This window comes from Aegilops tauschii, chromosome 5 (assembly GCF_002575655.3).
Source record: "Aegilops tauschii subsp. strangulata cultivar AL8/78 chromosome 5, Aet v6.0, whole genome shotgun sequence".
NCBI classification, from domain to species: domain Eukaryota; kingdom Viridiplantae; phylum Streptophyta; class Magnoliopsida; order Poales; family Poaceae; genus Aegilops; species Aegilops tauschii.
The window spans coordinates 367,526,222-367,597,311 of record NC_053039.3 but is presented as its reverse complement, the minus strand read 5'-3'; the positions used below and the strand labels follow the sequence as shown (position 1 = coordinate 367,597,311).

The following is a 71,090-nucleotide window of genomic DNA, read 5'->3' as shown; positions in this document are numbered from 1 at the left end:
CCCTGATGTAATTAGATAAAGATTACATCAAAACTGGTCTCAAATTTGACAAAAAAAGTACAATGCCACTTTGTATTGGTGTCCATATGACAACACGATAAGTTTCATGAACTTCAAATAAGTTTTGGATGTACTAGAATTTAAAAATCAAGATTCTCAATGTTTGAAATTTGTTGCACGGGGAGTAAACATGCACCCAGTGAGACACATGTGTTTTTGCAATCCATTTAGGTGCACTGTCACGTGTGCATGTAGCTCAAATTTGATTTTTGCACATTATACCCATAGAAAATCAATCAATCAATCTACTAAAACGTCTTAATGATCTCTGTGATTTTTTTGAAATTAAAACGTCCCTCCTTTGGTAACATGTATGTTCACCGTGGGATAATTAATTTAACATGCATCGTAGTTGTGGTGGATTCGCTGTGTGTGTGTGTGTGGGTGTGCGTCTGGGGGTGGCGGGTGGCTCGCAGTACACTACGAGTTGTGAGCCACCGTGTGGGTTGGCCGTTTTGTTAGGCAGGCTGGTGCCACATCAGAGTCATGAAATCATTATTTAAAACATTACACAACCCTTTCATACATAAATTTTTTGGCCACATGCAGTCGATGTTGTCCTACACGACACTCGATACTCGCGTGTTACACTTTCTGTGGGCCCGCAAGGTCGTCGTCCATCACTTTGACGAACAGCCGGTAGTGAGGTTAATTTGACCAGCAAGGTTATGGTGGTATATAGTACGCGTCGAAGAGGTGGGAGGGGACTAGCATAAATACTATACGTATGCGTCCGTGAACAAGTACACCTCACTCAGTGTCGGGACTTTTTGGTTACCGAGGCACGTGCCACATCAAAATAGTGAAATTGGTTATTCAAACATCACACAACACCGTTTTGGGCCACATGCATATATATCCTAGCTAGGAAACTCACGTGTGACGCTTCCATCTATGGGCCCACAAGGCCATCGTTGATGCATGCATGCATGCATCACTTTGACCTACATCGGGAGAGGTTAATTAATTTCACCATCGAAGAGGATTCTTTTGGGTTGTACATATATTACAGCAGGAGCATATAGTATGCGGTGAAGAGGGGGGAAGGGGACCATCATATGTAGTACGCTTGATATGAACCTCGCTCTGTGTGGGTGCATGGTTTATGGTTTTTGAGGCATGTGGCACATGAAAGTTGTGCATTTTGGGTATTCAACATATATATGTTTGGCCCACATGCAAAGCGGTGGTGGTTTTCCTCTCGGACCCACTTAAGCGGTTATCAGCGATATCGATGCTTTCCATCTGTGGGCCCGCTTGGTCCATCACTTCTTTTTGCCTGACAACAAGAGAGGTTAATTTGACTTAGGAGGGGATTATTATTTTTGCTCTGGGATGACATGCATGATACACTTTGATCACACACATATGCATGTGTACGCATGAATCCCTCCCATCGAGTCGAAGTGGCTAGTACAACAACACCATCATGAACCGATCTCGCTCTGTGTGGGGAGCTAGTGTATGATTTTTGACACACACGCCAGATCAATGTTGTGTATTCAAACATGCATGCACGCATCACCTCCATACATATGTATGTAGTGGTTTCCTTCGAACGATACACTCCCTCGCGTGGTTATCGGCGACAAGCCTATATATTCGTGGGCCCGCGTGGACATCCATGATCACCTTGACCAACAACAAGATAGGTTACCATGACGGATTCTTCATTTCGTTAGTGTTATCGTAGTATAGGTCATGGTGAGATTCAGACCTAATTAAGTTTGAGCGCATATACTATGCACGCATGCATGCATATATGAATCCCCGTCATTGGCTTGAAGTGTGGTGTAACATACATATGCATCGTCAACCTAACCCTCACTCAGTGTGGGGATTTCTAGTTCGAAATCACGGTGCCACATCAAAGTTGTTCATTGTTACTCAAAAACACACCTCTCCATGCATATGTTTGGGCCACATGCATGCAGTGGTTGTCTTCGGGGACTAGCTACTTGCGTGATTATTGGCGAGCTAGCCCATCTTCGGGGTCACATGGACGGACATCACTTTGACCAACAACAAGAGAGAGGTTGTACGACCAAGGTGGATTATTCTTGGTCCGTTTTATGATCCATCTTGGTGAGATATATGCCTCTCTGGCCCGCCGACTGAAAGTATGTGTGTGGGGGGGGGGGGGTTGCTACATCGCACTTTGCAAGGTGAACCTCGGTTGGGGGGGACCCGCTGCGCCGTCGATGCAGTAGACGAAGCAGCAAAGAGGTCCCGCCGTGCGGCCGTAGCAGCAGAGAGGTCCCGCCGCGCCAACGAAGCAGCACGGAGGACCCGCTGCGCCGTCGATGCAGCAGACTGGTCTGGCCGCGCCGCCGAAGCAGAAGAGATGTCCCGCCGCGCCGCGAATGCAGCAGAGATGTCCACCCTTGCCACTGCGGCCTGGTAAAATGCCTCACGGGCAGGCGAGGACTCTTACAGGCGCATGCGTGCCCTCGTCCATAGGCAGATGGATCAGATCTCCAGGTGGGCGAGGTTGCAGGATGACCTCAAGCCTCGTTTGAACAGTCTACCGATGTCATCCGGCAACTAAATGAGAGCAATGCGAAGCTCCGGGCCGAGCGCGACCTGCTAAGGGCGAAGATCGTCGGAAGTGCGGAGCAGCAGGAGCAGACCACTGCCTTGTTGAAGAGGACCGGCGTCATCGTCGAGAAACTTATGGACGAGAATAACAAGCTGCGCATCGAGCGCAGAAGGCTGGTGAAGGAATCCGTGGATGCTCTCAAGCAGCATCTTGAGGACAAGAAAGAGCTCATCGCCGCTCGCCGCGGAGACTAGTTCCCGCGGCCTGCAGCAACGCATCAAGAAAGTAGAGATCAGCGAGCCAGATCGTTGTCTTCCTTCTTCTTTTGCCCTTGTGTATTTCAGGCGTTGCCGCGTGTGGCTTTTTTTAATTATGTTTCTAAATATGTAAGACAATTATTATCCACTGTCATCGTCCTTATATTCATCATGCTTGCTCTAAGTTGCAGTTGGTGCTATATAGGTCTATCGGATCTTACATCAAGATCCGTGCAAAACTTTCTTTTCAGATTTTCATTTTTCTCTCTTAGATCTCAGTCCAGTGAGACATATAGCCACGCCGTAGAACAGGTGCTCGGGCGCCATTAATGGAGAAGTTGGGAGGGAGGTGCGTGGCGGGTAGCGGTCAAAGCGCTCTCCTCCCGATGAGCACGCGCAGGGGTCTGATCGCATGCCTCCCGTACTCAAATAGCTACCCCGCATGGCACCTCCTAGCCAATAAAAAAAGGGACGCGTGGCCTCACGTAATTGGTAAGTCGAACGCCCATGGTTTCAATAATACTTGTGTTTCCGATTTGTAACGTGACAGCACTTGTTCCAAAATGACTTTGTTGATTGTTAATCTGTGGGCCTTCGCAAATCGGACACAAAAATTACCACAGCATGTTGGTGCCATGTCATGAGACCATGCCAAGTTTCATGATTTTCAAGCGTGTTTTGGAATTACAGGAATTAAAAAAATAAGTTTCTCAATCTTTCCGGCCGAGCCATGACGCCCAGATGTTTGAATTTCACTCCCTTCTCTTGCATGGGACCTAGAAATTCACCCAAGGACACACATGTGATTTTTCAAACAACTTTGGTGCACTGGAGCATGTGCTTGTAGTTCAAATTTGAATTATGCACATTGAATGCCCACAAACTCAATTAATGTATAAAAAAGGCCAAACAAACCTGGAATAATTCCAAAATTTAGCACGATACTTCTATTTGGGCTAATCTGGCTGTGTAAAAAATAAGGTGGGAGAAGGCAGTGTACGTATGTCGTTTCGCACACGGAGGTGACACGTTCCCTCTCGGAACGACGAGCCTTCTTGAGGGAAGCTCCGGTTTGCAAGAAGCTTACACCAAAGCTTGTCCCAATTCGGCCAAAAATATTACCGCAGCATGTTGGTGCCATGTCATGACACCACGCCAAGTTTCATGATTTTCAGGCGTGTTTTGGACTTACAGGAATTAAAAAACCAAGTTTCTCAATCTTTCCGGTCAGGCCATGATGCCCAGATGTTTGAATTTCACTCCCATCTCTTGCATGGGACCTACAAATTCACCCAAGGACACACATGTGATTTCTCAAACAACTTTGGTGCACTGGAGCATGTGCTTGTAGTTCAAATTTGAATTATGCACATTAAATGCCCAGAAACTCAATTAATGTATAAAAAGGCGAAACGAGCCCGGAATAATTCCAAAATTTAGCACGGTACTTCTATTTGGTCTAATCTGGCTGTGTAAAAAAATAAGGCGGGAGAAGGCACTGTACGTATGTCGTTTCGCACACGGAGGTGACACACGTTCCCTCTTGGAACCACGAGCCTTCTTGAGGGAAGCTCCGATTTGCAAGAAGTTTACACCAAAGCTTGTCCCAATTCGGCCAAAAATATTACCGCAGCATGTTGGTGCCATGTCATGACACCATGCCAAGTTTCATGATTTTCAGGCGTGTTTTGGAATTACAGGAATTAAAAAACCAAGTTTCTCAATCTTTCCGGCCGAGCCACGACGCCCAGATGTTTGAATTTCACTCCCATCTCTTGCATGGGACCTAGAAATTCACCCAATGACACACATGTGATTTTTCAAACAACTTTGGTGCACTGGAGCATGTGCTTGTAGTTCAAATTTGAATTATGCACATTAAATGCCCAGAAACTCAATTAATGTATAAAAAAGGCCAAACAAACCCGGAATAATTCCAAAATTTAGCACGATACTTCTATTTGGGCTAATCTGGCTGTGTAAAAAAAATAAGGCCGGAGAAGGCAGTGTACGTATGTCGTTTCGCACACGGAGGTGACACGTTCCCTCTCGGAACCACAAGCCTTCTAGAGGGAAGCTCCGGTTTGCAAGAAGCTTACACCAAAGCTTGTCCCAATTCGGCCAAAAATATTACCGCAGCATGTTGGTGCCATGTCATGACACCATGCCAAGTTTCATGATTTTTAGACGTGTTTTGGAATTACGGGAATTAAAAACCAAGTTTCTCAATTTTTCTGGCCGAACCACGACGCCCAGATGTTTGAATTTCACCCCTATCTCTTGCATGGGACCTACAAATTCACCCAAGGACACACATGTGATTTTTCAAACAACTTTGGTGCACTGGAGCATGTGCTTGTAGTTCAAATTTGAATTATGCACATTAAATGCCCAGAAACTCAATTAATGTATAAAAAAGGCGAAGCGAGCCCGGAATAATTCCAAAATTTAGCACGGTACTTCTATTTGGTCTAATCTGGACGTGCAAAAAAATTAAGGCGGAAGAAGGCAGTGTACGTATGTCGTTTCGCACACGGAGGTGACACGCTCCCTCTCGGAACCAGGAGCCTTCTTGAGGGAAGCTCCGGTTTGCAAGAAGCTTACACCAAAGCTTGTCCCAATTCGGCCAAAAAAAATACCGCAGCATGTTGGTGCCATGTCATGACACCATGCCAAGTTTCATGATTTTCAGCCGTGTTTTGGATTTACAGGAATTAAAAAACCAAGTTTCTCAATCTCTCCAGCCGAGCCACGACACTCAGATGTTTGAATTTCACTCCCATCTCTTGCATGGGACCTATAAATTCACCCAAAGACACATATGTGATTTTTCAGCAAACTTTGGTGCACTGGAGCACGTGCTTGTAGATCAAATTTGAATTATGCACATTAAATGCCCAGAAACTCAATTTAATGTATAAAAAAGGCCAAATGAACATGGAATAATTCCAAAATTTAGCACGATACTTCTATTTGGTCTAATCTGCCTGTGTGAAAAAATTAAGGCGGGAGAAGGCAGTGTACGTATGTCGTTTCGCACACGGAGGTGACACGTTCCCTCTCGATACCAGGAGCCTTCTCGAGGGAAGTTCCGGTTTGCAAGAAGCTTACACCAAAGATTGTCCCAATTCAGCCAAAAAAATTACCGCAGCATGTTGGTGCCGTGTCATGACACCATGCCAAGTTTCATGATTTGCAGCCGTGTTTTGGATTTACAGGAATTAACAACCAAGTTTCTCAATCATTCCGACCGAGCCATGACACCCAGATGTTTGAATTTCACTCCCATCTCTTGCATGGGACCTATAAAGTCACCCAAAGACACACATGTGATTTTTCAGCAAACTTTGGTGCACTGGAGCATGTGCTTGTAGTTCAAATTTGAATTATGCACATTAAATGCCCAGAAACTCAATTAATGTATAAAAAAGGCCAAACGAACACAGAATATTTCCAAAATTTAGCACAATACTTCTATTTGGTCTAATCTGCCTGTGTAAAAAAATTAAGGCGGGAGAAGGCAGTGCACGTATGTCGTTTCACACACGGAGGTGACACGTTCCCTCTCGGAACCAGGAGCCTTCTTGAGGGAAGCTCCGGTTTGCAAGAAGCTTACACCAAAGCTTGTCCCAATCCGGCCAAAAAATTTACTGCAGCATGTTGGTGCCATGTCATGACACCATGCCAAGTTTCATGATTTTCAGCCGTGTTTTGGATTTACAGGAATTAAAAAACCAAGTTTCTCAATCATTCCGGCTGAGCCACGACACCCAGATGTTTGAATTTTATTCCCATTTCTTGCATGGGACCTATAAATTCACCCAAAGACACACATGTGATTTTTCAGCAAACTTTGGTGCATTGGAGCATGTGCTTGTAGTTCAATTTTGAATTGTGCACATTAAATGCCGAGAAACTCAATTAATGCATAAAAATGCCAAACGAACCCGGAATAATTCCAAATTTAAACACAACACTCATCTACTAGTTGCATGTTCACTGTACGTAAATGTTCTAGCAATTCAAACACCATCCTTTCCCTCCGTAACACCATTTTGTCTTTCAAAACATAATGAAAAAATCAGGTATACCACAAATAGTTTACTAGAAAGAATCGTGTGGGATGCGGTATAAAATATCTTGGCGCACCGTCTTGTCTGGCTTACGCAGGAAGCTTCGTCGTCTACAGTCCACCGCCCCCGCTTGAACCACACTTGCATGCCAGTTTCTCGCGGCACCGAGCGAATTTTTTTTGCCACCGCGGAAATATCTATCTCCCCGCCCCCTCCCTCCTACCAAAAGCCACATTTCCACTGTTCCTCCTTGCTTTCCAAGTTCAAACCTTCACTGCTGCTTACTGGCAGCTCAGCCTCCTCGTCGGCGACCCTTCTTCTTGCAGCGCCGCCTCCTCGCCGGCTACCCTTCTTCTTGCAGCGCCGCCTCCTCGCCGGTGACCCTTCTTCTTGCAGCGCCGCCTCCTCGCCGAGGACCCTTCTTCTTGCTGCGCGGCCTCCTCGCCGCCGACCCTTCTTCTTGCCGCACGGCCTCGTCGATATGGTCAGGTAATCCACACCCCACCCACACCATCCTCCTCCTTTCCCGTCCCACATGCCCCGACTGACGGAGCGACACCTTTCACCGAAATCACTGCCCCCCTCCTCCAATTAAGCGCCGCCCACAGCCATTTTACACGCAGTATAACATGGAGCTGAGTAGCATGCGGCCGCACGCGCGAACGAGGTCGCTATGGCTGACATGCGTGTCGACCGCCAGATCTTGGAGGAGCACCTCATCTTCGAGGCCACCGTCGACACCACCGCACGGTTGTCTACTTTAAAATACAGTTCATGATGTTTTCTCGAGGCCAGTGCCTTCTAGTGATTTGTCCTTTGTAATGTTAATATGCAATCTGATGTTCAGTTAACATTTTGGTCCTCTGAAATGTAATGTTCAGTTAACACTTTGGTCCAACAATTGCTACATTTCGTAGTACTGTTCTCAAGCATTCTTTGTTTTGTTAACTGTCTTATCTTCTAGTACATGTTTCTATTCTGCAATGTCGTGCTCAGTTAACTATTTTGGTTCATTTGGTCTGTTGTCCATTTAACTGTTTGGTTCAGTTCTGCAATTTGATTTTCATTTGTTGTGGGTACAATTTTGTATTGTTATGCATGTGACACCAATCGAATTCGACTGTACTCAATACATATTCTACTGATAGTATGGCAACTCTCAGTTAACCTGACCAAGATCTTCCTTATATGTGTTGCAGGGAAACAATGGGAGACACTGTGGTTTACCATCGAGGTTTGTTCAAGCAGGGTCCTTTGGCTAATAGCACATTATTGTGCAGTTGCAGGAATCATTCTAATATTTAGGTTTCTTACAATTTGGTCTTGCACATGTAGGTCCTGCTGTCAGAGGCTTAGACCCACTGTTCGACCCATTTTGCATATGGGGAAATGAGATGTCCATGAATACCAGTCAAGTCAAGAAACTCAGAAAGATTGTTAGGATGAAGAACTTACGACGAATAACAGCAAGATCTTTGTTTGCACAATGAAGAAGACAGCAGTCAGCTATAGGATGGTACCAACTCTTTTACCTTGTTTTTACCCCTTGCGCCATTTCAAAATTTACAACAACGATTTATGTATAGCTTTGTTTTCAGTACTTTTCAAAGCAGTTCACCGATGATTACCTCTCAAACCACCTGCATGGTCAAGAGGCGAGGAAGGTATTCATTCAACACCCACAGTACAATATTGAAGTCTTGCTGAAGAGGACGAAGGTTGGGCGGGCAATTATCCATAGCCACTGGCCTAAAGTTGCAAGGACATTCAACATCACTGAAGGCTCAATATTTGCCTTCTGCTTCTGCAGTTTCCCAGATGAGATTCATCTGTCTATTTACCGTGTATGATGCTACTTTCCAAAGGTTTTTGATGCTGCATGTGATGCTTGGTGCTGTTGTGTAATGGCGTAACTGAGTGCCGAAGCTATCTGATGTAATTCGATTATGAAATCCTGGTTGCTTTTATACGGATATGAAATATCTGGCGTCTTTTATAAGAAATATCAGTTTGATTCGTACTTGGATTATCAATAATAGGCTAATTACCCTGCTTATTGGGGTTTTCTATTGCAAACGGTTACTCAGACAACACCGTGGGCGATGAACTCAAACAACCCGCACGGTTTCTAGAAAGTAGGCGTGTTCGATCAACTAACAATCACACACGGCTTCCGGCAGCGAACTGTTTGCGTTAGGCCACCTTGCACACATGTTTCCACACAAAGAACTGTGTGGGATGTACATACCTACGGAAATGATTTTTTGGGATTCACCATGTGGGATGTACATACCTACAGAAATGATTTCTGAGATTCACCGTGTGGGATGAATATACCTACGGAAATGATTTCTGGGATCCATCGTGTGGGATGTACATACCTACGGAAATGATTTCTAGGATTCACCGTGTGGGATGTACATACCTACGGAAATGACTTCTGGGATTCACCGTGTGGGATGTACATACCTATGGAAATGATTTCTGGGATTCACCATGTGGGATGTACATATCTACGAAAATGATTGGGTTTCCATGCCTCGCCCGATCGCACACGGCCCCAGCCTGGGTCCCACAAGGGCCTATCCCTGACGATTTCTGGGTTGTGTGGGAAGGACCCCCCTATCGCCCACACTCACTTGGCGACGGTTCCAAATGCCGTCGCGGAAAGGGGTTTTAAACTGTTTGTTTAGGACCGACGCGCACCAGTGACCATAGAATTGCATCACCCTACCATCCTCAGTCTAGTGGTCAAGTTGAGCTTAGCAATAGAGAAATAAAATTACTTTTGCAAAAGACTGTTAATAGGTCCAAGAAGAATTGGTCTAAGAAATTGGATGATGCACTTTGGGCTTATAGAACAGCTTATAAAAAACCCTATGGGTATGTCTCCTTATAAAATGGTTTATGGAAAAGCTTGTCATTTGCCTCTTGAGTTAGAACATAAAGCATACTGGGCAGTTAAAGAACTCAACTATGATTTCGAACTGCTGGTGAGAAGAGGTTATTTGATATAAGCTCATTAGATGAATGGAGGACCCAAGCTTATGAAAATGCGAAGTTATTCAAAGAAAAGGTTAAAAGATGGCATGACAAAAGAATCCAAAAGCGTGAGTTTAAAGTCGGAGAATATGTTCTTTTGTACAACTCTCATTTTAGATTCTTTGCAGGAAAGCTCCCCTCGAAATGGGAAGGCCCCTATGTCATCGAGGAGGTTTACCGGTCTGGAGCCATTAAATAAATAATTTCGAAGGCACTAACCCGAAGGTTGTCAACGGGCAACGAATAAAGCATTATATCTCAGGTACACCTATTAATGTTGAAAGCAATATTATCCAAACTTTGACACCTGAAGAACACATAAAAGAGTCCCTCCGGAACACTCCAGAATCGTCAAAATAAGTAGGTACGTGATACGGTAAGTAAACGGACTCCGAAAAATCTGCAAAAATATTTTTTATCAGTTTTGGAATATTTCAAAATTTTGGAAATAAAGAAACTTCCATGAAGTGTCCCCTGGCCTGGCGCGCTCAGGTGGGTTGTGCCCACCTGGGACACCTCCCGTACTCCGGTTTTCTTCCGTATACTTGTCCTGCAAGATAAAAATTCTATATATACTTCCTGAACCTGCTAACCACCGTATCGCGAAGAAATCCTCTGTTCTCTTTTCTTGCTGTTTCTGGTCAGATTTATCAAGCCAGGCATCATGTCTTCCTACTCCCCCAACAATACGGAAGAAGATGCTTGGCTAATGAATATCGAGACAAAGAGGGAGGAGCCTACGGGCACCACCAAAGGAGAACTGAGTATCGGGTATGGGCACTCCCCTTGGCTTCCGCCAAGCTTGGGGGAGGTGCCCCGGTATCGTATCATCCCACTATCTTTTTTGCTTTCACTTATCTTAATTCAATCTTTTACTTAGATGAATAAAGTTTAGCTCGATCTTGTTTCCTTTGAGAGTTTGCTTAGTGATCTATCACTGTTTTCGTGTGCAAATCATATAATAAAAGTTAGTTCGAGTTTTTACTTTCTTTACTTTCATGTTGCAAATAAAGAAAAGAAAAAGAGAAATAAAGCAAATAAAAGAAAGGAAATAAATCAATAAGATCATATACTAATCCTATGGTAGGTGATAGCACCCATAAGGAAAAGTATAAGTAAGAAAATTTTATTGGAGATTGACAAACATAGAACTGGTCAGTGATGCAACTCATGAAAGAATTAATAAGGGAAGGGAAGATTCACATATAAATATACTATCTTAGAAATCTTTTGTGATTGCAAGCCCTCATCAAAATATTATATGCCAAAATTGTTGACGTTGGACAAGGAAGACAATATAATGGTATATGTATGTTTATATTCACATAGAAGTCATATTGTCATAGATCCTTTAACATGTGATGCTTGCCCCCTATCTTTGCTAGCCAAAAATTCCGCACTAAGTAGAAATACTACTTGTGCATCCAAAAACCCTTAAACCCAAATCTTTTTCAAGCGTCCACCATACCTACCTAGGGATTGAACAAGATCCCTCAAGTAAGTTGTCATCGGTGCAAAAAGGCAATAATAATTGCTTCTAAATATGTGAGATCTTTTAGTGTAAGAGAAAATTGAGAGTTGCACAAACTTGGATGACAAAGAATAAAAGCGACGGACTGCATAATAAAGGTTGTCATCTTAAGGGGCAATGTAACGTGGCGTTCTTTTGCACTAAGGGGTTGAGCATGCAAACAAATAAGCGCATGGCAACCTCTGCTTCCCTCTGCGAAGGGCCTATCTTTTACTTTTATGTATTTACCTTTATGCAAAGAGTCAAAGTTTTCCTTCTATTCCTTTTATTTTTTCTCTTTTGGCAAGCATCATGTGGTGAGGAAAGATCTAGGCACATATGTCCAGTTGAATATAGATAGCATGAGTTATTATTGTTGACATCACCCTTGAGGTGAGTATGTTGGGAGGCGAAACAATAAGCCCCTGTCTTTCTATGTGTCTGGTTGAAACATTTTGCTCATGTGTACTCGGTGAGTGTTAGCGATCATAGAAGACTATATGATGGTTGAGTATGTGGACTTGCCTAAAGGCTCCGACATGTGACCCTTCCTGAAAAGATGATGAATTGTAGTTGCAAAGTTGACTGAGAACATTGTTTGTCGGTTTCTAATAGAGTTTTTGCTTTATACTTCGATTGTGTGATGAACTATTACTTATTCATGGGAAGGGTATGATAAAAGTCCTATGTTTAAATTTATTGCTGTCATAATAATCAACATGATGCTTCTATGTTCGTATTTTGTTTTTATCGACTCCTCTATCTCAAAGCATGTGGACATGTTTTTCGATTTCGGTTTTCGCTTGAGGACAAGCGAGGTCTAAGCTTGGGGGAGTTGATACGTCCATTTTGCATCATGTTTTCTTACTTTTTTTACAATGTTTGTATCCATAATAATGCTTTTTGGAGTAATTCTAATGCCTTTTCTCTCATAATTTGCAAGGTACACACCAAGAGGGAGAATTCTGGCAGTTGGAAATCTGGACCTGAAAAAGCTACGCCAGGCCACCTATTCTGCACAACTCCAAATGAGCTGAAACTCCACGAGGATTTTTATGGAATATTTAAGAAATACTGGAGCCAATACACACCAGAGGGGGGCACCAGGTGGGCACAACCCACCTGGGCACGCCAGGCCCCCCTGGCGCGCCCTGGTGGGTTGTGGCCTCCTCGGCCCACCTCCGGTGCCCATCTTCTGGTATATAAGTGATTTTGACCTAGAAAAAAATAAGGAGAAGACTTTCGGGACGGAGCACCACCGTCTCGAGGCGGAACTTGGGCAGGAGCACCTTTGCCCTCCGGCGGAGCGATTCTGCCGGGGGAACTTCCCTCCCGAAGGGGGAAATCATCGTCATCATCATCACCAACAACTCTCCCATCTTGGGGAGGGCAATCTCCATCAACATCTTCACCAGCACCATCTCATCTCGAACCCTAGTTCATCTCTTGTATTCAATCTTGTTACCGGAACTATAGATTGTTGCTAGGGGGTGACTAGTAGTGTTGATTACATCTTGTAGTTGATTACTATATGGTTTATTTGGTGGAAGATTATATGTTCAGATCCATTATGCATATTAATACCCCTCTGATCATGAGAATGTTGATTATTTGTGAGTAGTTACTTTTGTTCTTGAGGTCACGGGAAAAATCATGTTGCAAGTAATCATGTGAACTTGATATGTGTTCGATATTTTGATAGTATGTATGTTGTGATTCCCTTAGTGGTGTCATGTGAACGTTGACTACATGATACTTCACCATATTTGGGCCTAAGGGAATGCATTGTGGAGTAGTAAATAGATGGTGGGTTGCGAGAGTGACAGAAACTTAAACCCCAGTTTATGCACTATTCCGTAAGGGACCGATTGGATCCTAGAGTTTAATGCTATGGTTAGAATTTATTCTTAATACTTTTCTCGTAGTTGCGGATGCTTGCGGGAGGGTTAATCATAAGTAGGAGGTTTGTTCAAGTAAGAACAGCACCTAAGCACCGGTCCACCCACATATCAAATTATCAAAGTAGCGAATACAAATCAAACCAACATGATGAAAGTGACTAGATGAAATTCCCGTGTACCCTCAAGAATGCTTTGCTTATCATAAGAGACCGTTTTGGCCTGTCCTTTTCCTCAAAAGGATTGGGCTACCTTGCTGCATACTTATTGTTACTATCGTTACTTGCTCGTTACAAATTATCTTGCTACCAAACTACTCCGCTACTTAAATTTTAGCACTTGCAGACATTACCTTACTAAAAACTACTTGTCATTTCCTTCTGCTCCTCATTGGGTTCGACACTCTTACTTATCGACAATTGATCCCCTATACTTGTGGGTCATCAGTGATTCATCTCGGGGCCTCAAATTCCTGCAGATGGCCCTGGTGATATCATATCCTGCTGTCAATATTTGCTATTTTGGTGTCATTATGTGCTATCCTATATTTGATGCGGATTCCTGATGTGATTGACAACATAAGAAACATTTACAACAATTGAATTGAATTTTTCTCTCAATTAAAATTATTGTGAATGTACATTTCACAACACTTGAAGTGTACAACAATTCAATTGTACATGATCAAATTTCAACATAATTTCATGAAAATTCATGTCAGAAGCATTAACTGCTCAACTTAGCTCAGTACATGCACATTCGACAACATTAAAACATAGCAATTTTGTAGGATCACAACTAGTTCAACAACAAAACACATGATTACAACTACTGCAGAAACACAAGATTACAACTAGTTCAACAACCAAACATAGCACCATACACTTATATGCCTAATTGGAACACATATAGACTAGACTAGCCACAATGCCAAGAACTATCGGAAACCCCATTGTTTCCATTATATCATTCCTCTTCTTCAACTGGAGCTTCAATTTCTTGGCTTTATTAGTCATATTCGTCACCCTCCTCTCAAGACTACTTTCTTTGATCTAGTTGTGTTCGATGCTAGCATGTAAGTCCTTGAAACATGCCCAACACGATTAGCCCAAGGGGAGGGGGTCAATCGAAATACCCATTTACACTCATCAAGAAATTGTCAAAGCATAACAGAGAATGTATCGAGCAATGTTGTCAAAATCATAACTTTGCAAAAATGTGAGGAAAACAGAGAATATGATGTGAATTACATCGAGTGGACAACCCAAAAAACGTCTTCTCGTCTTTGCTCCGCCCCAGGTGACACAGTGAGCGGGAATTAGCCCGTGCCCTAGGCACCTATACTTCGTGTGCTCCTCAATCCCGCAGAAACTTGGATTGCAATGTAAACCTCAGATTAAAATTGCATAATCACAGACCCATCCACCTACAAGCACCCCCCCCCAAATAAAATTTATTATCCTGTGCGCTTGAACCCTAGATGCAAAATCCCCAAATCAACGGTGCACCACTTACCTCACCGATCGCGGACGAGCTGAACATACGACATTCCAGACATGCATATGGACTACCTTCTGTCCTGGCTCACTCCCAGAGCTCCATATCATCGTTGTTGTCGCCTGAGATTTGTCAGAGAATAGCCGTCGAGAGGAAGAAGAAAGAGAGTCAGAGATACCAGTTTGTTGCGGCCCCACATGTAAGGAAGGGCAAACTTGTCCAAAAAAGTCTTGAACACCATCAAAGGCTCTTGACCGAATGGAAACGACGTGGAAGGGTATTTCCGTAAGCGAACCAGACAGAAGAGGGGGGAATTTGAGCAGATGATTTTTTAGGGGTAAATGCCAGTAGTGGGTTTGACTTAGAGAAATGGAATCGCCCTACAATGAAAGGGACTCTGGAAAAAATGGTTATATACTCAATAAAATCTTACTATAGAAATATGATTGAAAATGGGGTCAACTTCCCTCATAATTTTTGTCCAAAGTTAAAATACCACCTATAATTTGGATATCGATGTCGCCGGTGCTTAAAAATATTGTCCTAACTAACAACAATTTGATGAGAAGAACGTAGGTTGGTAATAAAACTTGTCCCTTTTTGTGGCAGAGTTTAGTCAATTGACCATCTCTTCATGCAATATTCTATTTCCAGAATACTTTCGAACATTTTAAAATGTGCCTTCAATTTTTTGGACGTACCTAATAACATCCATGACTTGTTTAATGTTTGGGTAGTAAAACGTGGAAAATATGAGAAACATTTAATGATGGTTGGTTTATGAGCTTTGTTCTAGACAACTTGAAAACTGGGAAATAGTGCTATGTTTGAAAATAAAAAGATAACCGACCCGTGTATTCTTTTTAACTAGAGGATACCCCGCTCATTGTCGTGGGAATTTGTTGACGAAAGATTTGCGTTGATAACATGAGAACCAAAATAAAAAATACATATGACTTATTATATTGGATTGTATAGTTGTTATAATATTTTCAAAAATATAAGTAGAATAATTGAATGGAAAACATTTTTCCATGCATGGTTGAATGTTGTGGTGGTTCTCTTCCCATACATGATTACATGTTATGGTGGGCCTTCTCCCATTCATAATTGTATGGTGAGGTGGCAAAGCTTGCGTGTTGATATAAATAAGTTAGTGGGATGACTCTCTTACGTATGTAGGATATGATTTCTCGATGGCTTAATGATTGGGGCTTTTGCAGAAAAACCTAGGAGGTCAAGAACCCTGAGATGGGGCTAAAAATGCTCGAAATGATAGCAAGTGAAGTATTCAAAGTGGTGCATGGCTGGCGGGTGGGGATGAACATGAGCATGGTGTGACTGTGGTGGTGCTCCTTCTTGCTCCGTCTATTAAAGCATCTCGGTTGTTGAAGTTCTTTTGTTGTGTGCTTCAAGATATATGTTTTTTTGGTATTGGTAAATGTGCAACTAAACCTTGGTAGGGGCGTTAGAGCATCTATAACCAGACCCCTTCTCTCTCTTCATTTGTCCACGCGGACAGCTTGGACGCTTCCGGATCAAAAAATCACACCCAACCGGACCCCTTAAGCCTGGCCCAAATGTCTGGGTTGTACGGCATTCCTAAACCCAAACCATAGGTGAGACGAATATGATGAGGTCCGGACATGCCCTCACGTGGCCGCCGTGTTGGTCTGGCCATGCTAGCCCACCCAGACGCCACATAACCCCACCTCATCCCCACCCGGACCAAACCCTAGCCTAAACTTATGACTGCTCTGCTCCCCTTCCATACTCCACTTTGCTCCGCTCCCCACACCGTCTGCTCCTCGGCTGCACATTCCCCTCCCGCGCCAACATGGATGGATGGCAGCGAATCCGGCAGGGAGGCCGACCAAATTGACTAGGACGCACTCATCATGTCCGTTTTGAGCTTCACCCTCGACTACGAGGAGCTCACCAGCCGCCAGTCGCAGATGGATGGGGGAAGGAAGCTCATCCTCCGCACCCTCCCTGGTGGTTCGAAGGGGCAGCTCAAGCTCCATGTGCGCTCGCACTGGCCCGTCACAGTCCATGCCCTCCACGATGTGGCGGTGGGGCGAGCAGTGTTGCTTGATACCTCCAGCCCTTTCTCCTCCCAGACGACATTGGGTGCTAGTGCCCGCACCACCAAACCTGCAGCTCCATAAGTTGGAGGCGTGGGTCGCTCGCTGCATGAGGCAAAGGGTGGCGCAGGCTGGATCAAGATGATTTGGCCGTGTGTCATGTAGATCCGTGCCTGAGCCGCAGTGACAACCTCCTATGAGGGTTCTTCACCTCGGTAGAGACAGATACCCGACGCTACCACCGCAAAAAAATGCCAAGGCATGCGGCGAGGCATCGAGGAGTCCAAGCAGCTCGCCTGACTAAGGGGCGGCCAGCGCAGTGAAGGCTCGGCACCTCGCCAAGGAGCAGGCCCGTGTCGCCCGGCGCCTGGCTGGCCTCCCCCATCCTCATCCTCCACCGACGGTGACACCATCATAAAGGATGATGACCCTCTAGTCGCCGACGCCTACTCTATGGCGTACAAAACCACTCTGATGACCCCAAGGAGAATGGACATAGCAAGGTAAACACATCGACAACCATGTTGAAAAATGATGGGATATAAAGGGTCGCCTTGCTTTAAACATTTACCACCACGAATATCCTTCTGATGAAGAGAAGGGAAAAATCCCCCGCGTCGCCCCCCGCTTGGGCGACTCGGGCGGAGCTCGAACCAAGCCGTCAGGTCACCGATCCTCTCGTTCTCCTTTGTCACCGCCGCAGGAAGCCATCGGGAGAAGCCCGGGCGGCCGACGGCTGTGGCGGAGGTCCTCTCTCCTCTCACCTCAGGCTTGAGTGGGGCGGGACATCCACTGTTGCGGGGGCCCTTCCCATGCATGTGGGTCGCGGCGGAGCGGTGGCTCGCCTCCGACGACGGCATGTGCCGGTGGCTTGTTGATGGACGGCTGCGCAGACCTGCTTGGCGTCATGGGAGGGCTGGTGGAGCTGCTGGGGGCGGTGGTCTACGAGGTGGAGCTCGCCTGTGCTGTGGCAGCCGAATCTGGTTAGTAGGTGGCGTGGGCCGGTGGCTGCTAGGTTGTGCCCCAGTGTGGTGGCCATGGCGTGGTGGTGCTCTCCACCTGCTCGGGCGGCGGCGGCTGCTAGCAGCTATGGTGGGAGGCAGTGGAGGCAGTGTGTGTCTGGTAGGACTACGGCGGCCAAGGTCCTATGGGCGATGCGGGGTGGTGGTGGTGGATCCCTTCTCTTGGGTCTATACCGACAGAATGCGGGGCTAGGCGCGCGGGGGTGTGCCGGCGGTACGCGCGACGGGGGAGGTCCAGATCTAGGGTTCGTGCTCGAGTGGGTTAGTTCATGGCCTAGGGCGGATCAGAGCTTCTGCTTCGGGTAGGTGTGGTTGGACATAGCACGGGATGTCCCCACGAGTGGTGCTCGTCACGGGTATGGTGGTTGTTGGTGGTGGTCGCGATTTCGTTGCATTGGTGCGCGGATTGACGCCGGTGGCCACAGAAATGGTGTCGTGTGAGCTCGCTTGGGCCAGGGCTTGGGGCTTGACTGCCGACGGCCGTCGACAGTCATGGAGTCGTGTCCTCCCTAGTCCACCGGAATTGGCTGGGGACGCGGGCGTGGGTGCCTCCTATGGTGGAGGCACCTACCCAGACTCGATTACTGATGTCGGGCTAGTAGTAGATGGCATGCCTCTGCTCTTCATACAGTGTTTGAGTGTGTTGCGAAGTGAGCGGCGCACGAAGTCTCATGGCAGGGATGCCGGGGCGGCGACCCTGCATGGTGGTCCGCATGGTTGCTCTCCGACGGGCATCATCACGGGGTGGTGGCTCTCCTTCCAGGTTCTGTGGGCGACGGGAGGAGTGGCGGCGGGTGGCGCGGGCGTGCTCTCTGGAGTGACGCCCTGATCTGGATTTGGGGCTCTGGCCCCATCTTGTTCATCCTAGAGGCCTCGCGGTGGCACAAATGAGCTGCCGAGTGAAAGCTCTGCGCCTCGGCACCGTCGACGGCGACACCCGTGTGTGCCACGCTCTTCCTGAAGACGTCGTCATGATTCTTCTCTACATGTCAAGGCTCGGGGTGAAGACCTTTGTCTGTTTTAGACCCAACAGTGGCGACGCTCAGCGTTGTTCTCCCTCTTGAGGGCGTTGTCATGGAGTTTAGGTATTTTAGGCTGTAGTGTGGAGGTTGCTTAGATCTTTTTGTGTTCTTTGTCGGTAGCATAGTCGTGTGCGTTCTACGTGATCCGATTATCTCGAGATCGGCTTTGTAAGAGCGCCACCTCATCATCTTATATCGTTCGGCCATGTATTTTCTATGGTGGTTCCTTTATATATAAAGCGGGGCGAAAGCATGTTTTCAGAACGACCTTCTGATGCATGTGCATTTCTTTCAGCGGGGTTTGCCGTGGAACAAGGTAGTGAAGTCATACCGCAGAAATATCCATTTATCCGACACTGTTCCTGCATCAAGCGACAAACGTGTGACGACCCATAAAACACCCCCATTTCGCCCCCAGCACAGCACGGCAGCGCCCCTCCAATGAAGCGTACGCATCGCCCATGCACTGTGAGCCTCGTCACGTCCCTGGAACTGTAGGCCGGAAACATACGCGCCACATTTATGAGGAGCCTCTCTCACGTAGCCATCCACGGATCATGGACCATCCTCCTCCAGCGCCCCTCCAATGGAGCTAGCACGCTCCACGTACGGCAGATCTAGATGCTACGCCGGCCTTGACGCACATTCCGCGTCCATCCGTCCGTCCGTCCGTCCCATGCACACGCGCAGTTTCCACTTGCGCATACATACATACGTACACCATCGCGCGCTTCCGATCCTCACTCGCTCATCAGTCTCCCGGCCGCGGCCAGCCTCCCCATCCCGCTATATAACTCCCAGCCCCACGCACCACTCATCACTCACCTCGCAACGCACCAGCGCCAAGTACATCCATTGGCCACCCACCCACCCACACACGACCCTCCACCCCCACTCCACTCCACTCCAAGAGTAGCTAGCTAGCTAGCAAGAGAGTCCCAGCGGGTGACCAGCTGCCACTGCTGCTCTCCTAAAGGCACTCAGGCGAGCTAGTCGATCTGCCCGCGGCGACCTGCCGGCGCGCGGGGAGGGGGAGGGGGAGCTAGCCGGCCAGTGGGGGCGCGTGAGGACAATGCATGGCATGTGTTAACATGTACAACCCGGAGCACCACCAGTCGTCGTCCTTCATGGCGCCGCGGATGTCCTTCTCCAGCGACTTCGCGCTGGAGCCGCCGCCCGCGTCGGCGCTGTCGGCGCGCGGGCCCGGGGACGCCGACTTCGAGTTCTCCGTCGGCAGCCGCCCCATGATGGCCGCCGACGAGCTATTCTCCAAGGGCCGCCTCCTGCCGCTCCGGGAGGCCCCGCACGGCCAGGCCGGCCGGCCCACGACGCTGCGCGAGGAGCTGCGCGCCGACGACCGCCACGGGCGCGCGCCCCGCGCCCCCAACATCCGGTGGAAGGAGCTGCTCGGCTTCAAGAAGGCGAACAAGAAGGCCGCCGCCGCCGCCGCCGCCGATGCTGGCGCCGGCACGTCGTCGGCCGAGGCCCACACGGTAATTACCAATTAATCTTATAGCTTAATTATCTTAAGCACCCAACCCGTAGTGGCAGTAGGACACTGCATCGTACGCTCTGCAATAGTGGTATGCATTGTCCCATCTGCCCGTCGCATCGACATTTTCCGAATCTTCAGAGCCACCTGCAACTGCGAGAGCCTAGCTCTCTTGCGGCGCCGTAGTACAATCTAGAGTACATTTCCTCTGCATCCAGGGCCGGATTTCTCAAAGTCTGGAGCCGCATATATGCATCGCATCGCATATTCTAGGCATGTGTACTTGGCAACAGAACGAACGTGTTCACCACACCACACCAGCCATGCATCTTGCACAGAGTTTCAGCGGCACATATCACCTGCGTTCCTTTCCGGTTTTAGTGACAGCAAACGCGTGCAACATTTTTCAGGATCTTGGAGGTCACGGAGGCACGAGAGAGTGAAGCAGCGAGCGCTCGTTCACCAAGCGAGACGGGGGCATGGTTAGGCAACTAGTTTGTGCGATTGGGTGGTGATTTGCCTCTCAGCTAGCTTGACGTCCATCATCTACCCGGTGAAGACGGATCTGCGAGTAACCCAACATCCATCAGCGCTTCATTGGAGAAGCAGCAAGCAAACTGAAGCTGTAGCTAGCTCTGGAGGCCATGCATGCATCAATGTGCATTTCATTTTACTGCCTGCTGCTTGTTACCCTTTTTTGTTGTTATTATTATTATTTCGGTGTAGTAAAAGGGAATTTTTGCTCCTGCTTTAGCTCTTGGGTCTGGTCGTCGGCGGGTGGTTCCATTGCATCGCATGTAGATGTAGTAGTAGTAGTGGTCAAAGTAACTCCTCTCTCTAGTCTCTAGTCTAGCTGTAGTGGCTCTGAATGTTTTGTATCGGAGGAAGGGGCCAGTTAAATGCACTAGCAGTATTTATTTTTTCTCACATGGTGATGGATGCTGTGGTCCTTGTGGTAATCGTAGTAGTAGTACGTGCTGGTTGTGCGCTAGTAGCTGTTCCCATGCTTGTCTGCTACCGCCACGCCTCCTCCTGCCCTCGCTTTGAATCCCTCCCCTCCCTCGTCTACAAAAATCTCTTCAATGAAGCCAGGCCGGCCTTTGCTTTCGATCGACACTCTGCCGCCACATGCATGCATGCTGCTGCTTCTGGTACAGAAGTGCATGCCCGTTTTTGAACGGGGCGGTGACCGCATGCACGGAGCTAGCCGGCCGGTCAAAGCTGAGCTGGCCCGTTACGGAAGGAGATTCAAAATACTCCAACGTATAAGTAAAGTAGAGTGGAGTGTGGAGTGGTTCTGAGACAGTGAGACCGAACCGCTCTCCTCCAAAGCTGGCGGATCTGTTAACAACCCGTCCACTAGCGCGCGGGGGCTGGACTGGGGCCTAGCACATCTCCCGCACTGTCGTGTAATGCTCCGCGCCCCATCATCCCACCTGGTGGCGATCACCGGCACAGCGTTAAATTTATTGAGGTGACTTAGCTGTCTGTCGATCGCTGCCGCGCCCGGCCTGCCGGTCGCCGCTGCGGCGGTGGGGCGGGGCGGGGCGGGGCGGACAAAAACAAATGCCTGCCCCTGCCCGGCACAGTAGTAGCTTGGGGGGAAATGGAAATGGAGATTCATGGCGGGGGCGGGGGCAGGCGGCAGCTAGCGGGAGCCGAGAGCGATCGAGGGGGGGCCGGCGCCGGCTGCAATGCAGACGGGCATGCATGGATCGACCGCTCTGGATGAATTCTGGTTCTGATTTGAAGCCAGCCAGCCAACTGGTCCAAAAGATGTATGGCGGGGCATGCCCTGATTCTGGGCCGGTGTGTGCGACTGCGTGGTTAGTACAGGCGCATGCAGTAGTGCAGTGCAGTGCAGTGCATGCGTGCAGCTGCGTCGCGTGCCCCGGCTTAAAGGCCAGGTGCTACCTCTGCGCCTCCGCGCTCCGCGCTGCGTGTGTACTAGCTAGGGTTAGGGGGGGTCATCTTGGTCAGATCCTGTTGGATTGGAGCTTGCTTGGAATGTTACGGGAGACGAGTGGACTCAAATCAGTCAATATCTGTTGGTTCCAGTAAAGTACTGCATTGCATGCGATCAATAATGAAGTGGTAGTATTTTTTTTTTGAGGGGTAAAAAAAAGTAGTAGTACAATTCAATTTATCACCTACCGTTTGGCTTGGCCCAAAGAACTTCGACAAAGCTATCTGTGGCCCACTCATCCGGTCCATGGTTAGACAAAACACACTTCAGGAAAACTAACTTGAGCAGCTGAGCAAGACACACTTTGCCTAATGGACTGATTTGATAACAATTGTCCATTGCTCCTACATTCCAAACAAATTGAGGTTATAGCTTTGGGCTAAGTCACACTTCTCTATCTCAATAAGTCTATAATAGGGAAAAAAAAAAGGTGCTAATCTCTACAACATCAAATATATATAGTGCACCAAATTATTTTATGAATCTCATGAAACTAGTTTAGTGGTTTAGATGTTGATAAAACATTCTATATTTTGGTGATTTCTTTTTGCGGGTTTATTTTGGTAAAATTTGAAGAAGTTTGACTTAGGACAAAGTTATAACTTCAATTAATTTAGAACAAAGGTAGTTATATGTTGATAGTTATCTTCAATTCTTGCCAGTTGTCTCAAGAAAAAAAAGGCAAAACATGTTAACATAGTAAAAACAACTGCACAAAATCTATTTAAAAAGAGAAAATAAAAAGGTTTAAAACAAGTAAAGATATAAAAATAAGTAGAGTGAAATTACAGTAGAAATTTGCAAGTAAAAAAATCAGGCTTAAAACATCCACTAATAGTTCAGCTTATACTCTGGTTGTTTTCACATGATGCAGGAGGTGTTCACATACAATGAGCGTTTAATTTGTCACTAAGAAAACCGAAAGCAAGGATTTTCATCGGTTACTTCTACCCCCCCCCCCCCCCTCCCCCACGCGCGCCCCCTTCAACCGTTGATTAATCCACAAGAGGTGAGGGAACTGAAGGTTTCTGATTCTATATATGTAGGAAGAGTTTTTATCAGGTTTGATGTCACGTCGGCGGCGCTGCAACGGTGTTGCGTTGATCTGCCTCATATCCCGTCTTGATGACACATCATGTGTTGTTGAGGGGCTGTTTGTTAATATTGTCCATCAATAACGAAAGCTATGGTGATACATTGACGTCGAATTTGGTTGCTTCTTTGACAAGAAAATATTGAATCTCAGGGTCTTAGATGTAGTTTTCTATTTGTTTAGGATTGTTAAGGTGTTTATGAATTCGGTTACCCCATGATCTAGTTGTATCCACTTATCTCACTATCAAATATGACCTATATTGTGTCTGCGAGATGAAAAGACCTTCCCCGTGAAACTAGGCACATATATGAGCCCTTTTGTGAAACATAACTTTCATTTCACTAAAAAAAATAAGAGAAAAGTTGATTTTGCCCCATTGAGTTTTGGATGTGGGATACTTTAATGCCCAACCTTTTCTGGGTTAATTTGAGTTCCCCAAAGTAGCAAAATGACATGGAATAACTCTCAAAACAGCATCTACTCATGCCTCCTCCAATATGATTGGAGGCCTCGAAGGCATTTTGGCCGGTTGGGTAGAATAAGTCGGCGAAATTCGTCCTTCACCGGCCACAGTTTGGGCACTTCGTCCGAGTGGGCTCTTCCTCCTCTTTGCTCCTAGTGGCACGATGGTGTGGTCTGAGACGCAACGTACAATTCGTCGGAACCAATGATTGCAGCTGACAATCATGTTCTTTGTACGTGTTTTTATGTAATACACCCTCCATTCTTAAATGTAGTCGATATAGAAATCTTTAAAAAGATTTATATTTAGGAATGGAGGGTAGGGATAAAAACGGAGTGGAAACAGACGGAACTGGATGCTATCATATTTGGGTTTTTTGTGTGTGCAAAAATTGAAACAAATACAGAAACTCCGGAAATGAATATGGAAACATATACTATTGAGAACATACATAAAGCGAATACAGAGCGTCGGAAGTGGGCGTTGACCGGAGCTTAATAACCCCTTGAATCATAGAGAAAAATTTAATGAATTGTTAACAGGCTACAAAATAATATAATTATGTTAGCGACTTAACGAAGTATTGTAGTAGTACTGGACAATTATGTATAGGGTCGGGTTAAGTATGTGTGTGTTAGTAGATGTTGTGACTCAAATGATCCATTCTGCTCACTATGTCATTGTGTATTGTTTGGTGGTTGAGCTACAAAGCATCCATAGGCCTATAGTAAAAACTGAAATTCCATATTCACGGAAATAGAAAGTTCCGTTTCCACGCCTGTTCCATCTGAAAAGATTGTTCCATTTTTGTTTTCATTTCGCATAAAAAAGTCCATTTTCGTTTCCGTTCGCAAAATTCCATTTCCATTTTTATATTTTGTCTTCGTTTCCATTTATTCTCCGGAAAAGCATAAACTTTTCACTCCATTTTCAGCCCGTAGTATATACGTGTGTGTCGGTGTTGTACGTGTTGCTGTTACTGCGACCGTGGGCGGGATGGCTGTAAGAGCGCGGCGATTTTGCCGGGGATGGAGGGGAGAAGCGAGGCTATGGTCGGGGATGGCATGAACGACGAGTGATCGAAGAAAGCCTTCGATGGATTCTCGTCGGAGTTCGGCGGGGTTGCACGGGCGTGGTCACCGCGGCCGCCAGAAGCTCGGATCAATCACCGGGGAGCGTCGGAGAGGAGGAGCGAGGGAGGAGGGATACTTATAATTAGAGAAGTGGATGCGGCTGCTCAAATTTGGGCGAGAGAGGCAACTTTTGAGGCTTGACTCAACCGTTTGAGGGATCACTTAGCTAGTGCTTAACTGCTTAATATGGAATCTTTCGAGGAGTAAAAGACTTTTTATTGTTCGATTAGAGTTGCCCTCAGGTTGATTGATGAAAACGTAAGACCATCGACGCATTACAGGCCAAATCACCAGAACAAACGCTAAAAATAAATAAACGGGCGCCAGATCGACAAGAACACACTTTCATTTTCTTCCAGACAGGGAAAATTAACAACGACGGCAAACCGTGCAGGAAAGGCGAGCCTGCCGGCCGCCTGTGCCACACGCTGCAGATACATCATGATAGATCACCGACGCAGACGTCGGTGCACAGATTAGCCAATAAGTAGACAAGAAAGCAAAGGTACAGGGCAGCAGCAAACGATAGATCAGCGCTTATTCTAGCAGGGAGCATGCATGCATGGATGGGTAGATATGGAGCTAGCTTCGCTTAATGGACCTAGCCAGACCCCTCTCTAGTAGGCGACGATCCTGAGCCCGAGGCTCTTCTGCGCGTACTCGATGAGGCCGTCCACCTCGCCGTCGTCGACGTAGCCGTCGCCGTCGGCGTCGGCGTACTCGATGCCGCGCTTGCTCTTGTACCCCGAGAAGCGCGTCCGGATGGTGCGCATCGCGCACCGCAGCTCGTCGCGGCTGATGCGGCCGTCACGGTCCACGTCGAACCGCCGGAGCCACTCCTTGAACTCGTCCACCGTCATGTCCCCGTCCAGCGACCTTGTCGCCGCCGTCACGTTCCTGATCGCCATACCAAACTGATCGGTCTCCGGCCTCCTTGCTCCGACGAGAGGTACCTTGGCCGTCTATGTATGAAAATGTATGCGCCTCTCTGAATGTGCAGCTGCCTGTTCGGCCGCATAGCTCTTATATAAGCGTGGCCTGCACCATACACCGCCGGTGACGTACTCGTGCTGGTTACGTTTTTCACGGTTCGGCCCTACCTGCAGCATAGCTTATTCATCACGCGGTGTAGATTCTCCACTTATCTTGATTCTTTTGGGGACTCTACATATCTCTTGATTGATACTCGTTGTCGATGCACATATATTTGGCTCTGTTTTGATTGGGCCATCTACACATGCTCGTTGAAAGGAGCAAGAATCTGCACCAAGTGGCTCGAGGGAGAAAGGAAATGTATGGAGCAAAAGCTGGAGATGCATTTCGGTGATCGATATGGAATTAAGAATCGTGTAAAGCTCTACAGGCTAAGCAGTGCCACCCAATGTGGGATTATTCGAGGGGCGACTTCCGCATCGAATTTCTACAATGAAAGGTTGGACATGATATGATATTTAGAGACGGAACAGGATGCGACGATTAGGCATGAAATTATTGTACACGCGTCTAGAATTCTCCAATCTTGTAGTGGTGTGCATCATTTTCCTCATGTCGTAGATGGAAATGGCAAGTTAAAATCCGTTGTGGTTTTCCTTGTTGCGACCAAGTCGAAAATAAAACCATGTGTGGTTTTCCAGCATTGTGGAAATAATTGTGTGTACATGTGCGTGTAACTCAATTAGCACTAAACATTGTAATACCACACACAAAATAATATTACATCTCCTCAAAAAAGTAAATTGCCCCAAGTCAAAATTTCCATAAGTTTAATATTGTTTATAGAAATTTGTCCCGTCATAAGACCGCCAAGTATGCATAAAATTTAATGTGCAGGTAAATTAAGAAGAGATAGTAGTTTGATGACCTTGGGAAGAACCGATGCTAAGCCCTCGTGCCTAGGTGAAAACACCGTTCTGAGTCTAAAACTAATTAAATGAAAGAAGCTTAGCAACAAAAAATAAAACAACTATCCGTTGGAAATTTGAGTTGCTAAACCATTTATTGTATTTAGAACCTCATCTAAGCATTTTTGCATTGAAAAAGGTCTAAGTACACTCAGAAAATCTATTTCATGATGGATCTAACAAAACCAAATTGATGCAGTATGTTGGTTTCCTATCCTTCTCCACTCGGTTCTTATCTTTTTCTTTTTGTGATGACATTATACTTGCTTTCGCTTGTAGAAAGGTAATCCTATATAGTGTATCTAAGAGAGAGTTATCCCCACTAACTTATTTATCTCAACATGCAAGTATGTCACATCGTCGTACAATTATGAATGAAATAAGTCTCATATTTTCCATTCAACAATTATTCTACTTATATTCAATAAATATTTTTACAACTATACACAATCAAATATAATAAATCATATGTATTTTTAGTTATGCTTCTCGTGTTATCAACTTAAATTTTCATCAACCAATTTCACGGGAATGTGCAAGGTATCCTCTAGTTATGTAAGAATGTTGGGACCATTACTACTAGATGATTATGGTGCCCCAGGAGTTGATATAATCTGGGTTTTCCTGCTAGTGCATCGACCCTTCACCCAATTAGCCATTGGCTACTAAAATTAACTACTCACCATTTCCATTCCTAAGATGGGGCTATTCATGTCCTAATAATTGGGCAATAAAGCAACTAATTAAGCCAGTAGCATGCAACTATCTCTTCATTTCCTTCAAGGCTCATAGCCCAAAGTATCAACATATTCGATTCCATGTGGCATATGGAGAGATTTGATCGATGGGTTCACAAAAGCAATTGGTCTTTTCTTTTACGGAAAAGAATGATTGACCTACGACCACCCAATTTAAGCGACCACACCTCGCAAACTAGACTAGTCACAATGGAAAATTTCATATACTAGTATGATGCATATGATACTAGTGTATGATATTATCCCCACGGTGCATAGTATCATAGTTTGGTATCTACTAACCTCATTTATTCACATGCATGACACATAATAGTACATCATTTAATATAATACAGTATCATATCATCATGATACTCAATCCTCTTTTTCCTTATTTAATTGTGTCACCTTTGTGAAAATGCCAAGATGGTATGCATGATACTATATATGATACTCTCATTGTGACAAACCTTATGTAAATGCATGCTCTATGAGTTGTAACCGTGACGCTTTGGTAGAAAGAGGAATTAGGTTAATATAATTCAATATTTTTATTCAACTTCTACAAAGTAGCCATCAAAACCTCTTCAGGTAAAATAAACACCAAACCTAATACATTGAAAAAAAACAGGCTTTATTTTTGGTTAACCGAATTCACTGATGCAACAACAATGCATCATGCATTGCACAAACCTGGCGGAAATCGGAATAAGAGCTCCAGGAGTCCAACAAGCCAAGAAATAAGAGCTCCATGAAAGGAAGGGGCATTAACTAAAGACCAAAGAAATGAAAGATCTTTGTATCTCACCGTAGATGTCGACATGTTATCTAGCTCCTCTCTACCTCACACAATTCCTATTCAATGCTTAAGGCACCAGTTATAGTCCTATTGGTATATAGCGCACATGTCCCTTCGCTACATGGGCTGGCTCATATTAGTCTCTCCTTTACTGGGTTGGGAACCTTCAAGAAGGTCCCTCCGGTTATATCGACCCAGGTTTTCTTTGGGTTTTTTTTTCTTGTTTCTGATCCGTTTTTGGTTTTCCTCTCTTTTTCTGTTTTTTGGATTCTGAAGCTACTAGATCGCTCTGCTTCGATTTTTTTTACATTTTCTTACATTTTCCTAGGTTTTTTCTACCCGTATTTGTTCGTTTTTCATTTATTTTCCTTATTTATTGATTTTTTTATTTTCAAAATTTTGAACTTTTATAATTCATGAAATTTTCTCAAAATCATGATTTTTTCTATAAATTCATTAGCTTTTCTCAAATCTATGAACTTAAAAAAAATTGTGAACCTTTTCAAATCCATGAACTTTTTTAAAATCGTGAACCTTTTTTAAAATTCATGATTTTTAATCCATGATTTATTTTCAAAAGGCAATGGTCAACGGTCGACCAGTCAAACATCAAACCGAGCTGGCAACGACCCAGAGAACTGAGAAGCTCGAGTTGCTAAGCTACGACCCAACTGATGTACTGTGCGGCCTCCAGCTCAGATTCGAGCACTTAAGGCGCCAATAAGGAAGTCTCACCCTTACCATTGGCCGCCTCATCTTTCTCTTGCTAGGAGGTATCGGGGTGGTGATATGTATCGCTCACATGGAGCGGTGGAACAGGTGGCCCAGATAGAAAGGCCATCACATAGTGAGAGACATGAGCCCCGTCCCCACGACCACAAGCGAGTGAGGTCATGCCCCCCCCCCCCAACCCCAGTTTTTACTTTTATGAATTTCAGTCTATTTATTTTAATACAAAAACTTGTAAATTGGCAAAAGGTTGTAAATTTAGAAGCTATTCCTGAATTTCAAAAATAATATATTTTGAGAAGTGTTCATAAATTTAAAAAAATGTTCTTGAATTCAAAAAAAATAATATTTTTTTAAAAGTGTTCATGAATTCAAAAAAAAATCAAAAATGGTTGCAAATTTAGAAAATGTTCAAGAATTTTAGAAAGTTGACAGATTTGGAAGAAATGTTCATGAATAAAAAAATACACAAAATGAAATATGTTCGTGCATATTGAAGATGTTCAAGAATTAGGAAAATATCTTCATAAACTTGAAAGTATGTTGTGAATTTGAAAAAGCTCATAATTTTATAGTAAAATGTCGATGAATACAAATCACAAAAACGAGAAATGTTCGATTTAAAAAATATCATGAATTTGAGATTGTTCAAGAATTCAAGGAAATGTTTACATATTTTAAGAATTTCACAAGGTTCATGTAAATATTGTGAATTTTCAAAATACTAATCAAATTGGAAAAAAATTGTTTATTTTGAAAATGTTCAAGAATTTTTTAAAAATGTCTTCGAATTTACTTATTTTAGATATTTTAAAAACGTCTGGGAATTTCAAAATTTTCCATGAATGTGAATTTTAGATATTCACAATTTTTAACATGTTTGCAAATTTGAAAATGTATGTGAATTTTGAAAATGTTCACGAATTTGACAGAATATTCATGAATGGAAAAAAAGTTCATCTATTTAAAAACGTTCACAAATTTAAAAAGAATGAAAATAAAAGTAACTAAGAAATAAACCGTAAATGAAATGAAAAACAACAAGAGGAAAGCAAAAAAAAAAAAACGGATGAGAACCTTATGGACTTATCCTACAACAGACATCTCTTCCTTGCCGCCATAGGCAAGCAACTCGGTGGTTTTTTTTTGTTTGCTCGCTGTATTTTCTCGGTTTCTATCCTTCTGCTGTGTTGTTCACTGAAAAAACCAATTCCGCTTTTAAAATTCAAAAAACATTCACATGGACTAAGGAAAAGTTTATGATTTTAAAAACTTTTTCGAATTTTTAGAAATCTAGGGTTTTCAAAAAAAAAGTCCAAGAATTTGAAAAAAGTTCATCAATTTTTAAAAAAGTTCATGAATTTGATTAAAAATTTCACTACCTAAAGTTCGTAGATTTTAAAAAATTCACAAATGTGGGAAAAATAAGTTTAATTAATTTAAAAATCCATCAATTTGAAAAAAATGTTAATGAGTTTGATAAAAAATAAAGAATTTTAAAAAAGGTCACAAAATTGAAAAAAGTTCATTATTTTGAAAAACAGTTCACGAATTTGTAAAAGTTAATGAAATTGAAACAAATTCATCAATTTGAAAGAAATTTAATGAATTTTATCAAAAAATCACAAATTTGAACAAAGTTTTGAAATTTCAATAAATTCATGCATTTGGAAAAAATTTCACGGATCCAAAAAACAATTCACGATTTGAACAAAGTTCTTGAAATTTCTATAAATTCATGCATTTGGAAAAAAGTTCACAGGTCCAAAAAACAATTCACGATTTGATTTTTTTTAATTCACTAAAATGCTCATGGATTTGAGAAAATGTTCACGAATTTTAAACGATTCATGATTTTATTTTATTTTGCAAATTTAAGCAAAGGAAGAAAGAAAGACAAAAGAAAAAATAAGGGAAAAAATCCAGAGAAAACCGGCCAAATAAAACCGAAAAAAGAAATAAGACGCTGCATTTGTTTTATCCTTACATTTGACGCAAAAAAACCAAGTAACTAGCACAGCAGGTGAGCTCTCCCAGTTGGTTATTCCTGTTTTTTTTTGAGAAAAAATGGTTATTCCTGTTTGGAACTAGACCAGAGGTTTGCGGTTCAAATCTCACAGTGTGAACGCATTTTTTGAAGTTTAAAAAAAAAGCAAATGGGCCGGGCATAGGACCCGGGGGGCAGGAGGGCGGTGCGCGCGAGGAAAACACTCAGTAAAGCTTGAGCCGGCCCGCTAGCGAGTGCGCGTAGGCGACCGATATTATTTGGGGATCACGTGGGCTAGTATAATACTCATGTACATGCATGCACTGCTCATTCTCAAACTCCATGATTTTTTTTTGCCCGCAATTCAAGGTATTTGATCATGAAATTTTGCACATATACATTTCATCCTTGTATACATATATTATTATTTTCAGAATTTATTGAAACTGAAAAGTTTGAATTTTGAATTTTTCAAAATCATGTCCTCCATGGAGCTGGACCTCCAAAACGCCCTACTCCTTTTTTCTGCTAGTTTGGACAAAATATACTGTACATTGAGGGAAGAAAAACAAGAAGATCGTTAGATCAACATACATATTATTCCATTCCATAAAGCGAGCACTACAACACTGCCCCTTACTTGCGCTAAGCCAGGCATGCACCTTCTATTATTCAAGTGCACGGGCTGCAGCTAGAGAGAAAATGAAAAGAAAAACAAAAGACAGAGAACATAAGGTTCACTTTCCGCATCTGAGATGGCCTTATTCTAGCTACAACGGCCATCTCGTGCGCGCCATCACGTAGGTCGAGCACGTAGCTGCTCGACCCGACTGGAGCAGTCGATGTGCTCCGTTTCTAGCAGGCGACGATCCGGAGGCCGAGGTTGGTCCGCGCGAACTCGACGAGGCCGTCGATCTCGCTGTCGTCGATGTACCCGTCGCCGTCCGCGTCGGCGTAGCTGATGCCGCTCCTGCTCCTCCGCCGCGTGAACCGCACGCGCAGCGCCCGCATGGCGCGCCGCAGCTCATCCCGGCTGATGCGCCCGTCCTGGTCCGCGTCGAACCGCCGGATCCACTCCTTGAACTCGTCCGCCGTCATGTCGTCGCCGGCGACGCACCGCTGCAGGCTCATCCTCGACGGCTTCAGGAAGCAGTGCAGAAGCGACATTCGCGCCAAACTACGAATGTGCTTTCACTTAATATGTGTCCGGCCGAGTGGGTGAGCCTGTCCGCACTGCCTTGGTGGCGCTTATATATCCGCGGCCTGGCTCCACGAATCCGTGGGAAGAAATAACAGACATCAGACATGGATATGACGAGATGGATATATGCGTACCTATCTATCTAATGCCTGCCACCCCCTCGAAATTCCGATTCGGATTAAAACACGGAGAGTTTACAGTTACGTAAACTGACACACCCAAATGAATGGCTCCGGTGATTTTGTTGTGCAAGTAAATAACGGACGCAGACAGATAACCATCTCGAGAATTTGTGGAACGAAGAATATATGTGGACGTATACGAAATCGGTTGGAATAATATTGCTAGACCATATAAATGAACGGTCGTTGAAGGAATCAAGAATCAGTGGCACGTGGAGTGGGCAGGAAATGGCTACAGATAGGCGACATGGATAGCCCGGAATCGTGCAAAGGCAAACAAATAAGACCGGCACGTAAGATGCCGATGCGGATCTGTGAGGTGCAGCTGAGTGTTGCGTTTCAGAAAAATCTGACCTGATAACCATGCAAAAGATGGAACTGGGTTCCTGGACCATGCGTCTAGGCATGTATCATTGCGTGTCGAAGATTCTTCTTATTTTTCGAGGAAAGGAACCCACCAATTTCATTCGAGAAAATGAAGCGTCTTACACACATCCGCGCCACAACGAACAATCAAAGTCCAGGCACATCCGCACAGGACCCCCAAAACTGAAAAACCCACTGCGGTTTTTGAAAAAACATGAAAACGTATATGTCGGAAACATAACTTCCAGGCTCTTCTCCGACTTACAACAGGTACAAAGATATGTACTACAAACAGAGCTATAGCCTATATGGCCACTCCATCAAAGAAAAATTCCATTATCAGCTCACTATTCATCAACCCCTACTGATCGAATCTAGCAATCTGGAATTATGTTTACAACAGGTGCAGAGACAAAGAAAAATTTCCTTATCAGCTCACTATTCATCAACTCCTACGGATTGATCTAGCAGCCCCCCCCCCCCCCCCCCCCCCACACACACACACACCACCACCCGCACCCACACACCTCGTCCAAATACATATGTACCAAAACTAGGGCAATCTTTTTCAAGTTTGTCAACATGCATTAGTCTATTTTGCATTCGTTGCAACGAAAGTGAACCTTCTATCTCAGTCAGTGTAACTCTAAAACCAATGCACTCATTGAAATTCTCACATTTAGCATTGATACCTAAAGCTACACTAGCTACATTCCACGGATATTTAGCCAAGGGACAAGAAAAGAACAAATGCTCCATCACTTTGTGATCGCCACAAAGCTAGCAAATGTCAGAACAATGCCACCCCCATTTCAAGAAATTATCCCATGACAGGATTTATCTTTTATCACCAACCAAGAAAACACCTCTAATTTCAGTGCCAACTTGAAGGCCCACATTTGCTTGAAAGGGAAGTCGACTCTCCTAGTAATTAGGTACATATACAAAGACTCAAGTGAGAAAATCCAAAACTTGTCAAAAAATCCATGATCTAGCCTGCTAGCTTGATCATGCAGAGTTGACGACCGCGTGTCGTTACCTTGTTGAAGGTGTTGGTTCGAAGGTCTGCTTCAGGGGTGATAGCCCTTGCTCTGACTCAAGTGATTCCTTCTCAAAGGCGTTGTCTAGGAGTGTTGCGCCCTCTGACTATTGCTATATCGCCGGTCAATTTGATAAGAGGATTTTATGATACTGTTGAGAGGATTTTCCTATATGGATGGCCTAGTTTTTTAGTTTATTTTGTAAGCCGGCCTGTTCGATGCACTGGGGTTCATCCTCCTTGAAAAGAAAATGATTTCACCTTTCACGTGTCAACATACTTGCGAATATATTATTTACTTTGCAAAAAAAGAAAAAACATACTTGCGAGTATAGCTAGCTCCTGCAGGCTTTGCCACATTGTCAGTGTCTCAAGTCTTGGGAATCTTCTAGTAAATCCCAAAGCATCAATACCCTGCGAAATTAGTTTGCTTATAGTAATATTATGGTTCAGAGGAAGACTGTATAACCAAAGGTTTGTGTCCTATCCATGCATCCTCAAACCACAGTATTTTTAGGTGCAATAATTGGTCGAAACTTTGAACATATTTATGTTGCATTTCTTGGCCTTATTTCCAACAAATAGTCTGTCATATGTGCTGGTTAAGATTAGAAGCATAGGGGCGTTTATTTACTTTATTTATTCTTCCTGGCGTTTACAAGTTTCAGTTTATGTCACACGCAATGGAGACGAGCTAAACCAGCGTTGGTACGATACGTAGGCTTGCTTGACCACAAATGTTACATCCTCTTCCTCGGGCGAGTCATCATGGCCATGAAGTCATCCATGTCCACGAACCCATCATGGTTCCTGTCGATCTCCTTCACCATCTTCCGGCAGTCCTCGAGGCTGCAGCTGTCCCCGAGCCTGCGCAGGACGTCCATCACCTCCTCGGCGGTGATCCTGCCGTCCCTGTCCCTGTCGAACACGAAGAAGGCCCGGCGTATGTCGCCCAGCTGGACGCCGTTCCTGTGCACCTCCATGAACTCCTCCAGGTCCATGTACCCGTCCTTGTTGCTGTCGGCGGCGCAGACCATCCGCCGCGCCTCGCCCGCGGCGTCCGCCTTCTCGAACCTCTGCAGGAGTGCCTGGAGGTCGCTCCTCGAGATCCGGCCAGGCTCGCCAGCGATCTTGTCGAACACCTTGGCCATCTCCTCCTCGTCAGGCTTGTACATCATCAAGTCGGACTGCTGCCGGTCCCTTGCGGACAGCAGCCGTCCGGCCGGCCGGGAGGGCTTGAACCGGAGCTTCGCTAGGTTGTATTTGAAGGTCAGGATGCTCAGGTGCGACATGTTGCAGATGGTTTGCTGCAGCTAGCAGCAGATGATGGAGAAGGCTATAACTGGTCTGCCCAGGCAGCTTCTGCGTGCCCTTGATGAAGGTTTATAGGTACTGTTGTGTGCTGAACAGAGCTAAGGTGGCCAGGATACAAATGCCTGATAGCTGCAGAAAGTTGCAGAAGTTGGGATTCCTCTAGAACTTGCACTGAAAGGAACCTCGAACCAAAAAAGAGGGCAAAGATGGACCAGATAAACATTGCAAATCAAGAATCTCATCCAAGCTGCTCGGGGCAATACATGCTGAAAGGTTACTTGAGAACTGGTCCAAAGCGATCTCTTGTATTTTATTCTTTCCTTCTTTGTGAATTTTGATCATACATCTGTAATTGAAGAATAGGAGCGTGTACAATAACTAGACAGAAAAGATAAGTTTATACAATGCTTAAAGAATGGCATCCTTTCCTGTACAGTGCCTGAAATAGAAACTGTGTGGTGAAAAGAATCATTTGTAGTGAACACAAAATATTCAGCACCAGTTAATAAAATAACCGTCCCCCAAACAGACAGCACCAACAAATTATGGTGGTCTCCCATTATCTAACTCATCCAGATTTTCAGCTCCCTCACGGTATGTGATTTTCCGAACATAGCCTACAAAACAAACAAGATGCCATCCAATAGGCACAAAAAGAAGTCAGCTCCTAGATCGCTTTCAGAAGGAATGTACTGAATGCTATAGCGGAAAAAACAAAGGAGCATGGTATGAACAAGATGTCAAGAATTTATCCCCACAAGCTCTACTGGAAGGTCTGATTAGCCCGAGCTATTTACAGTTCCATGACAAACAAAGCCTACACAATCTGGCAGCATCAGCCAACAATCATGACAACTACCCATCCACTGGCAAAAACGGAATAATGTAAGACACCTCCAGGTCATGTGCAGATCTCATCAGGAGTTTAACCTTCCATGTATCAGGTCAGAATAGTTGCAGTACTAATTGTGGTCGTTATTAGTTAGTATCACATCTTTACAGTTAAGTGCAACATTTGATGCATTTCAGGGTTCCACTGGAAAAAAGAAAAACATTTTGGTTCAGACCCCCCTTGTACTTTTACCATTTTTGCACCTTTTCCAACATCTTCAATAGTCCGTAGGATATAGCATAACCTCCTACTACCCATGGTTAGGCTCAAGGAATCTGGATTCTGTAAACCAATTCAAGCGAGCCAGAACAGGTGGGGATGCACTATGAATGAAGGGACGTGGATCCTTTCAGATTGAAGTCGACGTCGGCAGTGATTGGCATGGACACAACCACGGCCTTGAGAACTGTCGAGTTCCACATGTGTGGGCTAACTGGCTTAGATTTGACGAGCTGGTGGAGGACTCAAATCCAAACACAGCTTTTCTTTCGTCTAATCAACTTCCTATCGAAGTTCCCACTACCCGAAAATCCCAAATTCACACTCCCTGTTCTCATATTTGCTACTTTTGCTTTTCTGCTCGTTTCTAGGTTCTTGGGCGCTTGCTATTGAAATTAGGAGTACAATAATCGGCAGAAGATGTATGGGTAGCCATACTACCTAATATCACAATTTTAACTTTGGAGAAGAATAAATATGTGCAGTAGGTGGGGCATCTATTGGAGGGTTTGTATAATAAAGTGTGCCATTCTTGATATTTCTTTATCTTATATGCAATTTTATTATTACTCAAAATACATGTCTTATCTATGTAAAATATAAAATTATAAATAACCAGTGGCATCCAAGGCAATTCATTGCTTTTAAGAAATCCCAGATCAATCCTATTAAATAAAATAAAAAACTAGAAATTCCTTCAATAATAAGGAGAGAAAAATATCTTCACTCCTTATTTTGCTGGCGCAAGATTATAATGTGCAAATTGATCAAGGGAAAAAGAGAACAGCTAGAGCACTTGTTTTCATGGGGACCAACTTATAAGTTTATAACACTGGGGATGGACAAAATCTAGATATTACAGGTGTTACATTTGCATAAGAGATAAAATTATATCTAGTAAAGATAAATCAAATACAGAGGGTATTACAGTTACAATAAAAACAATTATATTTTTCAGCAGCATGAGAGGTGTAAAAAATTGCATGAGAAATTCTTCTTTTTACTCTTTAACATACTCCCTCTGTAAACAAATATCTCTACTCTTATAAAAAACCGAGTTGGTGATGATGGTGTGTCTGCCATCTTGTAATATAGACCGTCCGATCTATATCTGACGGATAGAAAGCAAACTATGACAATTTTACCAAAAAAACCCGGACCTCTCTCTACATTTACAGATAAGGTCTTGCCTCGTTCATCCTTATCTCCCACAACCTCATTGCTGAGCAATTAAAAAAGGAAGCCTCTGGAACAATCTGGCATGGTGGCCGCCTGCCGGCGCCGTCCATCCCCATGCCTCCGCCCAGTCCGACCACCAGTCACCACCACGCCCCACTCTTCCTCACCTTATCTCTCATCTTTCTCGAGATATCATTTTTCGATGAAATTCTCGAGATACCATTTTTCCGATAAAATTCTCGAGATATCATTAGTTTTTACACATGGGATTACCCCTGCGTGGGTCAATCACAACAGGTGTTTTGTAAAAAAATGCATCTTGGTGTTCCGTGCAATGCACGGGCATCTTGCTAGTAAGCATTGTTTTTAAGGTATCCTGCCTTGGACGCTTAGGCGACAAGGCGCCCTGGCAGCGCCTTACAAATATGCTCTCCTTAGGCGCTAGAGCGGGTGGTGCTCGCCTTAGGTCACCCTACCGCCTTATAAACAAAGAATATAAGACGTTTTAGAGACTTGTGTAAGTCTCCAAAACGTCTTATATTTGTTTACAGAGGGAGTACAAGAGATGGGGAGAGTCTGTAGAAAGACAAAGCTCGTAGGATGGGAACTGGTGACATGCTATTGTTTTCAGTGGCACAGCTGGGGGTGAAGGAGGTGTGCGGTGGAGGTGGGGAAGGGTATGGAAATAAGAGGGGTATGTATACAAAGAAGGTGCATGAGGTATGCAGGAACCCAGATTTGCTTGTATTTATTAATTTCTTTATAAGATAATATTGCCATGTCATGCAAATCAAAGAGAACCCCATGACCAGGATGCACCTTCGTAGATTGGAAAGACAAATAACATCTGCCAGCTATCTGTCATAAACCATAATATCCACAGAATTAAGTGTCAGATGTTTTGCTTTGTTGTTATAACTTATAATCTCTAGCAGATTTCTCTATTTTCTTAGTTTTCGTAAAACACATTTCCATGATTGTTCTTTTGTTGGAACATTGCTATATCATTGGTATATCCGTATATGTGAAATGCCCACATCATATGGTTACATTTACATAAGATAGAAACCCAGTTATTCCTGAATAGATACGACAGACTAATGCATATAGCATTCTAGGCTAACAGAAGTCCCAGTTGTCCCACAATTGACTAGTTATTCCTCTACATGTCAAGAGCTACATAATTGTGGCACAGTATGTAGTTTATGCAGTACCAATCTCACCCAAAATGTGCTGTGTTAACTATAGTCTGCTGATTAAAAAATTTAAATAAGCTGTCATCAGTATTGTTGCGGCCACTGCTAGGATTGCAACTAAGATGCTTAATTCGGGTTCAGCTTACATCAGGAGTATAGTGTTTATTATGCACCAATTATTGAAGCACCACAAAATTTATCGACTTCGCTGCAATTACCCAAGGTCTACTGATCCAGTTCTAAATGTGAGTTTTCTAATCGCTGTAGCACCAATGGTTATATGCACGATCATCGTGAACTTGGTGCCATTGCCATATCAGAAATATTTATAGTATTGCTTCTGCAACTTAAAAACAGAGATGGAGGATCTTATTTTCATAACTACAGCGGGCTTCGACCAGTAACAGCTTTGCTGTCGGTGAAGGTTGTATGGCAAATTATGTTTCCAAAGTAAGAATTCATCACAGCAACATCACAGATGGTTGCAAATAACAAGCCTTAACTCAAGTTAAAGCATTAACTTCTGTCAAGATAGCAAGCCTTGCTATCTCCCCTTCCTTTCGCCTGTGCTATTCCTAACAATAAGAACAAGGCTGAGTAATGAATTGAAGACCAAGAAATCTCACCAATGCCAGCGCACGGCACACACGTGCAGATGGTCTCCTTCCCCTTCTTCCTGAAGTAGGTCACCAGTCCCGACCCCTGGCAGCTCCGGCACTTGCCCGTCCACTCGTACGAAACCATCTTGCATTCCTACGATCCAAAGCCACACAAACAAAAAATGTAAGAATTCGCACCATATCCGACCCCAAATAACTCGAAAACACAGACGCCGCAACCGGGCACCCACATCGATCTTCACGTCGCAGCTGAGGCGGCGGTCGAGCTCCTCCCGCGACATCGGCTCGGTCCCCGGGATGGTCAACGGCATCGGGAGCGGCTCCACGTCGTCGACCAGGTAGCTCTCCTTGTCCCTGGACCAGCGGTCCCACCACCTCCTCTTACGCTCCCCCTTCTTCTCCTCGGCGCCGTCCTTGGCCTTGACGCGCACGCCCGGGTCGCGCGCCGCGACGCGCCCGCCGGAGGTGGAAGGGTCGGAGTCGGCCGGGCGGCGCGGGCGGAACCATTCCTGCGGCGAGGCGGCGCCGGTGGTGTTGGCGGCCGCCGGGCGGGGCGAGTGGGGGCGCCGGTGGCGGCGGGGGAGGGGGACGGCGGGGTTGCTGGGGCGCAGGGAGAGGAGCGGGGTGGGGTTCGGGGGATTCATGCGCGCCGGGACGGGGTTCGGGGGATTCATGCTCGCGGGGACGGGGTCTGCGTCTGGGGACACGCGGTCATCGCCGGCGACGAGGCTGGAGTGGGGGACGGCGAGGGCGAGGAGGAGGGTGATAGGTGGGGACGGCGAGACGGGGGAGATATCCTGGCAGGGAGGGGGTGGGTCGGGTCGGCCGACCGATCGGCCAACGGGCTGGCTCGCGGACGACCTCGGAACGCTCCCGGGCTTTGCACGGCCTGCAATCGAACCGTTTCGGAATTTGGGTTCAGGTTTTTCCCGGCAGATCACACTACGCGGTCGCGCTCCACCCAGCCAAACGTACCGGCAACCGTGGCCAGGTTCTAACCCGACGCGTGTAACGGTCGCGGTACTTGCACTCGAGAAAATTTACAATCAGGTCCTTTCATTTTGAAACCAGGACTCCAAAAGAGACAACAAGAATACAATTGGATCCTGAAGCGATCAGCGACCTCGCTAGAGCGATCATAGGGCAAGGAGAAGAGGGACATACATGTGAAGGTTGAAGAAGAGGGCATCAGGACCAAGCTAGCGAAACCAGCAGAGAGGTTGTTGATCCACCCTAAGCATTCATCGCAGCTCGACGGGGAGGAGGGGGTAGCTCCAACAACAGAGGTTAAAGCAGTGTAAGAAAATCTTGCCGAAGAAGCACTGAACTCGTCTTGTTTCCCTAGGGCTTATTGGAATCCGTAAGGGTAAGAGTTAGACCAGCCACATTCCCTCCTTCCACTACCCTCGTTACGGGAGGACAACTCTAGGTACCCCTAGATATGGCGACCGCTTGAGCTTATTAATGAAACCATAACTGGATCCACCTCTAGGAGTAGCAGTCCACCACGGACGGTGACCTGAAGAAGCAGATGGCCACCACATGGTGCAGCTCATGAGCACTGGTGCCAAGCTCCTTAGCGACATAATGCAATAGCATCTGAAGCCAACCCTAACCTCTGATCATGAACATAATCATGCTTTGTCAGCGGTTCCATTTGTTCTTGAGGACATGGGAGAAGTCTTGTTATAAGTAATCATGTAAAGTTGGTTTTCGTTCAATATTTTGATGATGTGTTATGCTCTTCCTCTAGTGATGTCGTGTGAATGTTGACTACATGACACTTCAACATGTTTAGGCATAGGGGGAGGCATTATGGGATTAGTTTGTAGATGATGGGTTGCGGGAGTGGCGGAAACCTAAACCCTAGTTTATGAGATGTTTCGTAAGGGGCTAATTTGGATCCTTTTGTTTAATGCTCTGGTTAGATCTATCTTAATTCTTCTCTTGTAGTTGCGGATGCTTGCGAGAGGGGGTAATCATAAGTTGAAGGAAATATGCCCTAGAGGCAATAATAAAGTTGTTATTTATATTTTCTTATATCATGATAAATGTTTATTATTCATGCTAGAATTGTATTAACCGGAAACTTAGTACATATGTGAATACATAGACAAAACAGAGTGTCCCTAGTATGCCTCTACTTGACTAGCTCGTTAATCAAAGATGGTTAAGTTTTCTGACCATAGATATGTGTTGTCATTTGATGAACGAGATCACATCATTAGAGAATGATGTGATGGACAAGACCCATCCATTAGCTTAGCATAATGATCGTTTAGTTTTATTGCTATTGTTTTCTTCATGACTTATACATGTTTCTCTGACTATGAGATTATGCAACTCCTGAATACCGGAGGAACACCTTATGTGCTATCAAACGTCACAACGTAACTGGGTGATTATAAAGATGCTCTGCAGGTGTCTCCGAAGGTGTTTGTTGGATTGGCATAGATCAAGATTAGGATTTGTCACTCCGTGTATCGGAGAGGTATCTCTGGGCCCTCTCGGTAATGCACATCACTATAAGCCTTGCAAGCAATGTGACTAATGAGTTAGTTACGGGCTGATGCATTACGGAACGAGTAAAGAGACTTGCCGGTAACGAGATTGAACTAGGTATGAGGATACCGACGATCGAATCTCGGGCAAGTAAAATACCGATGACAAAGGGAATGACGTATGTTGTTATGCGGTTTGACCGATAAAGATCTTTGTAGAATATGTGGGAGCCAATATGAGCATCCAGGTTCCGATGTTGGTTATTGACTGGAGATGTGTCTTGGTCATGTCTACATAGTTCTCGAACCCATAGGGTCCGCACGCTTAATGTTCGATGACGATTTGTATTATGAATTGTGTGTTTTGGTGACCGGAGTTTGTTCAGAGTCCCGGATGAGATCATGGACATGATGAGGAGTCTCGAAATGGTCGAGATGTTAAGATTCATATATTGGAAGGTTGTATTCGGACATCAGAATGGTTCCGAGTGATTCGGGTATTTTACCGGAGTACAGAGGGGTTATCGGAACCCCCCGAGGAAGTGTTGGGCCTACATGGGCCTAAGGGAGAGAGAGGGAAGCCCGCGGGGGATGGCCGCGCGCCCCCCTCCTAGGTAGTCCGAATAGACAAGGAGGAGGGGGCGGCGCCCCCCTTCCCTTTCCCTCTCCCTCTCCTTCCTTTTCCCTCCGGTGGAGAAAGAAAAAGGGGGGCGCCGAATCCTACTTGGACTAGGAGTCCAAGTAGGACTCCCCCCATGGTGCGCCCCTCCTGGCCGCCAGCCTCTCTCCTCCCCCCTTTATATACGTGGGTAGGGGGCACCCCAAAGACACCCCAAGAATTCTCTTAGCCGTGTCCGGTGCCCCCCTCCATAGTTTACTCCTCCGGTCATAGCGTCGTAGTGCTTAGGCGAAGCCCTGCGCGGATCACATCACCATCACCGTCACCACACCGTCGTGCTGACGGAACTCTCCCTCGACCCTCTACTGGATTAAGAGCTCGAGGGACGTCATCGAGGTGAACGTGTGATGAACACGGAGATGCCGTACGTTCGGTACTTGGATCGGTTGGATCGTGGAGACATTCGACTACATCAACCGCGTTAATATAACGCTTCCGCTTTTGGTCTACGAGGGTACGTGGACACACTCTCCCCGTCTCGTCATTATGCATCTCCTAGATAGATGTTGCGTGATCATAGGAAATTTTTCGAAATTGCATGCTACGTTCCCCAACAGTGGCATCCGAGCCAGGTCTATGCCTAGATGATATGCACGAGTAGAACACAAAGAGTTGTGGGCGATAATAGTCATACTTCTTACCACCAACGTCTTACTTTGATTCGGCGGTATTGTTGGATGAAGCGGCCCGGACCGACATTACATGACCGCATTCATGAGACTGGTTCTACCGACGTGCTTCGCACACAGGTGGCTGGCGGGTTTCTGTTTCTCCAACTTTAGTTGAATCAAGTTTGACTACGGTCGGTCCTTGTTGAAGGTTAAAACATAACACTTGATGAAAAATCATTGTGGTTTTGATGCCTAGGTAAGAACGGTTCTTGCTAGAAGCCCGTAGCAGCCACGTAAAACTTGCAACAACAAAGTAGAGGACGTACTTGTTTTTGCAGGTCATGTTGTGATGTGATATGGTCAAGACGTGATGAGATATAAATTTTTGTATGAGATGATCATGTTTTGTAAAAGTTATCGGCAACTGTCAGGAGCCTTATGGTTGTCGCTTTATTGTATGAAATGCAATCGCCATGTGATTGCTTTACTTTATCACTAAGCGGTAGCGATAGTCGTAGAAGCAATAGTTGGCGAGACGACAACGACGCTACGATGGAGATCAAGGTGTCAAGCCAGTGACGATGGAGATTATGACGGTGCTTTGGAGATGGAGATCAAAGGCACAAGATGATGATGGCCATATCATGTCACATATTTTGATTGCATGTGATGTTTATCTTTTATGCATTTTATTTTGCTTAGTACGGCGGTAGCATTATAAGATGATCCCTCACTAAATTTCAAGGTATAAGTGTTCTCCCTGAGTATGCATCGTTGCTACAGTTCGTCGTGCCGAGACACCACGTGATGATCGGGTGTGATAAGCTCTACGTTCACATACAACGGGTGCAAGCCAGTTTTGCACGTGCAGAATACTCGGGTTAAACTTGACGAGCCTAGCATATGCAGATATGGCCTCGGAACACTGAGACCGAAAGGTCGAACGTGAATCATATAGTAGATGTGATCAACATAGAAATGTTCACCATTGAAAACTACTCCATCTCACGTGATGATCGGACATGGTTTAGTTGATATGGATCACGTGATCATTTAGATGACTAGAGGGATGTCTATCTAAGTGGGAGTTCTTAAGTAATATGATTAATTGAACTTTAATTTATCATGAACTTAGTACCTGATAGTTTTTGCATATCTATGTTGTTGTAGATCAATGGCCCGTGCTACCGTTCCCTTGAATTTTAATGTGTTCATAGAGAAAGCTAAGTTGAAAGATGATGGTAGCAACTACACGGACTGGGTCCATAACTTGAGGATTATCCTCATTGCTGCACAGAAGAATTACATCCTGGAAGCACCGCTAGGTGCCAGACCCGCTGCAGGAGCAACTCCGGACGTTATGAACGTCTGGCAGAGCAAAGCTGATGACTACTCGATAGTTCAGTGTGCCATGTTTTACGGCTTAGAATCGGGACTTCAAAGACGTTTTGAACGTCATGGAGCATATGAGATGTTCCAGGAGTTGAAGTTAATATTTCAAGCAAGAGTAAAATGCATCATAGGTCCTATAACTATCCAAGGTGTGTCACTTTAGTCCTATAACTATCAAAGTGCAGATTTGGGTCCCAAAACTATTTTGAGTCGTTCACTGCAGGTCCTATGGTCGCCCCAGCAGCGTTGACCGTCCGACGTGTCACCTGGACCGGTGCCACATCGACCAGAGGGGCCCACCAGGCTAAACAATGAAGCGTTTATTTGCAGGAAAGCCCTTGAAATCTCAGCTCGTCTCATTCTCAGACCCTCCATCTCTCTTCTACGAACGAATCTCTCTGAGGCGGCGATATGGTGGCGACCGGCGGCGTTCGCGATTGATGTCCAGCGATTGGAGGCGCAGGACGGGAGTCGGGGCTGCTAATCCGACCGCGGCGCTGGTCCGATGGCTCCATCACGGCGGCTTCCCAACACCCCTCCTCCGGAGTATGGTAAGAACCCTAACCCCAGTCCCTGCTGCACCCCCTTTTGGCTTAGAGATTTCAATAGAGTAGCAAGATTTGGCACGATTTGGGCATTACAGCTTAGATATTGTGTCGATTCAGTCTGAATGTACATATGGCTTCTCTTCCCGTACTGAAATCTTCTGTCTGTACTGAAATCTATTTCAAAAGAGTTGGGCATCTTCCTGTACGTATGGAGATTTGGGCATCTTCTTGTGCGTATGGTGATTTGGGCAATATTTTTCCTGCAGTATATAATCTCTGCTATAACTGAAGCCTTGTTATGTACAGTGGTATCTTTTTTTGCATTATAAGCTCGTCATGTACACCTATAGTACCATTTGAAATTGTACTGCTGATGTATATATGTACTCTGTTTTTTTCATGTAATAGGACCCAAGGAGGAGCTGTTCTCAGTAGAGATTAATCATGGTGGGGTTTTTCTCGGCTTTGGAGCAAACAAGAAATACATGGATTGCAAAACAGATTTCTTTGATCATTGTGAGGTTGAAACCTGGTCGCCGCTGTGGATTAAAGATTTTGTGCAGCAGCTTGGCTATGATCCAAGTAAAGTGCAGTGTTTCTGGTTACTTCCTGGAATGAATTTGGATAATGGACTGAGAATTATTGATAGAGATGCAGACTGTCTTAGTATGACTGCTGTTGTGCCAAAGTTCAAGCATTTCAAGTTGTACATGGATCATGGTGATATTTATAGCGAGCTGAATATGGATGACATATGCATAATTGGCTCACCTACAATGCCTGATATCATGAGTCCTGTGAAGCCACAAGAAAGAGGTACAAAGAGTTATATTAGGAGTAGTCCTAGGATCAAGAGCAAGGCACAAAAAGGGAGAACTAAAGAACAAGTGCAGAAAAACAATGACAGTGATAGTGATGATAGTGATAGTGATTGTAGTTATGAAGATTGGGCTGACTCAGACAATGACTTTAAGAATGGCGATGATAATCCGTTTGAGGAGTGGGTTGATGACTTCAATAAGGATCTCAGAGCAAAGAAAAATAAAGCAGTACAGTACGAGAGGGATAGTGACTATGACACTGATGAGCTAGAACTGCCAGCTTCAGAGAATGAGGGAAATGAATCAGAACATGAGGTTGTTATGGAAAAAGGGAAGAAAAAGAAAAAGAAGAAGGTGAAGCTCAGGTCTTTCAAGCCAGAGGACATGAAAGCACCAATATTCAAATTGGGTATGAAGTTCCCTACTGCAGCTGATCTTAGAAGGGCAATTCGAGAGTACGCTATTCAGAATAGAGTTGCAATCAAGTATGCAAAGAATGATAAACAAAGAATTAGGGCACACTGCTCGGATGACTGTCCATGGTATTTATTCGCAGCACCTGACAGCAGAACCACAAGTTTTGTGGTGAAAACTTATGTGGGGGATCACACCTGCAGTAAAGAATGGGAGGTCAATGGATTCACATCAAGATATCTAGCAGGCAAGTATTTGGAGAACTTCAGGGCAGACGAAAAGATGACATTGATGAATTTTGCAAGGTTGGTGCAGAAGGACTACAACATGATCCCTACAAGGAGCAAGCTAGCAAGAGCAAGAAGGATAGCAATAAAGCAGATTCATGGAGATGAGGAGAAACAATACTCGATGATGTGGGACTATGCATAAGAGATCAGAATGTCAAACCCTGGAAGTAGCATGTTTATCAAACTCAAAGATGGCAGATTCCACCAATGTTACATGTCATTAGATGCTTGTAAAAGAGGCTTTTTGGCTGGATGCAGGCCTGTTATTTGTGTTGATGGGTGCCATCTTAAAATAAAATATGGTGGACAATTGTTGACTGCTGTAGGGATTGATCCAAACAACTATATTTTTCCCATTGCTATGGCTGTAGTTGAAGTGGAGGACACACCAACATGGAAGTGGTTTCTACAGACTTTGAAAGATGATCTGCACATAGTGAACACAGCACCTTGGACAGCGATGAGTGATAGGAAAAAAGGACTAATAAATGCCATTACTGCTTTGTTCCCTCATGGACAACACAGGTTTTGTGTGAGGCACCTTTACCAAAATTTTGCAAAGAAGTGGAAGGGCGAGAACCTGAAGAACAAGTTATGGCCAATTGCAAGGTCGTACAATAAAATTGACTGGAGAAAAAACATGGATGACATGAAGGAATTAAATCTGGAAGCTTATGAGTACTTAGAAGCAATTGAACCAAGTTCCTGGTGCAGGGCCTTTTTCCAAGAATTACCAAAGTGTGACCTGCTACTAAACAATAATTGTGAGGTCTTTAATAAGTAAGTTTCCTATCGCTTTTTCCATTCTAATATATTTTGGTATATATTTTTCCATTGTAGTTATACATAATGCACTATCTCGCTGCTATGTCGGGGATATATCTGGTTTGAATTTACATTCTGAACTGATTTGTTTCTTCTCAATGAAGGTGGATACTTGATGCTAGAGAGCTGCCTGTCATGAGCATGTTCAAAAAAATCAAAAATCAATTGTCGACAAGGTTTTATAGCAAGAACATGGAAAGTGAAGAGTGGTGTGGAACAATTTGTCCCAAGATCAAAAAGATACTTCATAAGAATGCAGAAATGGCTAATAATTGTCAGGCATTGCCTTCTGGCAAAGGCATCTTTACTGTCTTAGGACTCAGAGGCGAGTACAAGGTTGACATAAACAAATACACATGTTCATGCAAAGCTTGGCAGCTAACAGGCATACCATGTAGACATGGCATCTCTTGTCTCAGAGGTGAAAGAATCAAACCAGAGAATGTTGTCTCTCCATGCTATAGTATTGCAGCATTCAAGAAAGTATATGGTGAATTTATTATGCCTTGCAGAGACCCAAGAGAGTGGGAAAAGGTGAATGCTGCTCCAATCTTGCCACCCCTATACGAAAAGCATGTTGGGAGGCCTAGCAATAAAAGAAAGAAGAACCCTGTAGAGACTGATGAAGGAAAGTTGAGCAAGCATGGTGCGGTTTCTCACTGCAGTATTTGTAGGTCAGTTGATCATAATAAAAGAACTTGCCCTGAAAAAGGTAGACAGGAGCAACAAGATGAGGCAAGGCAAGGGGAGCAGCAAGAGGCAGGACAAGTGCAGCAAGGTGAGGCAGTTCAAGGACAAAACTCAATTCCAAGGCATATTGCCAAAAAGGCAAAATTACCAGTGAAGAGAAGGATTAGTTCAACTGATCAGGTAACAATTACTAGATAATTTCCTTTATGTTACTTCTAGTTAGTTAGTTGCTAACTTAAATCCAAAACTACTCTGGAATTGTAGACCACATCTTCTGCAAGTGTGGTTGGATCTAGTGTAATACAAGTGTGGGAGCAGAACATGTCTGTGTTCGACATACTGATGCAATTCGTAAGTTCTTTTCAACTTTTGTAAATCTCATGGAAACTCTCCTATTCCAAAACTGATGTAACACATGTTTTCACATTTGCAGTCACAGCCATCCCAAGAATCCCAGGCACCAAGACCTCTTCCTGACAATCAATTTCTTGCAAGACAAATAGAGGATCTACAAATGACAAAACAGACCACAACTATAATCCATGTAGCAGCAAAGAAGAAGAAAAGGAAGGAGAAGATCACAGAGAAGGAGAATGTTATTCCTAGGAAGAAGAAATAGAAGATGAAGTGGACATGCCTTCTATTGGACAGAACCTGGTTTCTTTTTGAACAGAGTTTGGTTTCTTTTGGATAGATAGAGATGGTTAGGGCCTTCACAAATTGAAGGCTTTATTTTGGACGGAGGTACTACTTATGTAATGTGGTACTGCATCATGCAGAGTGCAACCCAGTACCACATTACATAGTTGCAAGCTTTAGTGTGTATCTATGTTTATGTAAGAGCACTCTTTATGTAATGACAATATGATGTGCTACTTCCTGGAATTGTGGCAATTCTCATCTATATATTTGTCTGTTAAGTTGCAACATCATTTCTCTCTTCTATGATTGTCCAGACCAAGTATCATTTATCATTTGTAATCTTAGAGAGAGGGTGTGAAATATATATTCATTTGTCATTTGCATGATCATTTGCCGCGCTGGCTTGTTCCTGCTACATCTTGCTGCCGTCGAGCTTGTTCCAAACATGGCAGAACTGATGAAAGAGAGATGAGATTGCAGAGAGGAGGGCTGCGGCTGCAGAGAAAACAGTTTGATGGACCAAATTGCAAAATGCATCAACCACCAATGGCGGGAAATCTTCCACCACGCGCCCTGGGTCGTTCTGGCACTGGTCCAGGTGACACGTCAGCCAACAATCACGGCTGGGGCGACCATAGGACCTGCAGTGAACGACTCAAAATAGTTTTGGGACCCAAATCTGCACTTTGATAGTTATAGGACTAAAGTGACACACCTTGGATAGTTATAGGACCTATGATGCATTTTACTCTTCAAGCAAATTACCGAGTTGAGAGATATGAAGTCTCCAACAAGTTCTATAGCTGCAAGATGGAGAAGAATAATTCAGTGAGTGAACATATACTCAAAATGTCTGGGTACCATAACCACTTGACTCAGCTGGGAGTTAATCTTCCTGATGATAGTGTCATTGACAGAGTTCTTCAATCACTGCCACCAAGCTATAAAGGCTTCGTGATGAACTATAATATGCAAGGGATGGAAAAGACAATTCCCGAGGTCTTCACGATGCTAAAGGCTGCAGAGGTAGAAATCAAGAAGGAGCATCAAGTGTTGATGGTAAACAAGACCACTAGTTTCAAGAAAAAAGGGCAAAGGGAAGAAGGGGAACTTCAAGAAGAACGACAAGCAAGTTGCTGCTCAAGGGAAGAAACCCAAGTCTGGACCTAAGCCTGAAACTGAGTGCTTCTACTGCAAAGGGACTGGTCACTAGAAGCGGAACTGCCCCAAGTATTTTGCGGATAAGAAGGATGGCAAAGTGAAAGGTATAATTGATATACATGTTATTGATGTGTACCTTACTAATACTCGTAGTGGCGCTGGGTATTTGATACTGGTTCTGTTGCTCATATTTGCAACTCGAAATAGGGGCTACGGATTAAATGAAGATTGGCTAAGGATGAGGTGACGATGCACGTGGGAAATGGTTCCAAAGTCGATGTGATAGTCGTCGGCACGCTACCTCTACATCTACCTTCGGGATTAGTTTTAGACCTGAATAATTGTTATTTGGTGCCAGCGTTGAGCATGAACATTATACCTAGATCTTGTTTGATGCGAGATGGTTATTCATTTAAATCAGAGAATAATGGTTGTTCTATTTATATGAGTAATATCTTTTATGGTCATGCACCCTTGATGAGTGGTCTATTTTTGTTGAATCTCGATAGTAGTGATACACATATTCATAATATTGAAGCCAAAAGATGCAAGGTTAATAATGATAGTGCAACTTATTTGTGGCACTGCCGTTTAGGTCATATTGGTGTAAAGCGCATGAAGAAACTCCATGTCGATGGGCTTTTGGAATCACTTGATTATGAATCACTTGATGCTTGCGAACCATGCCTCATGGGCAAGATGACTAAGACTCCGTTCTCCGGAACAATGGAGCGAGCAACTGACTTATTGGAAATAATACATACTGATGTATGCGGTCCGATGAATATTGAGGCTCATGGCGGGTATCGTTATTTTCTGACCTTCACGGATGATTTGAGCAGATATGGGTATATCTACTTAATAAAACATAAGTCTGAAACATTTGAAAAGTTCAAAGAATTTCAGAGTGAAGTGGAAAATCATCGTAACAAGAAATTAAGTTTCTACGGTCCGATCGTGGAGGTGAATATCTGAGTTATGAGTTTGGTCTTCATTTGAAACAATGTGGAATGGTTTTGCAGCTCACGCCACCTGGAACACCACAGCGTAATGGTGTGTCCGAACGTCATAACCATACTTTATTAGATATGGTGCGATCTATGATGTCTCTTACCGATTTAACACTATCGTTTTGGGGTTATACTTTAGAGACGGCTGCATACACGTTAAATAGGGCACCATCTAAATCCGTTGAGACGGCACCATATGAACTGTGGTTTGGCAAGAAACCTAAGCTGTCCTTTCTTAAAGTTTGGGGCTGCGATGCTTATGTGAAAAAGCTTCAACCTGATAAGCTCGAATCCAAATCGGAGAAATGCGTCTTCATAGGATACCCAAAGGAGACTGTTGGGTACACCTTCTATCACAGATCCGAAGGCAAGATATTCGTTGCTAAGAATGGATCCTTTCTAGAGAAGGAGTTTCTCTCGAAAGAAGTGAGTGGGAGGAAAGTAGAACTTGATGAGGTAATTTTACCTTCTCCCGAATTGGAAAGTAGTTCATCACAGAAATCAGTTCCAGTGATGCCTACACCAATTAGTGAGAAAGTTAATGATGATGATCATGAAACTTCAGATCAAGTTACTACCGAACCTCGTAGGTCAACCAGAGTACGGTCCGCACCAGAGTGGTACGCTAATCCTGTTCTGGAAGTCATGTTACTAGACCATGACGAACCTACGAACTATGAGGAAGCGATGATGAGCCCGGATTCCAAAAAATGGCTTGAGGCCATGAAATCTGAGATGGGATCCATGTATGAGAACAAAGTGTGGACTTTGGTTGACTTGCCCGATGATCGGCAAGCCATACAGAATAAATGGATCTTCAAGAAGAAGACTGACGTTGACGGTAATGTTACTGTCTACAAAGCTCGACTTGTTGCGAAAGATTTTCGACAAGTTCAAGGAGTTGACGACGATGAGACTTTCTCACCCGTAGCGATGCTTAAGTCTGTCTGAATCATGTTAGCAATTGCCGCATTTTATGATTATGAAATTTGGCAAATGGATGTCAAAACTGCATTCCTTAATGGATATCTTAAAGAAGAGTTGTATATGATGCAACCAGAAGGTTTTGTCGATCCTAAAGGTGCTAACAAAGTGTGTAAGCTCCAGCGATCCATTTGTGGACTGGTGCAAGCATCTCGGAGTTGGAGTATACGCTTTGATAGTGTGCTCAAAGCATATGGTTTTATACAGACTTTTGGAGAAGCCTGTATTTACAAGAAAGTGAGTGGGAGCTCTGTAGCATTTCTGATATTATATGTGGATGACATATTGTTGATTGGTGAATTTTTCAATGAAAGACCTCGGTGAAGCTGCTTATATATTGGGCATTAAGATCTATAGAGATAGATCAAGATGCTTTATTGGACTTTCACAAAGCACATACCTTGATAAAGTTTTGAAGAAGTTCAAAATGGATCAGTCAAAGAAAGGGTTCTTGCCTGTGTTACAAGGTGTGAAGTTGAGTCAGACTCAATGCCTGACCACTGCAGAAGATAGAGAGAAAATGAAAGTCATTCCCTATGCCTCAGCCATAGGTTCTATCATGTATGCAATGTAGTGTACCAGACCTGATGTGTGCCTTGCTATAAGTTTAATAGGGAGGTACCAAAGTAATCCAGGAGTGGATCACTGGACAGCGGTCAAGAACATCCTGAAATACCTGAAAAGGACTAAGGATATGTTTCTCCTTTATGGAGGTGACAAAGAGCTTGTCGTAAATGGTTGCGTCGATGCAAGCTTTGACACTGATCCAGATGACTCTAAATCACAAACCGGATACGTATTTATATTGAATGGTAGAGCTGTCAGTTGGTGCAGTTCCAAGCAGAGCATCGTGACGGGATCTACGTGTGAAGTGGAGTACATAGCTGCATCGGAAGCAGCAAATGAAGGAGTTCGTATCCGATCTAGGTGTAATACCTAGTGCATCGGGTCCAATGAAAATCTTTTGTGACAATACTGGAGCAATAGCCTTGGCGAAGGAATCCAGATTTCACAAGAGAACCAAACACATCAAGAGACGCTTCAATTCCATCGGCGATCAAGTCAAGGAGGGACACATAGAGATTTGCAAAATACATACGGATCTAAATGTTGCAGAACCGTTGACTAAGCCTCTTCCGCGAGCAAAACATGATCAACACCAAGACTCCATGGGTGTTAGAATCATTACTATATAATCTAGATTATTGACTCTAGTGCAAGTGGGAGACTGAAGGAAATATGCCCTAGAGGCAATAATAAAGTTGTTATTTATATTTCCTTATATCATGATAAATGTTTATTATTCATGCTAGAATTGTATTAACCGGAAACTTAGTATATGTGTGAATACATAGACAAAACAGAGTGTCCCTAGTATGCCTCTACTTGACTAGCTCGTTAATCAAAGATGGTTAAGTTTCCTGACCATAGACATGTGTTGTCATTTGATGAACTAGATCACATCAATAGAGAATGATGTGATGGACAAGACCCATCCTTTAGCTTAGCATAATGATCGTTTAGTTTTATTGCTATTGCTTTCTTCATGACTCATACATGTTCCTCTGACTATGAGATTATGCAACTCCCGAATACCGGAGGAACACCTTGTGTGATATCAAACGTCACAACATAACTGGGTGATTATAAAGATGCTCTATAGGTGTCTCCGAAGGTGTTTGTTGGGTTGGCATAGATCAATATTAGGATTTGTCACTCCGTGTATCGGAGAGGTATCTCTGGGCCCTCTCGGTAATGCACATCACTATAAGCTTTGCAAGCAATGTGACTAATGAGTTAGTTACGGGATGATGCATTACGAAACGAGTAAAGAGACTTGCCGGTAACGAGATTGAACTAGGTATGAGGATACCGACGATCGAATCTCGGGAAGTAAAATACCGATGACAAAGGGAATGACATATGTTGTTATGCGGTTTGACCGATAAAGATCTTCGTAGAATATGTGGGAGCCAATATGAGCATCCAGGTTCTGCTATTGGTTATTGACCAGAGATGTGTCTCGGTCATGTCTACATAGTTCTCGAACCCGTAGGGTCGGCACACTTAACGTTCGATGACGATTTGTATTATGAGTTGTGTGTTTTGGTGACCGAAGTTTGTTCGGAGTCCCGGATGAGATCACAGACATGACGAGGAGTCTCGAAATGGTCAAGAGGTAAAGATTCATATATTGGAAGGTTTTATTCGGACATCAGAATGGTTTCGAGTGATTCGGGTATTTTACCGGAGTACAAAGGGGTTACCGGAACCCCCCGGGGAAGTGTTGGGCCTACATAGGCCTAAGGGAGAGAGAGGGAAGCCCGCGGGGGGTGGCTGCGCGCCCCCTCCTAGGGAGTCTCGAATAGGACAAGGAGGAGGGGCGGCGCCCCCTTCTCTTTCCCTCTCCCTCTCCTTCCTTTTCCCTCCGGTGGAGAAAGGAAAAGGGGGGGGGGGCGAATGCTACTTGGACTAGGAGTCCAAGTAGGACTCCCCCCATGGCGCGCCCCTCCTGGCCGCCGGCCTCTCTCCTCCCCCCTTTATATACGTGGGCAGGGGGCACCCCAAAGACACCCCAAGAATTCTCTTAGCCGTGTGCGGTGCCCCCTCCATAGTTTACTCCTCCTGTCATAGCGTCGTAGTGCTTAGGCGAAGCCCTGCGCGGATCACATCACCATCACCGTCACCACACCGTCGTGCTGATGGAACTCTCCCTCGACCCTCTACTGGATCAAGAGCTCGAGGGACGTCATCGAGCTGAACACAGAGGTGCCGTACGTTCGGTACTTGGATCGGTCGGATCATGAAGACATTCGACTACATCAACCGCATTAATATAACGCTTCCGCTTTCGGTCTACGAGGGTACGTGGACACGCTCTCCCCGTCTCGTTGCTATGCATCTCCTAGATAGATCTTGCGTGATCATAGGAATTTTTTGAAATTGCATGCTACGTTCCCCAACATAAGTAGGTAGTTTGTTTAAGTGAGAACAACACCTTAGCTCCGGTCCACCCACATAACAACTTATCAAAGCAATGCACACGAGTCAACGAATCATGGTGAAAGTAACTAGATGAAACTCCCGTGTGTCCTTGAGGACGCTTTAATCACTCTAAGAAGTACTTTCGGCTTGTCCTTAGCAATAATAAGGTTTGTTCCCCCTTGCTACTTTTGTTACTTGTTACTTGTTACCGGTTATCTTGCTATCAAACTATCTGCCAAAAATATCTTACAACACTTGTAGAGAATACCTTGTTGAAAACCGCTTATCGATTCCTTATGCTCCTCATTGGATTCGACACTCTTACTTACCGAAAGGACTACGATTGATCCCCTATACTTGTGGGTCATCAAGATCATTGCCCGGGGATGTATTACTCTTGGTAAGTGGAATTTGGTTAGTGAACATTAATTACACGTGTTGAACTTTATCCTCACTTGTTACTATGGAAGACAATTCTTTGAGAGGTTTGTTTGGGGTGTCTTTGCCTCGAACACAAGTGGAAGAGTTGAGCAACTACCTACTGAAAATATTTATTATGAACTCCCTCTTGGTATTTTTGGAAAAATTGCATGTTAATCCCTATGCAGGAGATGGAACAATATATCCTGAAATGCACTTAATCTATTTAGATGAACTTTGTGATTATTCAAGCTTGCAGTTCTATTGAGGGATGAAGTTAAGAAGAAATTATTTCATTTATCTTTCGAGGGTAAAGCATTGTCATGGTATAGGATATTGGATAATTTTGATTCATTAGACTGGAACCGACTGAAGCTGGAATCCCATCATAAATTTTATCTTATTCACTTCGTTCACCATGATTGAAATTTTATCTATAATTTTTGTCTACGTGAAGGAGAAAGTATCTCTCAAGCTTGAGAGGGCTTAAGGACGTGATGCTCAAATGCCCCAATATGAGCTCTTGAGACGAGGTATCTCAGTTGAACCTCAAGTGCGTCGAACAATCGGACACCTCTTCTGGGGAGCGCACACAACCATTCTCCAGCGAGACCTCGACCGACCCGGGGGCTCCTATCGGGATTATGAAATACAGGTAGGCCCAAGTATACGGATGGATCATTAGAGGCCCATGACCCATATAAAACTAGTAGAATGCTTGTGCGCTGCCACGAGCTTTTAAATATTTTTACCATTGCCATATATAAACATAATGCATATCAAGTTTTACATGTAAAAATAATTGAAATCCACATCGCACAAAATATTCTCCGATACAAAATGTAATTTGATAATGCATACATAGAAAGGCATGTGATGCACAAAATATAGAAAGTGTTACAGAAACATAGAACTCTTTATTGTGCACTATATTACAAAAGGTAGATAGCACCTGCATGACTTTTTAAGCTAAGACCGATCATCTCATGAAGCATTTCCATTGTTATTAACCATTAATTAAAGACAACACATGGAGGATTTTGTTACCTTTAAACAAATATTCCAAGATGCTACACCAGAACCTTAATTGCATTATGCAATTGCCTAACAACTACTATTACATATGAAGCGACAATTCCAGTGATAGACCCAAATATATAGCATAACATCCCATAAAAAATTATTATAATACACACCATCTAACTCAAAGTCCCACATATGAAAATTTAGACCTCCGATAGGAAACCCTGAAACTCAGCAGGAAATATCAAATACATGCTTCCCTGTCCGAGGTATAAATATGTGTAATTCTTAATCGACAACAAAAGAGTGTGAACCAGACATTCAAACAGAAGGTACAAGTGAAGGAGTCATTTTGTGCTCAATATATATGATGTAGTAATATAGATTAATTTGTACTGTTGCAAGAGAAATTTATGACACACAGTCGCAAAGGCATAAGAAATTTCATCCATACATATTAATCTGCATCCTCGGTATCGGTAGGCAGTCTTGCACTCGGTGTCAGGCAGTCTTGCACTCGGTGTCGATAGGCAGCAACGTCCTTGTCGGCACAATTCGCACCCCAAATCAATATCCTCCATTTTTGCAAGATTTTGTACACCATCACTCTTACTCCGCATCTTTCCTAACTAAAGTGGAAGAATCCATAAATCGGCTATCAATCTTCATTAAGTGTAGAATATGGTTGATGTCTACTATGCAACTTTATTCTTGTAGACTCGTGTTGGGCCTCCAAGCACAGAGTTTTGTAGGACAGTAGCAATTTTCCCTCAAGTGGATGACCTAAGGTTTATCAATCCGTGGGAGGTGTAGGATGAAGATGGTCTCTCTCAAACAACCCTGCAACCAAATACAAGAAATCTCTTGTGTCCCCAACACACCCAATACAATGGCAAATTGTATAGGTGCACTAGTTCGGTGAAGAGATGGTGATAAAAGTGTAATATTGATGGTAGAAATATATTTTTATAATCTGAATAAATAAAAACAACAAGGTAGCAAATGGTAAACGGGCACAAAAACGGTATTGCAATGCTTGAAAATGAAGCCTAGGGTCCGTACTTTCGCTAGTGCAATCTCTCAACAATGCTAATATAATTGGACCATATAACCATCCCTCAACGTGCAACGAAGAATCACTCCAAAGTTCCTATCTAGCGGAGAATATACGAAGAAATTGTTTGTACGGTACGAAACCACCTCGAAGCTATTCTTTCCGGTTGATCTATCCAAGAGTTCGTACTAAAATAACACCAAATAATTTCAGATTCATAATACTTAATCCAACACAAAGAACTTCAAAGAGTGCTCCAAGATTTCTACCAGAGAAACAAAAGACGAGAACATGCATCAACCCCTATGCATAAATTACCCCAATGTCACCGCGGGAATCCGCGAGTTGAGTGCCAAAACACATATCAAGTGAATCAATATGATATCCCATTGTCACCACGAGTATTCATATGCAAGACATATATCAAGTGCTCTCAAATCCATAAAAGTATTCAATCCGATAACAGCGAAATCTCAAAGGGAAAAACTCAATTCATCACAACAAGATAGAGAGGGGAAAACACCATATGATCCAACTATATTAACAAAGCCCGTGATACATCAAGATCGTGACATCTCAAGAACACGAGAGAAACAGAGATTAAACACATAGCTACTGGTACAAACCCTCATCCCCGAGGGTGGACTACTCCCTCCTCATCGTGGTGGCCGTCGGAATGATGAAGATGGCCACTGGAGATGATTCCCCCTCCGGCAGGGTGCCGAAACGGGGTCTAGATTGGTTTTCGATGGCTACAGAGCCTTGCGGCGGCGGAACTTCTGATCTAGGGTTACCCCAAGGGTTTATGGAATATTTGGGATTTTATAGGGCAAAGAGGGGGTGCGGGAGGCCACTGATGTCGCTTGAAGCTACGTCGGTATTTCCCCAAAGAGGAAGGGATGATGCAGCACAACGGCGGTAGGTATTTCCCTCAGATATGAAACCAAGGTTATCGAACCAGTAGGAGAACCAAGCAACACAACATAAACAATCCCTGCACACAAATAACAACACCTCGCAACCCGACGTGTTAAAGGGGTTGTCAATCCCTTTCGGGTACGGTGCCTCAAACGGTGCGTGGACGGGAGAAAGTTGCAATAGATTGATAGATAGATCGCAAATAAAATAAAGTGCAGCAAAGTATTTTTGTATTTTTGGTTTAATAGATCTGAATAAAAAGGTGCAAATAAAATAGATCGCAAAGCAAATATATGAGAAAGAAGACCCCGGGGCCATAGATTTCACTAGTGGCTTCTCTCGAGAAAGATAACAAACGGTGGGTAAACAAATTACTGTTGGGCAATTGATAGAACCTCAAATAATTATGACGATATACAGGCAATGATCATTACGTAGGCATCACGTCCAAGATTAGTAGACAGACTCCTGCCTGCATCTACTACTATTACTCCACACATCGACCGCTATCCAACATGCATCTAGTGTATTAAGTTCATGGAAAAACGGAGTAATGCAATAAGAACGATGACATGATGTAGACAAGATCTATCTATGTAGAGATAGACCTCATGGTTTTATCCTTAGTAGCAACGATACATACGTGTCGTTTCCCTTTCTGTCACTGGATCACCGTAAGATCGGACCCACTACCGGGCACCTCTTCCCATTGCAAGATAAATAGATCATGTTGGCCAAATAAATCCCAAATATCGGAGAAGAAATACGAGGCTATAAGAGATCATGCATATAAGAGATCAAAGAAACTCCAATAACTTTCATGGATATAAAAATATATGACTAATCATAAACTCAAAGTTCATCAGATCCCAACAAACACACCGCAAAAAGAGTTACATCATATGGGTCTCCAAGAGAGCATTGTATTGAGAATTCAGCGAGAGAGAGAAAGCCATCTAGCTACTAACTTCGGACCCGAAGGTCTACAAAGAACTACTCACGCATCATTGGAGAGGCACCAATGGAGGTGGTGAACCCCATCCGAGATGGTGCCTAGATTGGATCTGGTGGTTCTGGACTCTGCGGCGACTGGATGAATATTTCGTCGATGCCTCTAGGGTTTCTGGAATATTGGGGTATTTATAGAGCAAAGAGGCGGTCCGGGGGGCACCCGAGGTGGGCACAACCCACCAGGGCGCGCTGGCGCGCCCTGGTGGGTTGTCCCCTCCTCGGGACTCCCCCAGGTGCAACCAAGGCCCAATAGCTTCCTTCTGGTCCATAAAAAATCTCCGTAAAGTTTCATGGCATTTGGACTCCGTTTGACATTGATTTCCTGCGATGTAAAAACCATGGAAAAAACAGCAACTGGCACTTGGCACTATGTCAATAGGTTAGTACCAAAAAATGATATAAAATGATTATAAAACATATGATTGATAATAAAATAGCATGGAACAATCAAAAAATTATAGATACGTTGGAGACGTATCAGCATCCCCAAGCATAACTCCTGCTCGTCCTCGAGTAGGTAAGTGATAAAAACAGATTTTTTATGTGGAGTGCTGTTTATCATGTCATATCATATTCTTTTCTTTGTAGCATGGACATTTGGACTTTTATGCGATTCAAAGCAATAGTTTAGTTTTGACATAATAATTTAGATACTCAAGCATATCATCAAGCAACCATGTCTTTCAAAATATCAATGCTAAAATAAGTTATCCCTAGCCCATCATGCTCAAACATTGATCCATTCATGAAACACACTCGAATATTAGCTACACCCAATACTTAAGTATGATCATATTTCCTCTTAGTTGGTGCTTTTTATGAGAGAAGATGGAGACTCAAATTCAAAAATAAAAAATGCATAAAGTAAAAGAAAGGCCCTTCGCAAAGGGAAGTAGAGATTTGTAGAGGTGCCAGAGCTCAAAGCAAAAAAATTAGAGATAAAAACATTCTGGGAGGTGTATCCATCCCACCAACGAAAAAGACTCAGAGTGCTGAACACTTTCCATGCTAGATATGCCATAGGCGGTTCCCAAACAGAAAATAAGGTTTATTCCTTTTTCTACCATTCTTTCACTTTCCATGGCTAGCCGTATCCACGGTTGCCCTCCATACCAACACTTTCCAAGGAATTTATTATTTGACAACATAAAGTAAATTCTTTTTTTTTGCATTTCAGGACTGGGCATCCCTAAAACCTTTGCCTTACTCTCGTGCAATGACAAGTGAATAAACACTCATCGTAAGGATAGCACATCCAACATGGAAAATATTAGCCACCCGTTACCGTTCCGCGAGCGAAACAAACACAAAAAAGAGAAGTTTATTTTGAAAATTAGAGATGGCACATGCAAATTTGCTTAGAACGGCAAGAGAATACCGCATATAGGTAGATATAGTGGACTCATGTGGCAAAACTGGTTTAAAGGATTTTGGATGCACAAGTAGAGGTCATACTTGGTACAAAATGAAGGCTAGCAAAAGATTGAGAAGCAACCAACCAAGAAACAAATAATCTCATAAGCAAGCATTAAGCATAATTAACACCAAATAATGCACCACAAGTAGGATATAATTTCATTGCATGACTATTGACTTTCGTGCATGCATAGGGAATCACAAACCTTAACACCAACATTCTTACTAAAGCATAATTACTCATCAACATAACTCACATATCACATCATCATATCTCAAAACTATTACTAGGAATCAAGTTTATTTTGTCCAATGATCTTCATGAATTTTAGTACTTATCCTTCTTGGATATCTATCACTTTGGGACTAATTTTCATGTGTTGCTTTTCATAAGCTCAAACAAATACAAGTGAAGATCATGAGCATAATTTTTTTATTTCCCTCAAAATAATTTAAGTGAAGCAAGAGAGAATTTCTTCAAAAAAATTACTAACTCTCAAATAAATCTAAGTGAAGCAAGAGAGCATTTCTTCAAAAATACTAAGCACACCGTGCTCAAAAAGATATAAGTGAAGTGCTAGAGCAAGTCCTAGCTCATAAAAGATTTAAGTGAAGCACAGAGAGCAATTCTAACAAGTCATGACATAATTTTGGCTCTCTCAAATAGGTGTGTCCAGAAAGGATTCATGACTTAAAACACAAAATAAAGCAAGCAAAGACTCATATCATACAAGACGCTCCAAGCAAAACACATATCATGTGACGAATAAAAATATAGCTTCGAGTAAAATACCGATAGTTGTTGGAAGAAAGAGGGGATGCCACTCGGGGCATCCCCAAGCTTAGTTGGTTGCTCATTCTTGGATAATAGCTTGGGATGCCGGGGCATCCCCAAGATTAGGCTCTTCTATCCTTCTTTCATCCATCGTAAGATAACCCAAAACTTGAAAACTTCAATCACACAAAACTCAACAAAACCTTTGTGAGATCCGTTAGTGTAAGAAAAATAAATCACCACTATAAGTGCTGTATCAAACCAATTCTTATTTTGTTTTTGTATTATATCTACTGTATTCCAACTTTTCTATGGCAAAAACTCATCAAAGAAAACCATAGAGCCATCAAAATAAGCACACAACACAAAGAAAACAGAATCTGTCAAAACAGAACAGTCTGTAGCAATCTGACTTTTGCGAATACTTCTGGAACTCCAAAAATTCTACCAAATTAGGAAAACGAGGGTAATTTGTATATTAATCTTCTGCAAAAAGAATCAGGGCAAAAGCACTTTTCTTTGATTTATGAAAATTATTTTTGTGAGCGCAAAGTTTCTGTCTTTTTCAGCAAGATCAAACAACTATCACCCAAGAAGACCCTAAAGGCTTTACTTGGCACAGACACTAATTAAAACTCAAAAAACACAACAATAGCAGTAGCACAATTGTGCTAACACTCAAGAACAGAAAGCAAAAAGCAGAAATAAAATTTACTCATTGGGTTGCCTCCCAACAAGCGCTATAGTTTTACGCCCTTAGCTAGGCATAAAGCAAGGATCTAAGTTTTGTCATCCGAAGTTTTGGCAACTTTTGTAAGGGTTTTCTCAAACCCCGAAGGCTCTTTACGCTTTCCTAAATTCTCCGGATAAGAAACCATCTTAAGATCAAAAATATCCAAAGTGTTCATGCGATTGATACTACCATTGAGGTGCTTGAGGGGTTCATTATATTTCTGTATTTCAACCATATGTTTATGCAAATCACCAAGTTTATCCAACATTTGAACTCCCTCAGGGGTAAAGGAAAACCTCTTCTTTTGAGGAGGAATTCCCAAAATTCCTTCCAAAATTTCATAGGCAGCGTTTGCATCAAGTTCAATAAAATTTCCTTTAGCGGCAAAATCCAGAAGTTGTCTATGGTGCAAAGCTAATCCTATGTAAAAATTACGAAGCAGAACCTTAGCATCCCCCTTTAGATTGGAAACACGATACGATTCCATAAGCCTATACTAGGCATCTTTCAAATTTTCTCCTTGTCTTTGTTTGAAGTAAAGAACTTCAAAATCTGGTGACAAAGGAGGAGTAGGGACGCTAGCCATCAAGACTGAGAAGAAAGAGAACGGCGAATGGAAAAAAGAGAGGCGGATAAAACGACAAATTTTTGTGAAGTGGGGGAGAGGAAAACGAGAGGCAAATGGCAAATAATGTAAATTGCGAGGAGATGAGATTTGTGATTAGGAACCTGGTATATGTTGAAAACCCTCCCCAGCAACGGCGCCAAAAATTCCTTTTGATGTCGCTTGAAGCTACGTCAGTATTTCCCCAGAGAGGAAGGGAAGATGCAGCATAGCGGCGGTAGGTATTTCCCTCATATATGAAACCAAGGTAATCGAACCAGTAGGAGAACCAAGCAACACAACGTAAAAAGCCCCTGCACACAAATAACAACACCTCGCAACCCGACGTGTTAAAGGGGTTGTCAATCCCTTTCGGGTACGACGCCTCAAACGGTGCGTGGACGGGAGAAAGTTGCAATAGATTGATAGATAGATCGCAAATAAAATAAAGTGCAGCAAAGTATTTTTGTATTTTTGTTTTAATAGATCTGAATAAAAAGGTGCAAATAAAATAGATCGCAAAGCAAATATATGAGAAAGAAGACCCGGGGACGTAGATTTCACTAGTGGCTTCTCTCGAGAAAGATAGCAAACGGTGGGTAAACAAATTACTGTTGGGCAATTGATAGAACCTCAAATAATTATGACGATATCCAGGCAATCATCATTACATAGGCATCATGTCCAAGATTAGTAGACCGACTCCTGCCTGCATCTACTACTATTACTCCACCCATCGACCGTTATCCAGCATGCATCTAGTGTATTAAGTTCATGAAAAACGGAGTAATGCAATAAGAACGATGACATGATGTAGACAAGATCTATCTATGTAGAGATAGACCTCATCGTTTTATCCTTAGTAGCAGCGATACATACGTGTCGTTTCCCTTTCTATCACTGGGATCAAGCACCGTAAGATCGAACCCACTACCGAGCACCTCTTCCCATTGCAAGATAAATAGATCATGTTGGCCAAACAAAACCCAAATATCGGAGAAGAAATACGAGTCTATAAGAGACCATGCATATAAGAGATCAAAGAAACTCAAATAACTTTCATGGATATAAAAAGATATGACTGATCATAAACTCAAAGTTCATCAGATCGCAACAAACACACCGCAAAAAGAGTTGCATCATATGGATCTCCAAGAGACCATTGTATTGAGAATTCAGCGAGAGAGAGAAAGCCATCTAGCTACTAACTACCACTACAAAAAAAGACAGATCCGTGACATTTTGGGCCGAACGGAAATTTTTTTTGTCATACTTATGACACTTCTATGACGATAATTGTGACAAAACCTGTCGGCGTTCTGGGAACGGGGGTCCCCAGACTTGCCTGACTGCGGCCCACGGCGTGGCTAAGAAAGTAGGCCGTACGGCCCATCTTCATCAACAAGGCATCCAAGACCCTCGCGAGGCGGACGACGCAAGACCTCCTCTGGAGTAGCCTAGCCAGGCAGGCTCACGAGGAGCGGAGATATCAAGGCGGGGCAAAACCTCACGAGGCTCTCGTGATGTGAGCCATGACGAACGGCACCAGGCAGGCGCCAGGCGCGCGCCAGCGCGCGCAGCATCCTTATTCCTCTTTGGTGCTAAGGAGGCCAGCGCAGGCGAAGAGTACCAAGACATCAGGCAAAGGTTGCTATATTGGTGCAATGAGACCAAGACCAGGAGGACGGCGAGACGGAGGTCATCGTGGAGCCCAAGGCAGCGTCACCACCAGGGCTTTTCGCAGGCGAAGACCACTTTTGTCAGGATAGCTTGTACTAGCTGTCCCCCTTCAAATTTGCCCGCCGTTGTTGGCTCCCTTCCCGCTCAATATTTGAGAATAGGACCAGGGCCTATATAAGTAGAGCTAGCCACCAAAGAGAGGAGATCGGCTGGTCTCACCTCATCTCATCTTAGCTTGATCCAACCCGATCGAGAGCCTAGCCACAAGAACACCTCAACCTCAGGAGGCTGTTCTTCCCTTGTACTGTTCATCATCAGCCCTAGAGGCAATCCACCACCACCACACTGGAGTAGGGTATTACACCACAACGGTGGCCCGAACCAGTATAAACCTCGTGTTTTCCTGTGTTGCGAGTTCGTCGAGTTCGTCCGCGAGATCTTAGCGAGCTAGAGCGTAGATCGGTAGGAGGGAAAGACTTCGAGCGCACCCCAGTGCTTGAACCTTAAGGGTTTGCCGGAACCCCACATCCGACATTTGGCGCGCCAGGTAGGGGTGCGCCGGAGCTCCTCTCCACCAACCTGCGCCCCGTGCCGCCGCACTTTGCTCCCATGGCGGGTGCCCCGCCATCCACCACCGCGACCTACGTCGACAGCGGGGCATCTGGGTACCGAGCCCTGGCCCCTGCCCTTCGCCGAGTGCGGTGGCCGACCAAGTTCAAGCCAGAGATGCCGCCACGTTACGATGGCGTGGTAGACCCGATGCCGTTCCTGCTGGCGTACGAGGAGGTTGTCCTCGAAGCCGGAGGCGATGACAAGATCATGGCCAACTGGTTCCCCATGGCCCTTGCCGGCGAGCCGCGCGCCTGGCTGCTCAACCTCCCGGGATCCACAGTGGCTTCCTGGGGGGAACTCCGTGACCTCTTCATCGATCGCTACGCGGTTCCGGCGCACTATGCGGTCGTGGCCCTGCTGGGCGGCTCTCAAGCACCGCCCTCAGATCGCCACGTCAAACCGTTCCTCTGTTAGATCGGGGCCGCCTCCAAGCGCCCGGGGGCTCCGCCAGGTTGGGCTGCCCCAGAGGCCGACCTCACCTTCGGCTCAGAAGACCACCCCGGCTCCACCGCCAGCTCCGGCATGCTCCCAATGCTCTGCACGCCCACCATCTGCAACGTGGCCGTCACCAAGACCCTCATCGACGGCGGTGCCAGCCTCAACTTGATCTCCGTAGAAGCCTTCAGCCTTCTGCACATGCCGATCGAGCGGCTCGGCCTCAGCAAGCCCTTCTCAGGAGTGGGTGGTGGAGCTGCCCACTCTCTGGGGCAGATCCGCCTCCCTGTCACCTTCGGCACGCGCGACAACTACCGCACCGAGCTGGTGGACTTTGACATCGCCCGCATCGATCTCCCGTACAACGCCATCCTCGGGTACCCGGCCCTCGCTCAGTTCATGGCGGCGACTCACCCGGCCTACAACCTCATGAAGATGCCAGGGAGCAAGGGCGTCCTCACCGTCAAGGGAGACACTAAGGAGGCCGTGACGGCGCTCAGGCTCGCCTTCAAGACCGCGGCAGCAGCGCAGCCAGCCAGTGCCGGTACCCCCGAGGCCAAGGAGACCGCACCCACCAAGAAGAAGCAGCTGTTCACCCAAGACAAGGTGGAAACCAAGCAGGTGCCGGTCAACAAGGACGGGTCTTCAGGAGCCACCTTTACCATAGGAGCCGGCCTTGACCCAGGACAAGAGGAAGCTTTGGTGAGGTTTTTGCGCGCGAGCAAGGAGATATTCGCGTGGGAGCCCAATCAGCTAGTAGGGGTCCCGAGAGAGGTGATCCAGCATCACCTAAGGGTATGCCCCAATGTACGCCCCGTGAAGCAGCGAGCAAGACGGCAGTCCACGGAGAAGCAGACCTTCATCGTCCAAGAGACACGCAAGCTGGAGGCGGCAGGGACCATCCGAGAAGTTCAATACCCCGAATGGCTGGCGAATTCCGTCGTAGTACTGAAGAAAGGCGGGAAGGAACGGATGTGCATCGACTTCACCAACCTTAACAAAGCTTGCCCCCAAGATCCGTTCCTGCTTCCGCGCATCGATCAGATCATCGACTCCACCGCCGAGTGCGACTTGCTATGTTTCCTGGATGCATTCTCAGGATACCACCAAATCAAGATGGCGGTAGAGGATGTGGAGAAGACGGCCTTCCTGACACCATGCGGGGTGTACTGCTACACCTGCATGCCCTTCGGGCTGCGCAATGCGGGCGCAACCTTTCAACTATTGATGCACATCGCCTTGGGCGGCAACTCGGCAGAAACACAGAGGCCTACGTTGATGACATAGTGGTCAAATCTCGCGAGGCGAGGACATTGATTCAAGACTTGGAGGAGACCTTCGAGATCTTGCGCCAAGTGAACTTGAGGCTTAACCCGGAGAAGTGCGTGTTTGGCGTCCCCTCCGGTAAGCTACTGGGTTCCTCGTATCCCACAGAGGGATCGAGGCGAACCCGGAGAAGATCAAGGCCATCGAAGACATGAGCCCACCACAGACCCTCAAGGAAATGCAGAAGCTAGCAGGGCAGGTGACCGCGTTAGGGCGTTTCATCTCCAAGCTAGGCGAGCGCGCCTTACCCTTCTTTAAGCTCATGAAGAAGAAGGGCCCGTTCAAGTGGACCCCGGAGGCCGACCGGGCCTTCCAAGATCTCAAGAAATACCTCACCAGCCCCCCGGTGATGGTGGCACCACGGCCACTCGAGCCTCTGGTACTCTTACCTTGCCGCCACCTCGTACGCCGCCGGCGCGGCGCTGGTGGCGGTTCGGCAGGAGTGCCAAGACAAGGGTGTGCCGCACTAAGCCAGATCTGATGCAGCACAGGGTCAGCAAGGCGCAGCAAAGCCATCAGCGGCGGAAGACCCAGCTCAGCAGGGCAACATCGCAGAAGCTCCTGAAGACGGTCAAGTCTCAGGAAACCCACCACCTCAAGATATGCCACAATCTCCGCAGGACCCGAGCCTTGACAGTGTGCCAGCCCTCGTCGAGCACCCGGTGTACTTCGTCAGCACCGTACTGCGGGACGCGAGGGCGCACTACCCCATGCCGCAAAAGCTCCCGCTCGCACTCTTGGTGGCCTCGCGCAAGCTGCGGCACTACTTCCAGGGCCACCCCATGAAGGTCGTCTCAGCCTACCCATTGGAGAGGTTACTCAGGAGCCCTAACTCAGCCGGAAGGGTCGCTGAGTGGAACATCGAGTTGCAAGCATTCCAGTTGGAGTTCAGCACTACCAGGGTCATCAAGGGAGCCGTGCTCGTCGATTTTGTGGCAGAATGGACAAATGCCCCGGCTCTTGAGGAAGGAGAAGACCGGTCCAACTCTCCAGGGAGCGAGGCTCCAGACGGCTGGGTCATGTATTTCGATGGCGCCTTCACGCACCAAGGCGCGGGGGCTGGAGCAGTGCTCATCTCGCCCACTCAGGACAAGCTCTACTACGCCGTGCAACTCTGCTTTCAGCACAGCGAGAAGGTCTCCAACAACATCGCAGAATACGAAGGCCTCATACCTGGCATGAAGGCTGCGGTGGCTCTAGGGGTGAAGCGCCTCACCATCAAAGGCAACTCACAGCTCCTCGTCAACTTCTCCAACAAGGTGTACGAGCCGAAGGACGAGCACATGGAGGCCTACCTCGCAGAGGTGTGCAAGATGGAAAAGCAGTTCTCGGTCCTGGAGCTGTAGCACGTGCCCCGGGGCACCAACAAGGAAGCCGACGACATCGCCAGGAGAGCATCCAAGCGGCAACCGCAAGAGCCCGACGTCTTCGAAGAGCGGCTCTTCAAGCCATCAGCTATGCCACCTCTTTCAAGCACGACTCAGCCTCGGGAGGAGCTCCCACAGCCCCCGGCCACGGGAGCCCCAGCCTATGGCTCGACCTCAGGAGCTCGGTTGCTCTTGGCGCTCGAGCCCCAGGAGGAGTGCTGGACCGAGGAATTCAAAGAGTACCTGATGCACGGGATGCTGCCGGAGAAGGAAGAGGACGCGGAGCGCGTGGCCCGGCAAGCCACGGCATACTGTATCCAAGACGGCGAGTTATACAGGAAACGACCGAACGATGTCACGCCGCGCTACATCTCCAGCGATCAAGGAAGGGAGTTGCTGATTGACATACACGGCGGTGACTACGGACACCACTCGCCGTCACGAACCCTCGTCGGCAAGGTGTTCCGCAGTGGTTTCTATTGGCCTACAGCACTCAACGACGCGGCCGAGCTGGTGAAGTCCTGTGAAGCTTGCCAATTCCATGCCAAGCAAATCCATCAGCCTGCTCAGGGCCTCCAAACCATCCCGCTCACATGGCCATTTGCGGTCTGGGGGTTGGACATCCTGGGCCCATTCCCCCGGGCGCCAGGGGGCTACCTGTCGGGACCCCGATTCCAAGTCACACCGATCTACCTGTAACACCTCATATCACTTTGCGGCCTCACGCACGGTACTCCCACGGGTGTCGCCTTACCATGGCCCGGGACCGTTTGCGCCTTTTGGCTCACGTATATGACAATGTCGCTAGCATCCATATGACAGAGAACCCGGGCCGACATGGCTGGTCGTGAACCCAAGGCGGCACTAACGTATGGGGACGGGCATACATGAATCAACATCGAACGTGTCGGTCAGCAGCGTGCGAATCCGGGCTGTAGCACTGGGCTAACAGGACTCCGGGAATCCGGGCTGTAGCAGGCTAGGCAGGACTCCGGATGTCACCGCGTGACATTTCCCTGAGGGGACAGACACAGGAACGATATGAAACACATGCTGGCCAGTCAAGTGTCCAGAGCAGTAGTGCTGGGCTAGCAGGACTCCGGTGAACCGGGCTGTAGCGGACTACTATGGCTCAAGGAGGCACTAGACTACATTTCCCCATAAGAGAGGCTGTTAAGGATAGACAACTAGGTTGTCGGATCCCACACATACCAAGCATTTCAATCATACACACAATATGCTCGATATGTGCAAACACAACATGGCATCACAACAAGACTCTACGACTCAGAGTATTTATTCATTAGGCTCCGAAGAGCCAGATATTACAAACATGGGTCTCATGACCCAACATTCAGAGCATACAAGTCAAAGCACATGCGGAAGCTTAACATGTCTGAGTATAGACATCTACAAATGGAAAAGGCTGAGAAGCCTGACTATCTACCAGATCCTGCCGAGGGCACAAGATCGTAGCTGAGGTATCAAGCTAAACGTCGAAGTCCACACGGAACTACTAGCGAGACTGACGTCTCTCTGCAAAACATAAAATAAGCAAACGTGAGTACAAATGTACCCAGCAAGACTTACATCAGAACTATCTACATATGCATCGGTATCAACAAAAGGGGTGGTGGAGTTTAACGGCAGCAAGCCAGCTTTGACTCGGTGGCTATCCTGAACTACGACTGCAAGTAACTCTTTTGAGGTGGCGCACACGAGTCCACATATTCACCATATCAATACACCACTATGGATCCGCTCCCGTCTCCCTACGAGAACGCCAACCATAGCACTCACGCTTATCTTGCGCATTTTATAGTATCCACTTTCACTTGTCTATGAACTGTTATAGGCAACCCAGAAGTCCTTTACCGCGGACACGGCTATTCGAATAGATCATATTAACCCTGCAGGGGTGTACTTCGTCACACACGCTCTCGCCACTTACCACCATGTACACGTCGTGTACCTCGGCAACCTTCAAGCGGAAGCCTGGCGAGGGAGTCGGCCACGACCTGACTAACCACACAAGTCTCTAGTCCAGGTTTATCGCCTATTCGGGTTCCATCCGCAAGGAGATCCGGCCGGGGTGTCGCTCACGGCCCCAAACGATGTGAACAGGGTTCCCAAGCCCACCTCGACGGATGGATCTACGCTTGGTACACCGTGCCACGGTGCCTAGTCTGTCCCAAGCCCACCTGTACTGGGTACCACTTGGTAGACTACTAACACAACCTACAAACACCAGAAACTAGTTGCAACTCCTGGACAGAGATCGAGGCGGTTAATAAGCTGAGAGGGGTCGAGTTACCGGAACCCAATGTGTGGTAGTAACTGTTCATGGATCACAAACACAGAACTCAGTTCCTGAGGACGGTTTCAATGAGACAACCCACCATGTACTCCTACATGGCCTCTCACCGCTACCTTTACCAAATCGTGTTCACACCCTTAGCTCTCTCACAGTAGGACATGTTCACCACTTTCCAATTCATTCCCGATGAATCAGACCTGACATAACTCTAAGCAATAGCAGGCATGACAACAAGCATGAATGAGTAGGCACATCAGGGCTCAAACAACTCCTACTCATGCTAGTGGGTTTCATCTATTTACTGTGGCAATGACAGGTCATGCAGAGGATA

The 71,090-nt window shown here is 45.1% G+C and overlaps 7 protein-coding genes across 7 annotated transcripts; 3 read left to right on the top strand and 4 right to left on the bottom strand.

Annotated features, from left to right (window-relative positions):
- Positions 1-19,838: 19,838 nt before the first annotated feature.
- On the top strand, positions 19,839-21,423 carry LOC109763238 (uncharacterized). Its single transcript, XM_020322087.3, has 2 exons — positions 19,839-20,497; positions 20,907-21,423. Exons 1-2 carry the CDS (start codon positions 20,081-20,083, stop codon positions 20,937-20,939), a joined length of 450 nt encoding a protein of 149 aa, XP_020177676.1. The 5' UTR covers positions 19,839-20,080; the 3' UTR covers positions 20,940-21,423.
- Positions 21,424-25,484: 4,061 nt separating this feature from the next.
- Positions 25,485-26,168, bottom strand: LOC109763241 (uncharacterized). The gene has a single exon (XM_020322090.4). The coding sequence runs from the start codon at positions 26,060-26,062 to the stop codon at positions 25,772-25,774; it is 291 nt and encodes a 96-aa protein (XP_020177679.1). The 5' UTR covers positions 26,063-26,168; the 3' UTR covers positions 25,485-25,771.
- Positions 26,169-31,872: 5,704 nt separating this feature from the next.
- Positions 31,873-32,542, bottom strand: LOC109763240 (uncharacterized). The gene has a single exon (XM_020322089.4). It carries the CDS (start codon positions 32,472-32,474, stop codon positions 32,163-32,165), a length of 312 nt encoding a protein of 103 aa, XP_020177678.1. The 5' UTR covers positions 32,475-32,542; the 3' UTR covers positions 31,873-32,162.
- A 2,161-nt stretch (positions 32,543-34,703) lies between these two features.
- On the bottom strand, positions 34,704-35,657 carry LOC109763232 (calmodulin-like protein 30). Its single transcript, XM_020322082.3, has one exon. The coding sequence runs from the start codon at positions 35,385-35,387 to the stop codon at positions 34,836-34,838; it is 552 nt and encodes a 183-aa protein (XP_020177671.1). The 5' UTR covers positions 35,388-35,657; the 3' UTR covers positions 34,704-34,835.
- A 38-nt stretch (positions 35,658-35,695) lies between these two features.
- LOC109763231 (uncharacterized) lies at positions 35,696-40,476 on the bottom strand. The gene is made up of 3 exons (XM_020322081.4): positions 39,746-40,476; positions 39,522-39,648; positions 35,696-36,026 (listed from the first exon to the last, which is right to left on the bottom strand). The coding sequence occupies exons 1-3, from the start codon at positions 40,187-40,189 to the stop codon at positions 35,953-35,955; spliced, it is 645 nt and encodes a 214-aa protein (XP_020177670.1). The 5' UTR covers positions 40,190-40,476; the 3' UTR covers positions 35,696-35,952.
- A 4,339-nt stretch (positions 40,477-44,815) lies between these two features.
- Positions 44,816-47,013, top strand: LOC120965167 (uncharacterized). The gene is made up of 2 exons (XM_040390450.3): positions 44,816-45,249; positions 45,655-47,013. The coding sequence occupies exons 1-2, from the start codon at positions 45,204-45,206 to the stop codon at positions 46,911-46,913; spliced, it is 1,305 nt and encodes a 434-aa protein (XP_040246384.1). The 5' UTR covers positions 44,816-45,203; the 3' UTR covers positions 46,914-47,013.
- A 218-nt stretch (positions 47,014-47,231) lies between these two features.
- Positions 47,232-49,390, top strand: LOC141022873 (uncharacterized). The gene is made up of 2 exons (XM_073499150.1): positions 47,232-47,551; positions 47,701-49,390. The coding sequence occupies exons 1-2, from the start codon at positions 47,232-47,234 to the stop codon at positions 48,482-48,484; spliced, it is 1,104 nt and encodes a 367-aa protein (XP_073355251.1). The 3' UTR covers positions 48,485-49,390.
- The last annotated feature ends 21,700 nt before the right edge of the window (positions 49,391-71,090 follow it).

What these genes read in the sequence shown, in the direction of transcription:
- LOC109763238 (XM_020322087.3), top strand. Translation starts at nt 20,081, where the DNA reads ATGGCATGTGTTAACATGTACAACCCGGAGCACCACCAGTCGTCGTCC. An exon ending in CGTCGGCCGAGGCCCACACG is followed by an intron (nt 20,498 to 20,906) that starts GTAATTACCAAT and finishes AACATTTTTCAG; the next exon opens with GATCTTGGAGGTCACGGAGG.
- LOC109763241 (XM_020322090.4), bottom strand. Translation starts at nt 26,062, where the DNA reads ATGGCGATCAGGAACGTGACGGCGGCGACAAGGTCGCTGGACGGGGAC.
- LOC109763240 (XM_020322089.4), bottom strand. Translation starts at nt 32,474, where the DNA reads ATGTCGCTTCTGCACTGCTTCCTGAAGCCGTCGAGGATGAGCCTGCAG.
- LOC109763232 (XM_020322082.3), bottom strand. Translation starts at nt 35,387, where the DNA reads ATGTCGCACCTGAGCATCCTGACCTTCAAATACAACCTAGCGAAGCTC.
- LOC109763231 (XM_020322081.4), bottom strand. Translation starts at nt 40,189, where the DNA reads ATGAATCCCCCGAACCCCGTCCCGGCGCGCATGAATCCCCCGAACCCC. An exon ending in GCTGCGACGTGAAGATCGAT is followed by an intron (nt 39,649 to 39,745) that starts GTGGGTGCCCGG and finishes TTTGGATCGTAG; the next exon opens with GAATGCAAGATGGTTTCGTA. An exon ending in TGTGCCGTGCGCTGGCATTG is followed by an intron (nt 36,027 to 39,521) that starts GTGAGATTTCTT and finishes TTTGTTTTGTAG; the next exon opens with GCTATGTTCGGAAAATCACA.
- LOC120965167 (XM_040390450.3), top strand. Translation starts at nt 45,204, where the DNA reads ATGGCTCCATCACGGCGGCTTCCCAACACCCCTCCTCCGGAGTATG. An exon ending in CACCCCTCCTCCGGAGTATG is followed by an intron (nt 45,250 to 45,654) that starts GTAAGAACCCTA and finishes TTCATGTAATAG; the next exon opens with GACCCAAGGAGGAGCTGTTC.
- LOC141022873 (XM_073499150.1), top strand. Translation starts at nt 47,232, where the DNA reads ATGAGTGATAGGAAAAAAGGACTAATAAATGCCATTACTGCTTTGTTC. An exon ending in AATTGTGAGGTCTTTAATAA is followed by an intron (nt 47,552 to 47,700) that starts GTAAGTTTCCTA and finishes TTCTCAATGAAG; the next exon opens with GTGGATACTTGATGCTAGAG.